Source organism: Trifolium pratense, linkage group LG2 (assembly GCF_020283565.1).
Source record: "Trifolium pratense cultivar HEN17-A07 linkage group LG2, ARS_RC_1.1, whole genome shotgun sequence".
Taxonomy (NCBI): domain Eukaryota; kingdom Viridiplantae; phylum Streptophyta; class Magnoliopsida; order Fabales; family Fabaceae; genus Trifolium; species Trifolium pratense.
In genome coordinates, this window is record NC_060060.1 from 28,594,473 (window position 1) to 28,666,561 (window position 72,089).

At 32.9% G+C, this 72,089-nt stretch overlaps 8 protein-coding genes across 8 annotated transcripts in view; 3 read left to right on the plus strand and 5 right to left on the minus strand.

The window, feature by feature from the left end:
• The first annotated feature begins 1,406 nt into the window (after positions 1–1,406).
• On the plus strand, positions 1,407–2,281 carry LOC123905539. Its single transcript, XM_045955187.1, has 2 exons — positions 1,407–1,773; positions 1,874–2,281. The coding sequence occupies exons 1-2, from the start codon at positions 1,513–1,515 to the stop codon at positions 2,039–2,041; spliced, it is 429 nt and encodes a 142-aa protein (XP_045811143.1). The 5' UTR covers positions 1,407–1,512; the 3' UTR covers positions 2,042–2,281.
• A 202-nt stretch (positions 2,282–2,483) lies between these two features.
• Positions 2,484–8,845, minus strand: LOC123905538 (external alternative NAD(P)H-ubiquinone oxidoreductase B2, mitochondrial-like). Its single transcript, XM_045955186.1, has 10 exons — positions 8,653–8,845; positions 8,036–8,285; positions 5,043–5,249; positions 4,709–4,959; positions 4,380–4,602; positions 4,188–4,292; positions 3,594–3,866; positions 3,384–3,505; positions 3,139–3,258; positions 2,484–3,047 (listed from the first exon to the last, which is right to left on the minus strand). Exons 1-10 carry the CDS (start codon positions 8,739–8,741, stop codon positions 2,960–2,962), a joined length of 1,728 nt encoding a protein of 575 aa, XP_045811142.1. The 5' UTR covers positions 8,742–8,845; the 3' UTR covers positions 2,484–2,959.
• Positions 8,846–34,316: 25,471 nt separating this feature from the next.
• LOC123905540 lies at positions 34,317–35,596 on the minus strand. Its single transcript, XM_045955188.1, has one exon. It carries the CDS (start codon positions 35,330–35,332, stop codon positions 34,505–34,507), a length of 828 nt encoding a protein of 275 aa, XP_045811144.1. The 5' UTR covers positions 35,333–35,596; the 3' UTR covers positions 34,317–34,504.
• A 3,987-nt stretch (positions 35,597–39,583) lies between these two features.
• Positions 39,584–41,298, plus strand: LOC123905541. Its single transcript, XM_045955189.1, has 4 exons — positions 39,584–39,923; positions 40,042–40,077; positions 40,387–40,440; positions 40,800–41,298. The coding sequence occupies exons 1-4, from the start codon at positions 39,746–39,748 to the stop codon at positions 40,853–40,855; spliced, it is 324 nt and encodes a 107-aa protein (XP_045811145.1). The 5' UTR covers positions 39,584–39,745; the 3' UTR covers positions 40,856–41,298.
• A 3,428-nt stretch (positions 41,299–44,726) lies between these two features.
• LOC123905542 lies at positions 44,727–45,758 on the minus strand. The gene is made up of 2 exons (XM_045955190.1): positions 45,434–45,758; positions 44,727–45,347 (listed from the first exon to the last, which is right to left on the minus strand). The coding sequence occupies exons 1-2, from the start codon at positions 45,747–45,749 to the stop codon at positions 44,971–44,973; spliced, it is 693 nt and encodes a 230-aa protein (XP_045811146.1). The 5' UTR covers positions 45,750–45,758; the 3' UTR covers positions 44,727–44,970.
• A 7,015-nt stretch (positions 45,759–52,773) lies between these two features.
• LOC123904501 (heterogeneous nuclear ribonucleoprotein U-like protein 1) lies at positions 52,774–53,744 on the minus strand. Its single transcript, XM_045954159.1, has 2 exons — positions 53,624–53,744; positions 52,774–53,531 (listed from the first exon to the last, which is right to left on the minus strand). Exons 1-2 carry the CDS (start codon positions 53,742–53,744, stop codon positions 52,774–52,776), a joined length of 879 nt encoding a protein of 292 aa, XP_045810115.1.
• Positions 53,745–69,560: 15,816 nt separating this feature from the next.
• LOC123904502 (F-box protein At1g61340-like) lies at positions 69,561–70,200 on the minus strand. The gene is made up of 3 exons (XM_045954161.1): positions 70,087–70,200; positions 69,900–69,974; positions 69,561–69,761 (listed from the first exon to the last, which is right to left on the minus strand). The coding sequence occupies exons 1-3, from the start codon at positions 70,198–70,200 to the stop codon at positions 69,561–69,563; spliced, it is 390 nt and encodes a 129-aa protein (XP_045810117.1).
• A 1,634-nt stretch (positions 70,201–71,834) lies between these two features.
• Positions 71,835–72,089, plus strand: part of LOC123905543 — a 501-nt gene continuing 246 nt past the window's right edge. Inside the window, exon 1 of the mRNA XM_045955191.1 lies at positions 71,835–72,089. This exon is cut by the window's right edge and continues 246 nt beyond it. Coding sequence (XP_045811147.1) covers positions 71,835–72,089 — 255 coding nt within the window.

A 72,089-nucleotide genomic window follows, 5' to 3' on the forward strand; every position in this document is an offset into this window, starting at 1 on the left:
ACCGACACGTGTCCTCCTACCGCCCACAGAATCAAAGTCATGCCGTTGGTTATTTTCTTCCTAGGAAACACCGCCATAAAATACCACATTCTTAGCCGGTTGTTTCAACCTTTTACAACAGGTAGCCCCATGTTTTTTCCTTTTTATAAAAATAGAAAAACCCATTAATTCATTTTGTGATATTCTTATACACTACACGATCATCATTTCAATCCCATTTCTGAGTATTTTATCTCTTAAGCACCTATTTTTCTGCAACAAAATCATCTAAGCAAAAAAGATTCTTCACTTCTCATTTTCAATATAAAAAGGGAAAAAGTAATTGAATTGTGATTAAGCCATTAAGGGTATGAGTTTGAGGTATACGAGCAGAGTTTTATACCAAACTGCAATGAGAATGCTTCAGGGCATGAAAGATCAAAGCTCAAAGTGTGATTCAACAATCAAGTCTTTAAGGGATTCTACTTCTTCAAAGCAAGCTAAGGCTAGGCTTTTTTCAAATTCTGCTTTTGAAAATAATTCTGCTTTCAATGGTACCAACAGTGACAAGGTAAAGAGTGCAGAAGAGTCTCTTCGGACTGTTATGTACTTGAGCTGCTGGGGTCCAAATTGATCTAAGAAATGCATGCATGTTTCATAATCCATTTTGTAGCTAAGGAATGAATCTATGTAAAAAGCTTGCTTGCTTTGTAAATCTATCTATATGTATCCATGTATAAAATTTTACAGATTATTGCATCAATAATTTATAAGTGTCTGAACAGAACCAGTTTTATGATTGTGAATTTATGTTTCTCGAGCTAATTTGTAGCAAAGGTTGTAAATGTTTAATTCGATTTTTGTATTTGTTGGTTGACATGACTTGAATTTGATTAAAAAATATTGACAATATAAACCTTAAGGAACCAGGTTAATTATATAATCTCAGAGGCCAAAATGATATTTTGCTTCTGATTTCATTTCATTAGTATAGTATATGAAGGAGAATCACCAACAATAAATTGGTCAGAGGTTTGATTCTTAGTTCATGTGTATCGAGAAAATTCGATCGAAAAGGGAGAATCCACTTTGTGGGTCTTATATGTTATCCGACGGAGATTAATCATCGCTAATAGCGGTGAATGAGAAGCTATCAGTATCCGGGCATTGAAACTGAAACATATATATATATATATATATATATATATATATATGTGTGTGTGTGTGTATGTGTGTGTGTGTGTATGTGTGTGTGTGTGAGAGCTTATTTGTTAAAGGCATGAAAGGCCCATCTCATAATGGATCAAATTGGATTGAAGTTAGTCCAAATATTTGTGGCCCATTGTTTGAAATTCCCATCACCCTCCACTCCAGGTCCCTCCTCCACACAAAGAAAAACAGATAAGCCCCAGAAAAAATTCCAATATCTCATATTAAATTAAATTCAATAATATAGAGGATAAACCCCAAATGCATTGATATATTCTTATCAGTTCTCAGCAAGGAAACTCAATTCTCTAAGAAAAAAACCTGATGATTTCTCTACAACCTTATAAATCATGTCTTCAAACAACATTCCTATTCAACCCTTCAAACTTTAGTATAAATCATCATAGACAAACACAAACAAGCCTGATAGCACAAAGGAAGGTTAAAGTACGTAGAAGAGAGATAGTAAAATGCAGTGCAGGAGAAAAGAAGAGTGAGAGGAGAACGTTTTTGACACTTGAAGAAGCTGGTTTGGTTGAGATGTCTGGGTTGAGTACTCATGAACGCTTTCTATGTCGCTTAACGGTACTTAACATTCTTAATTGTCTAGTGATTAGTGATTAGTTAATTGGAAATTTTTTATGATGATTGAATGAATGAATTTTTCATATTATTTGTGCTGTAGATATCTTCACTGAATTTACTAAAAGTGATATCAGAACAAGAAGGGTGTGCAATAGAGGAGCTCAATGCTGGAAAGGTATGTGACTGGTTCCTAAAAGACAAGCTCAAAAGGGAGCAGAACGTTGATTCTGCTGTTCTTCAATGGGATGATTCCGATTTCCAGTTTTAATTCTTTTTCTTCTTGTGTCTTTGCTAAGTTCCTTTTTCCACTACAATTGAATTACAACTTTAACTATATTTGATGGGTTCTTCCTTATTACTCTGCTCAATTTTCACATTCTCAAATGTGTGGGTTCTGGTTGATCATCTCATCTGTGGTTTATTGTATTGCATTTGTGCAAAATGCGTCTCCAAAAAATGCTACTCCCTTATATAATCGGGTTATTATAACGAGAGAAAAGCTTCGATATATTGCACTTTCTCCTTAAACGGGTTTTATTTTTTTTCAAACTTCGTCAATAAAATGGCTAAATTTATATTCCATGTTCCTCATAATTCATATCAATTGTTACACAATATATCCTTTTGTAAAAGAAATGTGTGAACGTGTCTTGGTTTGGAATAAATATTTTATTTTGTTTTACTGATTAAAAATGAAATTGCGAGAAAAAAGCAATAAACAAAACATGATGTGTAAATATAATTTCCTACTTAAAAAGTACTACTCAACAAAGTTTCAGTAATTTTCCTGACAAGGACATCGAAGAGATAACAGGAGAATAGTAACTATAACTATAATACTATTAACTATAATGTCAATAATTGGGTATAGTAAAAGCCAGCAGCTCCGAAACAAACATAATCACCAAAACTCGGAGGCAAACTAAAGCTGCAACTCTAATTTTAAAAGCAGAAAAAAGACAATTCATACTTGAATCGAATCTGCTCATGAAAAATTCCCAGTTATGCCTTGCCCAACAAGGCAGCAACGAGTGTGCTTTTGCAGTTATTCAAAGAATTGGGGGAGGTTTGTTTAAGAAAAGAAATTGTGGTTCGAAACATTTTTTTTTACCTATTTCAAAAGAAATTTAAAACTAACGACCTTCTTCATGACGTCAATAAAGATTCAGGAAAATGCTTAACTTCCTCAGATGCGACTTGAGTCCCTGCCAAAAATAAAACGCCTGGCCCAGTCTGAGACTACTAATGCCCTTGTACGCCAGCTAACTTGCTTGCTGCTCAAAGGATTTGAATGAAAATCAGTAACTTGTTGATAAGAATGTCTCAAAGTTCAGGCAATTATGCGAGTATATGTATGAACAATACCTTGCATAGACAGAATACCACAACCATTGGCTGCTGTGACCAATTGAAACCCAATCCCCAGGAAGCTGGGCAGCTGTCTGCTCTCCTCCCAAAGGAGCGAATTGACCTAAGTGCTTGTACCTGAAGGAGCAAGAAACCATGTGCAGTAATAAGTAAAACATTGGGCTAAATATAGAAAACCTTGAAATTTGTATAAGTGTAAATAAAATTGGGTAAAGTGAGAGATTCTAAGATTTATTTTGTACCTGAAGGGTTTGAAGCGATGGCGACCTTCTCCCCTGAACCTGAGAGGACCCTCTGGATTTGCTTCACAGTTTTCCATCCGGTTAAAACATTTGGCTAGGTAAGTTCCTTGCTGAGATGCAACCTGACATGGATTTCGAATCGTTGAGAAACATGCATCACATATAAGTATCATTACAGAGAATGCAACAAGGAAATAACATGATATGTACCTGCGCTGTAGCAGGGAGAAATTTCATCTGAGAATCCACATTGGAAAGTGCTGTTTTGAGTTCTTCGATATTTAGTTCAATTGATTCTTTCTGGACATCTCCCTTAGCTTCCTTCAATAAATCAGCAATGTTGCGCATCTGTTTATTTTTAAGATACAGCTCAACCTGAGGGTATCGTTCACAAATGTCATTCATGACTGCTTGAAATTCTTTGACTGTAAGTGTTCCTGAATTGCCTTTTTCGGCCTTCTTAAAGATAGCCCCAATATCTTCCTGAAATGGCAACGGCAAGCCAATAATAACCAACAGTAAAAAAGAGTACATTAATATAGATTAATTGGTAACAAGCATATTAATATATGCATTATTTGACAGTTAAGGAATTGATAGATATTTTTACTCCACCAATGTTAAATATATGCCTTCAATTAAAAACACAACAAAAAAACTCAAGAAAGTCTGATGAAGCGTGATATTATTGATGTCTATGAATTGTATCTCTATGAATAATTGTCACAAACATGTCTGTGCATTATATAGTTGTAAGTGAGATGATAAAATATAGGGAAAATATATATTGAAAACAGTGATTACCATGACTTTTCGCTGATTTATCGTCGCACAATCACCGAGTGCATATACATTGTTGCATCCTTCGACTCTCAACCATTCATCAGTAGCTAGGGCACGTCTGCTAGCCTGTTCAGAAGAGATAGCGCTTAGCAAATACTAAAAAATAAAATGGAATTAATGAAAGGTATAACGACAAATTTATCAATAACCTACCTGACCAATTTGTGACATGAAATCTTTAATAAATGGACGAGTGCCAATACCAGTTGACCAGACAGCCATTCCATATGGAATTGAAGTAATCTTTCCTCCATTATTCAGCTCTTTAGTAGAGATTTCTTTCTCATCTACCTTCACAACCATGGATCCAGTTTTCACATCAATCCCATCTCTTTGAAACTTATCTTCAGCAAAAGCAGTGATCCTTTTGTCAAACCTATGAAAAGAGCACAAGAATACATCAAAATGTGACAAAATATATGATAAGGTATCATTGGAACAAGTTGTAAATAATAAAAATCAACAATGTTTAACATCCTCACATGCTCAAAAGATGATTTCCGGCTTCTAGAAGTGTAATTTTTACTAAATCTTTTATCCCAGGATATAAATGGACTAAATCCTCATTGACAAAGTCATGAAGTGAGGCTGCAAACTCTACTCCAGTTGGCCCGCCTCCAACAATAGCAAAATGAAGAATTCTCTTCTTTTCTTCCTCGCTAACTTCGGGCAAATTTGCTCTCTCAAAGCAGTCAATAACTGTTCTTCTAATCTTCTGGGCATCTTCAACTTCCTACAAATTACCAGAATAAGCAGAATCCAGTTAAAATCTCAGTCACCATAGTAACTATGGATTATGGACGTGATGGTAGATACCTTCAAAAAATGACAATTCTCTACCACTCCGGGTGTGTTAAATGTGTTGACTTGAGCGCCCACTCCGATGATTAGGTAATCATAGTCCACAACAAATTCTTCTTTCCCATCCAAACTATTGTTTGCATTAGATTGACAATAAACTTTCTTATTTTCAGCATCAATCTTGAAACATTCTGCTTCACTGAATTGTACATCGACCTTTTTCTGATCAGACAAAACAGGAAAAAGGAATTAATTATGTAGCCATAGTCTGCAGAATCTGCTTTATCATTAAATAAATGACATGGCATCAATAACATGGATTCACTAGAAATCTAATCACTAAAATCTGCATATTCTAATTGCAATTTGTTGATTGTGCCAAGTGCATTGGTGTTTATGAACTTCTTCAATATGGTAAATATATATACACTTAACGACATAAACAATAATTGAATCACTAGAAATATGGTATCCAGTCGGAGAAATTCTTAGGTGAGTCATCACGTAAGCATTAATGGTAAGACACAATCAATCATATGAGAAATTCTTAGGTGAGTCATCACCTAAGCATTAATGATTAGGCACAATCAATCATATGATTACAACTCATTATTATATTAAATAATTATAAATAATTATTAGATAAATAATTAAAACAAAATTTCTATAAATAAGGAAAGGAAAAAAGAATGAGTTATAAAAAAACATGTGTTGTGCACTTTATTAATTTTTTTTCTTCCTAATTGCTCATATTTTTTATTTCTCCAACTAAGCTCTCTCTTTTGTTTTTAATTTCTTTGTTTCAATTATTTTTATTGGAACACTTCGATGATCAATACATTGTTGAATACCTGTTAAGTAAATGTCTTATCATATTTCAAAGAATTTTGCGTATGAAATGGTGGTAACCAATAATACAGGTTTTGTATCAAAGAATATACCTTATTTTTTTCATTATTATTTTTGTACTTTTTGAAAACTTAGAGACTGTCCAAACTATTATGAATTTGTTGGATAAAAAAATAGTGGATAGTTGATAAACAAACTTATGTCGTATAAATTATAAGGTACCTTATAGCCGATAAGCTAGATAATTCAATTTGTATTATGTAGTTAAATTAACGGTTGAATTATCTTATTAATATAAAGTGCAATAAAAAAATGTTTAATTAATAGTAGTATTTAATTATTTTCAAGTAAGATAACAGGAATAAAATGAGAGAAAAAATAATAAAATATAAACTAATTGAATTAGTAGTTTATTACTAATATAAATACAAGTTTCAATTAATAAAAAAAAAAAGAAAAGAAAGCTTAGTATGAAAAAAAATAGTGAAAATAAATTATAAAGTGCACATGTATTTTTTTTTTCTTTCCTTATTTATAGAGATTTGGTTTTGTTAATTTATTTATTTTTGGTTAAAGAGATTTGGTTTTATTAATTACTACACATTAATTATTTGTAATTATTTAATATAATAATTAGTTGTAATTATTTAATTGGTTATGCCTAATCATTAATGCTTAGGTGATGACTCACCTAAAAAATTTTCGTGAAGAGTAGAGGCAAATTTCAGAATCGAATATAATTTCCTCTGGACATCAGATATTAAATCACGGTCTTAATTACACTTTTAATTCCTCTAATTTCAATTGTAACTTTGGTCCCTCAAGAAAGTTTAACTACTTTATGTCTTTTAATTCCTCTAGTTATTAAAGTTTTGAAGTTAGAAATTTAGTAAAACTTTAAACAATATTTTTACCGGTAAACACATAAAAGGGAGATTTTAAACAGTTGGAAAGAGATGAGAAAAAATTAATTGTAACGAAAGTAAAGTTGAGAGTAAGCTCAAAATATCTTTAGAGGACCAAATCACAAAAAATATAAAGCTCAATAGTAATTTTGGACCTCGTATTTTTATTATTTTGCGGATCCAGTCCTCCTATTTTAAAATCTGACAAATTTTGATTGTTATATCATATTTTTTAACTAAAAATTGGTGATGTAATAGGCTTAAAATGACATAATATATAATTTTATTAGTATAAGAATGGGTCAACTATAATATTGTTAAAATTGTACCATTATTTTTTGAAAAAATACTTCATTTAAAACATGTTACATCATTGTATTTTAGCCTAGATATTTGAGGGAGGTCCAAAATTGTCAAATTTTGAACTAAAAATTGGTAATATAATATTTTTAAACGACATGGTATATGATATCATAATAAGAAGAAATCAACATCGACAAAATTATAAGAATTTTTTTAAAAAAATAAAAAATATTTAAAAATGTCATATCATGGTAACCAAAAAAAAATTGTCAAATTTTGAATTAGGAAACCGCTACTATAAAATGACAAAAATAGAATTTTTTATGTATTTGAATACTATTATAATGATTATTATTTCTTACCTTTTAATAAGATTTTGACTGATATTAATATATTAATAGAGACTATTTTGCATCATTTTTTTTTGTGATAAAAAAATTCTCTTTAATTCAATGTACATATTCGTTAAAATAATTTAGTAATATAAAATAAATATAAAAGTATTGTTAAAAATATTTAATTTGAAACGGCCTATGTAAATCAACAGAAAAAAAATACATAAGTACATAGGAATTAATATTTTTTTGTTTAGAGAGGATCAAACTCAAACTCAAATCTCATACATACTACCAAAACCCTTCATGCCAAAACCCTTCATGCCTAGACCAAATTCAGCAGCTTTTTATTTTTATAGTAGAAATTAATATCTTAATATTATTAAGTATTAATTATCAATATTAAATAAACATAGAATATACGCATATCTCTGCGTGTGATAACTGAATACAGCTGTATGTGTTAAGGTAATTTAATACGCATATCTCTGTAGTAGTAATTTTAATCCCACTCAAGTATATATTTCTCGTAATTTTAAAACAAAAAATCAAAACGAAAAAGGTAACTGTATAATAATAACGAAAAATCAATTTACCAGCATTTAAAATTCCTCACCTTCCTAAAAATATTGCGAACAGGTTCAACAATACTGCGCGCTTCAACTGTACCACAAGTCACACTAGGCAACAAAGGAGTGAATGCAAAATAATTCCTAGGCGAAACCACCTGAACTTCATACTTCGGACTATTCAGATTCTTCATAAAACTTGTTGCCGCCCATCCAGTTCCCAACACCACCACTTTTTTCCTATCGGTAACAACTTCCGGTGGTGCTAACTGACCATAAGCAAAATAACCGCCACCACTACATCAAAACCACACACATAATTCATCATTTCACATTTATTTACACGTGAAAATCAAAGATCTACATTAGTTTCATACCGCAATGCATTAAAATTGATGAAATAATCAATACAGAGTAAGTTCTTAAGCAAATAATCGTTATAACTAAATGCAAACAGATTTCGTTAATTCCTGCATAGATCTATATTTTTTTGCTTAATAAACTACATAACATTCGGTGTAAAGTGAACAAAATATTGAAGCAAACACAATTTCTCAGTAATCAGTTACAGATATAACTAATAATAATCGATTTTCTCGGAGAAATATATAATAATAGTATTAAAAACAGAGTCAAGAATGAAGTTGATGATAGTATACAATACCTAACGGCGGTGCAGAGGAGAACAATCGTAGCGGTTCTACGATTGTCACGGAAAGTTCTAGAAAGACGTTGGCAAGCGAAACTCGACATTTTATTTTATTTTCAGATTATTGTGATTTTGTGATATGGTTCTTGTTGCGGCAAGAATGTGTGTCCAATTTTTTGGGAGAAGAAAAGAGAGAAACTAACCCTGACGCGTGAGAAAGAGAGAGAAAGAGAATGGTTAGAAAGAAAAGAGAGGCGTCTTTTTACGCAAGAAAATAGGGAATGAGAGTAGTGTGGGATGTGTGCGTTTTTAGGGCTTTAGGTACAACGAACGGTTTTTCATGGGTTTATGCGGTGATTTGACAGAATTGCCCTTTTTGACTTGGGAGTTAAGCCAGGACTACAGCTGGTCAATTGTCAAACGAAAACACAGGTCCGCTTTTTTATACTTCTTGTAATTTTTATTTTTTTTTCAGGTGAATTCTTTAATTCCAAAATCCCGAGGGGGTGTTTGTTTCAAGGTTAGGAATAATATTCCTGGGTAGGGGTGCTCGCGGTTTGGTTTGAATCGGTTTTGAGGCAAAAACCCATCCGATCCAAAAATAAATTCATTTGCGGTTTGGTTCGGTTTTGGATGACAAATAAACAAAATTCGATCCAATCCGATCCAATATTATGCGGTTTAATTTGGATCGGTTTTTGGATATCCAAATTATAAATTGTAATTTTTTAAATAAATATAAATATTATAAAAAACGCTACAAAAATAATAGTTTGACAAAATAAATATTAAGTTTAATGTAAAATATAACATATAATATATTGAAAATTAATATTTTGGAATGACAATTACCAATTATATTCGAAACATATAAAAAGTAAAAAAAAAATATTAAATTAAACTAACATATAGTATTAACAAAATTTAAAATTTAAAAAAAGTTAATGCAATATATATATATATATATATATATATATAAATCCAAAATCCGATCTGATCCATCGGATTTCACAAAAGAACATCCAAACACATCCAAAAAGATAAATAAATATTAAAATATATGTATGCGGTTTGGTTCGGTTTGGATCGGTTTTAAGAAATCAATCCAAAATCCGATCTGATCCATCGGTTTTCACAAAAGAACATCCAAACACATCCAAAAACCTTCGGTTTTTTTCGGTTTTCAGTTTTTTTGGATCGGTTTTCGGTTTTTATTTGGATTGGTTTTGATTTGAGCACCCCTATTCCTGGGAATATATGGGTTGGAATAAATATACCCATGTTTGTTACAAGGTTGACATGAAATTATTCCTGGATATGAAGTTTCCTTGGAATAAAATAACTTCCAATAACTTCTCTTATTCCCATGATTTTATTCTCAAGGAAATGGGTGGGAAAGAAAAGTTCATGAAAATGGGAATACATTTTAAATAACTTCCAATAACTTCTCTTTTACCCACTTTTATCAGTAATTCCTAGGAATGTAGTTAATATGAACCAAACATGTTTTTTTTAAAATACCTGGGAATAAAGTTCCCATTATTATTTCCTGGGAATATGATTCCTGGGAGTAAAATTAACAACCTTGAAACAAACGCCCCCTGAGACTCTCATTTTATACTTTTTTTTATTTTTATTTTTTTTAACCAAACAAACTTAATGCATTTCATTAATTATCAAAAGTTCAGGAATGAATTCTTTCAAGTGTGATTTACACTTGAGAGAATAAAATGTAATCTAACACCATCTAAATTCATTTTCTCTAAATTTTTATATGTTTTTTTCTCTTGATCAATTGTAACAAACCACACTTTATTCTATCAAGTGTAAATTACACTTGAGAGAATCCATTCCCCAAAAGTTCATATATGAATGAATAATCTCAAATTTATGGAAACTAGTCCAAGAATTGGTCGCCCTAGCTAAAGTGTGAGCAACCAAATTTGTTTGTCTCCTAATAAACTTAACTTCAAAGTTCACACATGATAACATAACAAGAATCATTTCATTAATGATTGAAAGAAACTCTGAGTTGCTTCGCCGCTTGGTACGAATAGCATCAATCACCACTTGAGAATCACTTTCAAATTGGACGCGTTTAAAACCTCTACTCTTAGCTTCATTCATGGCTTGCAATAATGTTCATGCTTCACCCTCATCTGTTGATAAAGTCAGTTGTTGTCACTGCTGATGACGAATCGTCACACTCTCTAATCCAGGCCTATTTTAGCAACATTGGATGCATTTTAGTAGGTTTTTAGCAATAAATATAAGAGAAATCTAACCATAAGCTTGATTACTTGTGTTGCAAGAAAACAGGAAAAATTGCAGGAAATGGATGTTTTTCACTACGCTGGGGGCGTAGCCCATCACGCGCCGCGTGATGGAGCTCACAGGGAGCCAAGATTTTCACTCTGATCACGCGCGGCGGGATACCTGACCACGCGCGGCGTGAAGCCTTGTTCAAGAAGAAGATTGCTCTCTGACTTGATACCGTTATCACGCGCGGCGTAGTTGATGGATCTGCAACCACGCGCGGCGTGATAGATCTGGCGCGCGGCGTGGTTGCGTTCAGTATATATGGTTTCTGCATAATTCTGTTAGAGGGTTGGAAAATTCTGCAAATTTGATCTACATTCTGGGTTTGGAAACTTCAAGATTGGGATTCAAGACTCCAGAGGATAGCTCCAAGCACATCGATAGCATGGATTCACAAGCCTTGACATCGAAGCTAGGACGCGAACGAAGGGAGATGAGGAGCTAGGCTTTTTTGGAGGTAGGATCTAGGATAGTCTAGGATGTAGATGGATCAGTTGTAATCTGCTATATGTGTAAGAATCTACTCTGTTCATAGTGTTGATTTAATGCAATTCGATGCTTAATGCTTTATAATCCTTCATTAGTGTTGTAATGATTTCAAGTTAAGTCACGTGCGAGAGTATTGATTTGATTTCTGAACTGAATTGCATTGAGCGCTCGAGTGTTTCCGGTCGAGAGATTGAGACATAGAGTGTAGCGAACGATTGACGCGCGTTAATATCATTCGTTGTAGGTAGCTTCCGCCCGAGAGATCGGGGGAGTATCGACAACGAATAGAGTGGATTTTGACAAGAGATTGCGATTCACTAATTTGTCGATCTAGTTGTGAACACTTGAGTAGATTCCTATGATATAGTAGATTGCATGTGGTTTAGCTATAGACTAGGCGATTCCGATGATTCTACCTCGCTTTTCCATTATATCAAAGCACGTTTTCTAACAATTCATCACTCCACATACCCCCAATTTATGTGTATTTCTTGCATAATGTTTATGAGCACTATTGGACTAGTTTGATCACACAATCCCTGTGGATCGATATTTTTATTACTACGTGGTAATTCGTTCACTTGCGAAAATTATCCATCAAGTTTTTGGCGCCGTTGCCGGGGATTGTGATTGATTCGACAAGGCGATAGTGTTCATATTTTCTGTGTTTCCTTATTTTTCTGTTTTATATTTTTCTCCCGGAGCGTTCTACTTGTGTGTTTCCTTGTGCATGCGGAGAACAGGTCCCACTGAGCTACGATTCGATCCCGAAATTGAAAGGACAGCTCGCGCAATTCGGAAGGCAACGAGGGAAGCTCAAGCTTCAAGGGGAACAGCTTTGCTAAGGGATACACCGGACTGTCAAGGACAGATTTCAGCCACAATGGAAGAAGAGCAGGTTCCACCGGTTCCTCAACCACAAAGGCGTACCCTTGGTGATTATGGGAGGAGAGACAATGACGCGTTGGCAAATCAAGGTTTTCAGCCGGCGAATCCTGTCTCATTTGACATCAAGAACACGGTCCTCTCCGCCCTAAAAGAAAATCCTTATTCAGGATCGGAAGCTCAATGCCCGAACTTACACTTGTCTCACTTCTATGAAGCCTGCGACTATACCGATCCACCGGGGGTGAGCGAATCGGACAAAAGACTGAGGTTATTCAAACATTCTCTCACCGGCCGTGCTAAAGATTGGTTGGACACGATACCCGCCGGAACGATTGAGACGTGGAGACAGCTGGAGCGGAAGTTCTTAGATCGTTACTTTCCCATTCACAAGTTTCTAGAAAGAAGGGCTGAAATTAGCAACTTCGAGCAAGCGGATGGGGAAACGTTGTATGATGCTTGGGAGAGGTTCAAAGTTTGTCTTAAAAGGTGTCCGAATCACGGTTTCGATGGCCACAATCAGATGCAAATGTTTACCCAAGGTTTGAGGGCTCAAACGCGAATGATACTTGACGCATCAGCCGGTGGTTCGTTGAAGAACCGTGACGAAACTGAAGCAAGAGAATTGGTGGAAAGCATGGCTCAAAACGAGTATAGAGCTACTAATGATAGAGGAGCCAAGAAGAAAGGCGGAGTGTTGGAATTGGATACTCAAACTGCACTATTGGCACAGCAAAAGCTAATGACTAGCCAAATGGAAGCAATGATGAAGCTGCTGTCCAATCCACAAGTTCAATCTTCTCCAATAGGTAAAATTGACAATGTGCGCTGTGATTTTTGTTTGCAGGACCACCCAAATGGCGGATGCTTCCCGGAGGGTTCAGAGGAGGCTCGCTACTTAGCCAATTTCCGGAAGCCGTACAACAACAATAACAACGGTTCCGGGTGGGGGAACGGTATGCAAGGTCAAGGTGCACCGCAACAGCAGCAAAGGCCTCCATCAAGGATGGAAGAGACTCTAAATCAGTTCATGCTCATGACCCAAAGCAACTTTGAAGCGATGAAATCGAGTCAAGCAACCTCTAACAAGAATCATGAAGCTTCTATAAAGAATCTTGAGGTGCAAATGGGTCAGCTGTCAAGACAGTTTTCTATGTTGCAAAACCAAGGAGGTTTCGGTGGAAATACTCATGATAATCCTAAAAATGAAACTTGCAATGGAATCACTTTGAGGAGTAGAGAGATACCGGAACGGCCAGCTGTGGAGAAGCCCTTGAAAAAGAAGGTCAATGAGGGAGAGGTTGAAAATAAGCAAGAGGTTGTAGTTGAAAATGAGAGACATGAGGGAGAAGTAGAAAATGAAAATATGTCTAAGGAAGTGGAGATTAGTGAGGATGAGGAAGAAGAAGTTGAAAAACAGAGGGAGATAAAAGAAAAAGAGAGTAAGAAGGTTGAGAAAGGTAAAGGAGTTGATGAATCGCCATATGCTAGGATGCCTTTTCCTAGGAGAAAGAAAGTTAAGAATCTTGAGCGAGAGAAGGAGTTCAAGAAGTTCATGAAGGTGTTGAACAAGCTTGAGATGGCTATACCATTGGTTGAGGCATTGGAGCAAATGCCGAGTTATGCAAAGTTTTTGAAGGAGCTGCTCACAAAGAAAAGAAAACCGCTCGATGATGAAATGGTAAGTATGACGGAAGAATGCAGCGCCCTCATTCAACGGAAGCTACCTCAGAAAAAGAAAGATCCGGGGAGCTTTACAATTCCTTGCTCTATTGGAAATCTCACTATTGAAAAGGCTTTGTGTGATTTGGGTGCGAGCATTAATCTGATGCCGTTATCAATGATGAAGAAGATACCGGGAGCGGTAGCAAAGCCGACAAAGATGAGTCTCTCTTTGGCGGATAGATCGATAGTGCATCCGGAAGGTATTCTCCACGATGTGTTGGTTAGAGTGGGTGAATTTGTGTTTCCCGCAGACTTTGTGGTTCTGGACATAGAAGAAACTAGGGAGTGGGAACCTTTGCTACTAGGTAGACCCTTCCTAGCAACTAGCCGTGCCCTAATCGATGTAGAGATGGGGGAACTCATGCTAAGGACCGATGATCAGCAGGTTACATTCAATGTCTTTGATAAGATGACATGTGATGATGGAGACCCATAGTGTTTTAGAATTCAGGTTTATAATCACATGGTTAAAGATGCCCTTAAGTTACCTTGGAATGCACACTACTTGCCACATGGTGGCACTACTTTTCCATGACCCTTAGGGGCATGGAACGTCAAGCGTCGGGACGTTAAACAAGCGCTGGTTGGGAGGCAACCCAACGGTTTCTAATGTTTTAGTTTGTTTTGTTTTGAAGATTGTAGGTAGGTGTGCAGCAGAAGCAAGGACGGAAGCAGAGCAGGGCAAAACAGAGTTCTACTACGCCGGGGGCGCAGTACAATCACGCGCGGCGTGATCCTTCAACACAGAGGAAGGAGTTTTCAGAATGTATCACGCGCGGCGTGGGGATGCATCACGCGCTGCGTGAAGCCTGGAGGAATATGGAGTCTCTGACTAAGTGAATACGCGCCGCGTGATGGTTATTACGCGCGGCGTGGCCTGTTTGAAAGAAGTTCTTGACCGTTACAATTGGTACTACGCGCGGCGTAGCAGGGATCACGCGCGGCGTGGTTACACAGGAAAGCGTGTAAAATTTGAATTTCTTCATCTTCCCAACCAATCCGTCAATCCCATCATCAATCCACACGCCCTCTCACACGGTAAACTCCATTGTTAACCCATTTTCATCCTCCAAACCTCTCCAATTTCATCTTTAATCACTTCTAATCATCCCATTCCTTCACATTCACATACAACCCATTTCAATCATTTCAAATTCACTCCAAATTCCTCATTTCACCACTTTCCCAAATTGACCCATTTCAACCTCCCTACTATCACCATGTTGACACGGCTAACCGGGAAGGGAAAGAAGAAGAGTGATGCTAATCCAACACAAGAGCCTCCGAAGAAACCAAGAACGAAGATGAGTGCAAGCAAGGGCCAATCTTCTCGGTCCGCTCAAGCATCTCCTCCTCGCCGGAGCAGTGTTACCCGGCCACAAGTTCATCCTCACTTCATTAGTGAAGTTCATGAGAAAAGGTACACGCAAATTCGAACCTTTACTATTAATCAAGAGAAGGGTTTTGGTGAGGATTTGCTGAATGGTGTGGCTGAGATAGGAAATGAGGTCAGGTCTAGAGGATGGGAGAAATTTAATAAGTTGATGATTAAAGATGAGGTTAATCCTGGCAATCAGATGTGGGCTAGGGAGTTCTTTGCAAATGCCTATTTACCGGATCAACCAATGTTTCCGGAATATATTTCTGTGGTTAGGGGTGTTAAGGTGAGTTATTCTTTTGAAACTATAAACAATCTGCTTGGTTGTGCTGCGGGAGGCGTGTGTGAACTCTTGAGTGATAGAGAGAGGATCGACAAAAGTGGGATCGAAGTTAGGGAGGAACTGAAGAGTATAGTGTGTCGTCCGGGAGCAATGTGGCTAGCCCACTCAGCAGCTTCTCTCCCTAGAAGGTTGAGCTTAACAAGTTTTAATCCCGTTCACCGAGCTTGGGGTGAATTTTGGTTGAAGAATGTGAGGGTTGTTGGTAACAATTCAGAGATTCAGCTTGATAATGCTTACGCGGTCCGGTTGTTGGTTGAAGGGAAGTATATTAATCTGGGGTATTGGTTACAAAAAGATCTTCATGAAATAGCCAATCATCCGAACCCTACTTTTACTTTGGGACATTGCAATCTCATCGCTGCTTTATGTAGGGCGAATAATGTTCCAATGAATGTGCAAGAAGGTGATCTTCATCCTGTTCGTCCTTTGTCATTATCTTACTTCATCAAAAAGTTTGAGAGAGGACCGATTGTGCCCCGAGGTGAGGGGAATGCTGCAAGGGAGGAAGCTTTGAGGGAAGAAGAAGAGATTAATCGGTTTGAAGAAGGTAATCATCCGGATCAACAGGGGGATCCGGTACATGAGTATCACGATATACCAGCTCAGGACCCTCCTCGTTACTCTCATGATATGAATCAGCTTGCTTCTATGTTGCATCAGATGGAGATTTCTCAATATTCGGGGCTGCCGAATCTCTACTTTGATACCGCCTCTTCCATGTACACCGAGGCGATGGCTTACCGGTCTACTTTCCCTCCTCCTACTTTTGGGACTTTGTATCCCGTTGATACTGATTGGGAGGCACATCAGGCGAGGGAGCTGACATCATTCCAGGCCAGACAAGCTTACAATTCTGGTTTGAGAGCTTCTGAGTTGGCTGAGATCGAGAGGCGCCGCCGGGTTGAGCAGGATGAGGCAGCTGCTATGGAGAAGGAGATGTTGGATGTGGATGGGTTGAATCTGAACTTGAATAGCCCTTTCACAAACTACTTCACTGGCCAGCCGGATGACACCTTTTGACGTATTTGGTTATGATTTTCTGCTACTGCTACTCTACTACTCTATCTTTACTTTTACTTTCGTACTACTTTCCTTTTGTTGGTTTGTAATAATAGTTTGATGTTGCTTGGATTTGGCTGGATTGTACTATTTTAACCTTGAATTTGAATTTTGTCTTGTTTTATTGTGGAATGGCGTTTACTTTTAGAGTTTGTTTCAATACTTTGGCATGTTCCTTCTAGTTACTTGAGTATCAATTGCATGATTTTCTCCGTGTGTGATTTGTGAAACCTGCAGTGCAATAGCTTGTTGCACTCATGTGAACAAGAGGCAAAGGAAGGGAACGCACACTTTTTGACCGGTTCTTTGATTCGACCCAACCGAGAGGTATTGAGCCAAACACTCCTTTTCCTTCTATGTGTGATATCCACTCATGTATTGTCTCTCGATTTTGCTTGTCGTCTTTTTATTTGATTGGTACTTTTGTAGCACACACGAGGCATGTTCCTTGGTACCTTTGAGCCTTTCTATCCACCCTTACATATAATTATCCTTTGCTTAACCAATTTGAGCTGAAAAAGAAAATGTTTTTTTTTGCAAAACCTTTAGAAATTTTTCATGAAAAAAAGGAATGACTTTCTTGGAGGTTAGGCACCTAATTAGTGGTTGATGCGCATTGCTCACCACTAAGTTTGGGGTTGCTCTTTGGAATTAGCAACATATAAAGTTTGGGGTGAGGGTACTAGAGAACTTACAAAAAATTTGAAAATTGTTCAATGATTCAAGGCTTTAGAGAAAGATATGTTGAAAAGAAATGAAAAAAGAGATGAATGTGAAAAAAAAATATAGAAAAGAAGTACTAAAAGAAGTGATAGCCTTGAATTCAAAAGAATTGCAAAACTTCGTTTGATGATTTGAAAAAGTTCTCTAGTCCACTATAGTTCAAAAGAAAAGGGTTTTGGTGTATAAATTTTTTGACTAATAGGGGGATCTAACTCCAAGTTTTTCTACTACTTATCCAAAAATGTCACCATCCACCCTAGCCAAGCCACGTTATAACCCTAAAAGACCTCTAATGTGTGTGCACAAAGTGAACCGAATGAATTCTTAGACTACTTGCAAAATTAATGTTGACTTGCATTGATGTGTTGATTTGAGTGAAGTACCAAAAACTGAAGAGTGCATGTGAGTAGTGTGATGAAATCATAGAGCCTTGGTCGAAAAGTGTGAACTACTTGAAAATGTCTTGCGGGAACGGTTGTGCAATTGAGCATTGTTTGCAGGTGAATCATTGATCATCAGGTGATTCTCACGTATGTACGATTCGAGTGAATTTAAGGATGTTGGATATTTGTGTGTTGGCCTCATTTTGCTAAAACAAATATACAAGCAAGATGTTGGACCAAATGTTTCAACATGTTAGGTACAAAAGATGTTGGACCAAATGTTGTAACATGTTTGGGTACGACAGTCAGATTGCCCAAATCTCGCGCATTTATTACACGTATCTGCTATATATGGAAATCCACTCTACAAACGTGTATATCAAGATTTGATCTGATCAAGACGTTATCAGTGAAGATATGTTCTTATCAAGACTTAATGGAATGATTCAACACATTGTTTATTTCCTAAAGAGGATAAACTATTTTAGGAAAGTTTTTATTAAGGTCTGATTTGCTTAGCTGGACGTGACTCAAAGACCAGCTGTGTTCTGAAGCTTATCTTGGAAGATCAGGAGCGTGCTAGCTCTGTCTATATAAAGAAGACTCAAGACCAAGATTTTAAAAAACTGAAACCATTGTTCATCAAAGATGTAGTCTTTAGGGTTTCGTGTCTTTAAGCCACTCTCTAGGAGAGTTGGTGTAAGTGAACCACTCGGGTTGTGAGATGGTCACTATGTCCTCACTCAGAAACCTTTAGGTAATGAGTTGAGTATTGTAATATCTCTGAAGCTTTTAAGCAAGGAGATAGTGTTTGTATTTTTTAATTGTGATTCTTACTTGTGGATTCTATAACACGAGTTAAGAACTGAGTTTGTTATTGTTTAAGGTTACTCCTAAGCTTTGAAGTACGGAGGTAACTGTGTGTGATTTACTCGAAGCTTTTAAGCAAGAGTAAAGTTTGTCACGGTGATTGTCACCACATTTTATTCAACATTATATGAACAACACAGGTTGTGTTGGTTGTGTGGAAGTGAGATGGGATCTCATGTCTAGGAGTTCCTAGGCAGAAGTTACATGAGTAGTGTCGAGGTCATAAGGCGTAAACCTAGGATTTGCTGGAGGTCTTAGTGTAAGACGTAAACCGAGGGTTTGCTGGAGGTCTTAGTGACTAGAGCTATTAGTGGATTTCCTTCCTGGATTGGTATCCCCCAGAGTAGGCAGGTTGGCTGAACTGGGTTAACAATTTCCTGTGCAGTTTATTTACTTGTTGATTTTATTATGTTTCGTAAGATGTTCCAACATTAAGTATGACATTCTCTTTAAATTGAATGTTGGAACATCTGATAAAACATTATTTCTCAGTATCCGTTTTAATGTTATATGCCTTGCCGTGTTATTTTTGTCAGACCAGATGTCTCGACATTCTATACAACATCTGGTTCTGCTATACCAGAATTTCAATTGGTATCAGAGCAGGCATCCTGTTCTGTTTTCTGGATGAGATCTTAGGGAAGATACTTTCTGGTTATGGGCAAGTAAGGAATACTGAAAATTTGTTTGAACTTGGAGAAGTTCACATTGATTGAATGGTCCCTAGAAGTGGAGGATGGACTATTCATGATAGGGTGTGTATTAGACCTAGCTTTTGTTGTTCAGGCGTGTAGATCTTGTGATGAGTTGCTGTATGGTTTGATTTATTTTCAAACGTGTGTTATTGTAGTGTGCCTGAAGTTTGTTGAGGAGTTTTGTGGTTTGAATTCCGTTGCATATATATCTGATGGAAAACTCCTGGTGGTTTTGTTTGTTGAGGATGCACCACTCTGTTCTATGATGTAAGCCCTGGTGTGGTGATGCTCGAGGAGAGTTTTTTTTTTAATTAACTTGTTAGAGATGCCAAAGATACTTGGGGGTGATCTTAAGTCCACTCATAAAGGCACTCATGTATGAGTTTGTTGAAAAGGGATCTGAAGGAAGTTATGAGCAATTTATTTTTGCTTCCAAAAGCTAACCTCCATTGGCTTTGATAAAGGATTTCTTGGCGTGTTTCGTTAGAAGGGAACTGATGTCTTACTAGATGTTGGAACATCTGACGGAACATCTGACGATCAGATTCTGCAGAATTTTGTTGGATGACAGTAGGGCATGACAGATGCTTGGGTGCTAAACAAGTGTGTGTTGGTTACATATGTTTGGAACCTTCTCCTGACCTGGAAGAGGAGGCATCTGTGTCTGAGATGGTTTCTACACTAGAAACATGTCTTAGATAAGTTTGTTGGGACACGATCAACATATGGTTGACCTCTTGGGTTAGTTCATGTCTGATCCAAGTAAGTGGTAGTTGAAGTTGTGTGCAGTGTTGATGTGTTTTCTGATGTTTTAACCATGCAAGTTATATTCGTGTGATTATATCTAGTTGTATGAATGCATGATTAAGTAAGGAGGATTTATTATTTTTGGAACCAAAGGATTATGGTTCTCTGGTATTTTTGGTGAAGTTAATTCTTTACCTTGTGCATTAAAGATACCTTTTGAATTAAGATTGACGAAGTTTTTACTTCCCTTCAAGATGTATGCTTGTGTTGAAGTGAAAGGAAGTATATGTTGCATCCCTCTCTCCATTGTCTGGTGCACACTAATCAAGGGAAATCCATCTGATGTATTTAATGCTTCCACTAAGGTCACAAGTGTGTTTGTTGATAAGTCTCTCAAAGGATCTGTCTTTGAAAATGATGTTGTGTCGAATGATGGGACATCTTTGGCACCTAAGACTGATGTTGTGCTAAGTACTGTCACATCTGTGGTACCTGATATTATGTTGGATCAAAGTGTTCCAGATACCTGTTAGAGGGAATCTCCTTTATAGGTTCAGATGAATGGCATCAAACATCTCAAAGTAAGACAAGGGGTTGGAACATTAGAAGAAGTTTTTGAGATGTAAAATATGCACGTCCCTGCATGTGTGGATGATTTGATATTGAAGGTTGATCAACTACTGATGGTTGATTCTCCTGTGTCCCCTTGCAAGAGTTATGGACTACTATGGTATCTTCAGACCATAGTTCAGGATGAAACCGATGGAATTGAGATTGATGTCAGAATTAATGTTGAAACATCTTCTCCAACATCTGCTCCTTCAGCCAAGGAAGCTGGTTCTACTCAGGGTGGAGTACAAGGTCAAGCAACTGACCTAATCTGGAATGACTTTTTTGTAAGAATAACTGTCATGAGTGGATGTTATCTGTTGGTGTCATATATGTGCAGAAGAATGATGTCAGATCTAATGTCCTACCTTGTGTGAGACGGTAATCCTATCTGACAAATGATAAATACTTTAATGGGAGCCAAGTATCTGTATATCCTTTGTTGAAGTTATGCATAAAACTGATATACTTGTCTGAAGAGCTGTGCAATTGTGTAGTCTGAACTTTATTGTTCGGAGAGTATATTTCTCTTCTTGGTATTCAGGTGTTTTGAAAAACCTGGATGATCTGCATTGATGATACTCTATTGGGAGCTTCTTGAAGGATGTCTATGCACAATGAATCCTTTTGAATGATGATTTATGAACCAATGTAATTGGGTTCCAAAATCAGAAGCTGATGTCCCAAATGATGTTGTAAGTTTGTAACATCATATTTACTGATGGCTGTTCTGTGGAAGGTGCTTGAGACTTTGCATGGGAGTGCTCAAGCTGTGTGGTCAGAAGACGTGTTTCTGACTATGTGAATCAGAATGTGGAGGTTCTGATCTTGTTTTAATAGTATGCTCTAGCAATGCATGACTATTTATTCGACTAGTATCAACAACTACTAGTGAATGTAAGGCCAGAAGAATATTGTCAAATACTGAGGTTTGATAATTGTCTTTGGTTTTCTTCTGTTGCAAGTCACTCTAGAAAAAGGGTTGATAATCAGGATCTTAGTCAAGCTTTTAAGCAAACTAAGATGTTTTGGAGTTTGTGAGTGACTTTACACCTTGTATGCATGACATCCTGCCTACTCAAAAGGTCATGATACATAGTGTGATTCTGCTAGGACATTGTTCAGAAGTGTCCTTGTCAAGTGAAGAGGTCAGAATGCTTGGATGTATTCTCAAGAAGTGAGAGTATCTGACTCAAAATCGACTCTACTGAGGGAGTTGGTGTTGCCCTTCAACATGAAAGCATGAAGTCTTTCACATGTTTTCATTAAGTGCTCGAGTTTTCGTCTTCAGCTGGAGCCCTGATTATCTATGACAGGTAGAGTCATGTGTTTATCTGTGGATTGCATTGGTACATATATATTGTCTAGAGTGTTGTACAAGCTTCTGGAGATCTTTGCCTCATATGAGAATATGATGTCAGACAACATGTTGTGACATTATGAAATTATTAACAAGGCATGGTTGATTCTAGTCATGTAAAGCTGAATAATTATATCAGTTATTCACATATCTCTCGAAGGGTTAAATGGTTGAGTCTGGGAGAATTTATTTTTCTCTACAGTTTTTTTTGGAAGGACTTTCCAAGAGTCTTCATTATTGAGAGATGTCACAAATGGGATATTCAGATGTCTTGGTATGTGTCACTAAGTGAAAGGAGAACACTTCGAATCAAGTGGAAGACAGTATGTTCGAAGATGTGTTGATCAATTCAAGTAAAAGAAGACAATGTCTGACTGAATGTTAGAACATTATTCGAGACATGTTTCCTGTAAGATCAACAAGGAAGTGAAATGGACAGTGTGATCAACCACGTGTCAGAAGGGAATGCATAAAAGGTCTGTGAATACTTTGAATCCATCTGAATCTACTTCTATTTTGCTTGGTCAACAAAATGTGCATCATCTAGGAAACCTATTTCTAAATCCATTATCCAGGTTAATCTTATATCTCAAAAGATCCTAGAAAAGTCTATCTATGTTTGTTGATGATGTTAATGAACCTACCAAACTCGTTTTGATAACCTCATTAATTCAGTTGTCATCCCTAATGTTGAGTCAAATGTTGTTACATCTGTTAAAGGTTTTTGTCAGTTCAAATGTTGTGGGTAGTATTAAAACATCTGTGAGATCTGTCTCTGAAAATTGTAAGTCTAGATAAACCAAGATCTCTTAAAACCATAGGTCAGTCTAGTATGAATGTTGTGGTTGTTGATGACATTTTTTTTTTTTTGAATTTTTTTATGTGTCATCTTTCAAAGTTGTTGATTCTGTCACTTTGTTATTCCCCACTAAAGTTGTGGTTGTGTCCCCCAAAGAAACCTCACCTGAGTCTGATATCACATCAGATGTCGAAACATCTTGGACCAACCTGTTCGTGTTGTTGAAACCTGTTCTACAATTCCCCAAACTGATGCTAATATGGTTCTGAGAGTCTTAAACCTGATGGTGGTTTGGAGTATTGAAGTTTAGACTGTGGTGGAAGAAACTGATCTTGATGATCTTCCACGTGACCAAGCTATTGCTCAAAGTATGACTGAAAGAGAACTGGTCATGCTATGACTGTGTGGATGTGCATTATGCGGAGAAGTACTGTATGTGTTCAGATGTGTTGTGATCAGATATGATAATGCTCAGATATGTGATACTTAGATGTGATTACTACTACTATGTGTGACAGTTTCAGATCTGCTTCTGAAACCTCTAGCTTTATGTTCTCATGAAATATGTTGTGCTGTGATGTCATCCATGATGTCTACACATCCTGATCTGTTTTTTGAGAATTTATTTTTCTCTGATGTGTGAGAATTCATTTTCCTCAGTATATGGGAGTTTATTTCTCCCTTTGTGCTTTAAAGGAGAAAGAAACTATGAGAAGTATTACTAGCTCCTGACATTATTATCTCAACTGGTGTGAATGTTGTTGATTCCACAAACACAATTATAGATGTTCTTGTTCCTGATATATCTCAGATAAAAGATGCTTGGTTCTGTTGTTGATAAATCAAAACAAATTGTTCCTGAAAAGGATGTTGTGACAGACGTTGACACATCTGTGCACCAACCTAAGGCTGATGTTACTATTGTCCAGAAACCTGTTCAAGAAACTGCTGTGGTGAAAGATGTTGGGACATCTGTTGACCCATCTGACTCATCTGATGAAGAAACAGGGTCTGATGAAGAGAATACTATCGAGGTTGAAGAAGGGTCTCTCAGTCTAAAGAAAGGCATCAAACTATGCCACTTAATGAAGAAGTGGCTGAAGAACATGTATGAGTTTATTGTGCCTGCTAGTAAGAAGAGATAGAGTCTGAAAAGAAAGGAAGCACCTTCAAGTAAATCTAAGTATAATGTTGAGGAGGATGTACCAGACATCACACCCTCTGCCTCAAAGAAAAAGTCTGGTGGGAAAAAAAAAAATCCCTCATAATGTGTCTGTTGCTCCCTGTGACAATGTTTCCTTTCATCGTGCTTCCTTTGCACAAAGATGGGATCATGTGTACAAGGGGAGTTTTTGTTAGATGGATGCTCCATGCCCTGATTGGAAGACCACGTGCTTTTATACCATGCTGGAAGAACCTGTGCTAGAAGCTGTGCTACCATATGTTGCAACATCTTTGCTAACATGTGACGTATTTTGTGATTGCTCCTATTTGCTCTGATACCACGCTAGATAAACATGTTGGAACATCATTGCTAACATGTGCTATGTGTTGTGCTATCATGTGTTGAAACATCTTTGTTGTCAATGCTCTAATACTATACCGGAGGAACCTGTGCTATCTGATGTGCTACTAGAAGGTGAAACATCTTGGTCATCATGTTGAAAAATTTTGTGCTGATGAAGTGTGATTTGTTTTAGTCTATTTGATGATGACTCCACTGCTGATTTATATCTGATGAGGTATGTATCCCATGGTATTGTCTTCGTTTGTAGTAGCTCTGTGCACTATGTTCCTGGATATCTCTACTATTGTACTCTTTGATTAATGCATGAAGACCCTATTTTGTCTAAACTTCTGACTAAAAAGGGAAGTAGTTTAGTAGTTGGTAGGCATGATGTGTTTTGCTGCTAATGTCTGTTGTGCTACCTGATGTTGAAACATATGCATGCTCGTTTAGTGGTTGGATGTGTTCTATTATATGATGTGGTGTCTGATGCTTAGACATCTGCTAATCTTGAGTGGTGTAGTATTGAATATGTGTTGTTGTATGCTTATGTGCTGATATGGATGATAAAATTGAGGGGGAGTAAGAATTGTTTTCTGATGATCATTATGATAAGCATGTGCCAAAGTATTTGGAGGGAGTAAAATTAATTTTTGCTCTGATTCTGATTTTGAGGGGAAGTAGCATAATGCAGTAAGTAGTTACTATTCTGTTGTGCAAAGCTCTATTTGTTTGCTCCGGATGATGTCCTGCCATATGTTGGAACATCCTGAATGCATGAGAACTTATTTTTCTCCGCTATGTGAGAATTTACTCTTCCCAACTGCTACTTTGTGGTTTGCTTAAGGAGTTGTGATCTGTGATGTGTTTTGTGTGCGGTAGCAGTATGTGATGTATAGTATCTGATGATTATATGATGTGGAGCATAATGTTGAGGACATTTGCCTTTTCTGTTGGTACGTGATGTAATGCTTCTGCTATTTCAAGACTATGGATTGCTAGATACTAATATATGGATCTGTTATGCTCTGATATTCTGCACTATGGATTTTTGTGATGTTCATTACTATTGCTCTTAATGCACGAAGTTTTTGTTTGGCATATTTTGTGGCTAAAAAGGGGGAGTAGTATGTTTGTGTTTGTCTGCTACTTTATAATGTTGTATCTGATGTTGTGACATGCTAGTCTAGCTTGTCTATGAAGAAGTAGTAGTGTGTGCAGTGACATGCATGAATTCAGGGGGAGTAAGAACCATTTTTTTCAGATGGCCTGATGAGATGCATGAGCTGATGTATTCAGGGGGAGCAAAAGTAATGTTTCTCTGATTTGATATTAAGGGGGAGAGTAATGCAATATCAATTTCTCTGCCTATGTGTGCTTAATGTATGGACGTTATGATGCGCTACAAAATGTTGAAACATCTTGATGCTGATGTGGGAATTTATTTTTCCCAAGTGTGCTTGTGAGAGTTTATTTCTCTCTACTGAAGGATGAAGCTAAGTTGGTTATGATTCCGCTGCTGTGTATGCCTCTGATGGTTTACGGTAAAGTTTATTTCTTTACCCTGTGCGTTATTTTCATTTGAGGAATTCTTTTGGAAGTAACATAGAAGATGTTCTACCTTCCTTCATATTTGTGTGCTCACGTTGACTTGAAGGATTGTATGGTTTTTAAATCTCTCTGTGCTAATTAATGGGCTGAAGTTGTTTTAGCCAAAAATTGCCAAAGGGGGAGATTGTTGGATATTTGTGTGTTGGCCTCATTTTGCTAAAACAAATATACAAGCAAGATGTTGGACCAAATGTTTCAACATGTTAGGTACAAAAGATGTTGGACCAAATGTTGTAACATGTTTGGGTACGACAGTCAGATTGCCCAAATCTCGCGCATTTATTACACGTATCTGCTATATATGGAAATCCACTCTACAAACGTGTATATCAAGATTTGATCTGATCAAGACGTTATCAGTGAAGATATGTTCTTATCAAGACTTAATGGAATGATTCAACACATTGTTTATTTCCTAAAGAGGATAAACTATTTTAGGAAAGTTTTTATTAAGGTCTGATTTGCTTAGCTGGACGTGACTCAAAGACCAGCTGTGTTCTGAAGCTTATCTTGGAAGATCAGGAGCGTGCTAGCTCTGTCTATATAAAGAAGACTCAAGACCAAGATTTTAAAAAACCGAAACCATTGTTCATCAAAGATGTAGTCTTTAGGGTTTCGTGTCTTTAAGCCACTCTCTAGGAGAGTTGGTGTAAGTGAACCACTCGGGTTGTGAGATGGTCACTATGTCCTCACTCAGAAACCTTTAGGTAATGAGTTGAGTATTGTAATATCTCTGAAGCTTTTAAGCAAGGAGATAGTGTTTGTATTTTTTAATTGTGATTCTTACTTGTGGATTCTATAACACGAGTTAAGAACTGAGTTTGTTATTGTTTAAGGTTACTCCTAAGCTTTGAAGTACGGAGGTAACTGTGTGTGATTTACTCGAAGCTTTTAAGCAAGAGTAAAGTTTGTCACGGTGATTGTCACCACATTTTATTCAACATTATATGAACAACACAGGTTGTGTTGGTTGTGTGGAAGTGAGATGGGATCTCATGTCTAGGAGTTCCTAGGCAGAAGTTACATGAGTAGTGTCGAGGTCATAAGGCGTAAACCTAGGATTTGCTGGAGGTCTTAGTGTAAGACGTAAACCGAGGGTTTGCTGGAGGTCTTAGTGACTAGAGCTATTAGTGGATTTCCTTCCTGGATTGGTATCCCCCAGAGTAGGCAGGTTGGCTGAACTGGGTTAACAATTTCCTGTGCAGTTTATTTACTTGTTGATTTTATTATGTTTCGTAAGATGTTCCAACATTAAGTATGACATTCTCTTTAAATTGAATGTTGGAACATCTGATAAAACATTATTTCTCAGTATCCGTTTTAATGTTATATGCCTTGCCGTGTTATTTTTGTCAGACCAGATGTCTCGACATTCTATACAACATCTGGTTCTGCTATACCAGAATTTCAAAGGAAAATGCCAAGGTCTTGACACAAAAGCTTGAGGTAAAAGTTGTTTCCTTGAGGACAAGGAAAGGTTTAAGTTTGGGGTTGTGATGACGAATCGTCACACTCTCTAATCCAGGCCTATTTTAGCAACATTGGATGCATTTTAGTAGGTTTTTAGCAATAAATATAAGAGAAATCTAACCATAAGCTTGATTACTTGTGTTGCAAGAAAACAGGAAAAATTACAGGAAATGGATGTTTTTCACTACGCTGGGGGCGTAGCCCATCACGCGCCGCGTGATGGAGCTCACAGGGAGCCAAGATTTTCACTCTGATCACGCGCGGCGGGATACCTGACCACGCGCGGCGTGAAGCCTTGTTCAAGAAGAAGATTGCTCTCTGACTTGATCACGCGCCGCGTGATACCGTTATCACGCGCGGCGTAGTTGATGGATCTGCAACCACGCGCGGCGTGATAGATCTGGCGCGCGGCGTGGTTGCGTTCAGTATATATGGTTTCTGCATAATTCTGTTAGAGGGTTGGAAAATTCTGCAAATTTGATCTACATTCTGGGTTTGGAAACTTCAAGATTGGGATTCAAGACTCCAGAGGATAGCTCCAAGCACATCGATAGCATGGATTCACAAGCCTTGACATCGAAGCTAGGACGCGAACGAAGGGAGATGAGGAGCTAGGCTTTTTTGGAGGTAGGATCTAGGATAGTCTAGGATGTAGATGGATCAGTTGTAATCTGCTATATGTGTAAGAATCTACTCTGTTCATAGTGTTGATTTAATGCAATTCGATGCTTAATGCTTTATAATCCTTCATTAGTGTTGTAATGATTTCAAGTTAAGTCACGTGCGAGAGTATTGATTTGATTTCTGAACTGAATTGCATTGAGCGCTCGAGTGTTTCCGGTCGAGAGATTGAGACATAGAGTGTAGCGAACGATTGACGCGCGTTAATATCATTCGTTGTAGGTAGCTTCCGCCCGAGAGATCGGGGGAGTATCGACAACGAATAGAGTGGATTTTGACAAGAGATTGCGATTCACTAATTTGTCGATCTAGTTGTGAACACTTGAGTAGATTCCTATGATATAGTAGATTGCATGTGGTTTAGCTATAGACTAGGCGATTCCGATGATTCTACCTCGCTTTTCCATTATATCAAAGCACGTTTTCTAACAATTCATCACTCCACATACCCCCAATTTATGTGTATTTCTTGCATAATGTTTATGAGCACTATTGGACTAGTTTGATCACACAATCCCTGTGGATCGATATTTTTATTACTACGTGGTAATTCGTTCACTTGCGAAAATTATCCATCAACTGCGTCATTTCAGCTATATATAAACTCACCAGAATTATTACGAAAGCAAGCACCCATCTTCCTGCGCCGACAAAAAATGTTGCATCTATATTGCACTTTAACCATCCTATACGAGGTTTTTCCCAACGATTTGTGCTTACAACCGGAACAGCATGATCATCATTACTTCGCAACTTATGGACTACAAACCACTCATTCCAATGATCAAACGCAGCCCGACCAACTTGGTTTGGACTGCTAAAATTATCATTCCAAATTTTATCATTTCGGTTATGCCATATACTCCAAAGCAGCATAGCCACTCTACCTATAGTAGTGTAATTCTCATTCCGACACAAGGCAAATACTCTATCTGCCGCACTACCTTGCTAACAAGATGCGGAACCCAAGACAGATGACAATCCAGCTGCTTGCCAACTAGATTGAGCAGAAGCGCGGGTGAAAAAAGTGTGTACATCATCTTCTACCTCATCTTCACATAATGGACGATGAACATCACAATCCACATTACGTTCTAATAACTGACACCTTGTTGGAAGGCATCCCCTACATAATCGCCAAAGAAGATGACGCGCTTTCCATATTTATTTCCAATTACCCTCCACATGATATTTATCATTGCAGAAAATACACTTCATAGGAAGTTTGTATCCGGATTTGACAGAGTAACAGCCATTTCGTTCCTCCTGCCAAACCATTTTATCCACACAAATCGACCCAATGAGAGGTGTCGCAATAATCCTCTCTGCCACCCGGACTATGAATAACATACGAATTTTAGTCACATTCCAAGCTTTATAGAGTTATCTATCATCAGGTCTCTAACAAGTAAGTTATACACTCCTTTAGGAATCACAATGGGTAGGGTATGGGTAGGGTACTATAGTATCCATCCCCATACCCGCGGATTGAAAAAATATCCGTACCCATCCCCATACCCGCGCGGGTAACAACTTTTGCCCCCGTCCCCATACCCTATGGGTATCTAGGTACCCATACACGTTACCCGCATTTTTACTAAAAATAAATTGATCAATTATAAAATATCATATAATTTTGATAGAATGAAAAAAATTTCAAAAATTTTAATATTGACTAATGAAAATTATAAATAAAATTATTACTAACCTTATGTTAAAAGTTCATATTTATATTAAATATTCACATTATTTTTATATTACGTTATAAATAAACATTTTTATTAAAAATATGTAATAGTTTAGTAGAGTTGTATTGCTTTAAATTGATTTACATATATTATAATATAATAATATAAATAAAATAAATAAATAAATATTATGCGGGTATGGCGGTATGGGGCGGGGTGGGTACTAAGGTACCCGTACCCGCACCCATACCCGTTCATTTTTGCGGGTAATTACCCATACCCGTGCCCGTACCCAAAATGCGGGTTTTTACCCTACCCGTTGTGAGTAATTTTTGCGGGTACCCTCTGGGTATGAGTCAAATTGTCATCCCTACACTCCTTCAGGTTGAGGCGACGGGATTCAGCGTTCTCCATTCCCACGTAACCAAGGATCAGACATGACGTGTATCTTGTCACCACCACCAATCCTCCACCTACACTCAAGTAAAAGAACCTGTCGAGCTTAACGACCGATTTATTCGAAGAACGTCAACTTAACAGTCCTTTTGCAAAAAAAAAAAGATTATTATTATTATTATTATTTTGGTTTTCACTCTGTGTTCCTAGGAGAAGGGGGTCACAGTAGTCCAAAGTTTGAGCGAGTTTTGACATCAAGTGGTTTCAATCCTCTCTCAAATACAGTTGCGGGATCAGAAATTTAGATTATTTATCTAGTGTCATTGGAATAGACAAATATAATTGTTTTTGAGCAAATGAACAGGTAGATTAGTGTTTTCAAATTAGTCAATTTTTAAGCTGGTTATGAGTCTTAAAAAAAATTATAAATGCTTTTCAAAATGTTAGTCAATTTTTTTTTTCTCTTCTTGGATTATAATCTCCTCACTCTAAACTTCTATCAGCAAAAAATAATATAAGATAAATAAATATTAAATGAAATATTTAGATCAAAGTTTATTTGGACTAGAACATCATCTCTCCACTTTAAGGCACATTTTTATGCTTTATGCCTACTTTTGCTTGTTCTTCACTTAAAATATCATAAATTATTATGATAACAATATGCACTTTAATACATTCTTTCCTACATTTTGCACACGGAATAACAAATTTAATCGGTACAAAATAAAAATTACAATTATTTGGTTGTCTTAAATTAGTCCAAAATCTATTTTAATCAATTTTGGACAGAACTTATTTTGTATGCAATTCGTTCCCGATACGTACTTTGTCTTAAATTAATATGAAATGCGTCTAAATTATGCCCACAATTGTCGCTAAATTCATTCGAAAATCAAAGTTTTGTACCATATTAGTGTATTTCACATGGAATATTTATAATTATTAATATTTTTTATCCTAAAGATCTAAATTATAAAATGTTATGACTATAAATTACTTCCCCACGGAGAATTTCGGAAGTTATCTCTTGACTATAAAATGTTATCTATAACAATATATAAAGGGATAGGGGAGTTTGGGCTGACATTTTTTTGGTCCATTTTGCCCTTCATTATAATTTAAAATAATCCTTAATAATAATACCAACAATACCCTTGATTTTTTTAGTAGCAACAAATTTTTTTTATTAACAAACTCACAATAACATAAGACATTTTTTTTTTACATAAGTTAGACACAGGCAGGTGCGGAACGCGCTTGCCTGGCCCGCTAGTGACTATAAATTACTTCCCCACGGAGAATATTTATAATTATTTCACATGGATTTTTTTTCTTTTTCTGGCTGTTCATGTATGTTATGCATTTTTATATGTTTGTATGGATAAAACACTTGTTGTGTTGAAGTTAGATTGATGAAGTTGAAAAAATATTCTCAAAAGTAATGTATTCTTTTAGATATTTTTTTAAAAGTAATATTAATCAACGTCTAAACTTTGGGAATCTTATCTTATGTAAAAAACTGATTTTTTTACCTAATGTAAATGTTAAACACGGTATAAGTGCCACATCCAATCCAATACACTCTAAAGAAAATTATATCACCGGTGCATATAAATTAATCTTCTTTTTCAATATCTCAAACGTTTACAATTATGTCGTTTGCTGTCTAAACAAAATCAACAATTTCATTTGAAATATAAAGATAATCCTAACATTGTAGATAGTGAAGAAGCCCCAGGTGGAAGAGAAATTATGTTTGTTGCTCTTTAGGCCCCTCATATTGCTCTCAAGATCCCAAAAACTCAAAAATACCCTTATTTGATCTGCTTCGGATTGTACAATCCGGAGTCGACTTCTATTTTGGAAGATAAATTCTGAACTCACTATGCTTCGGATCATACGTTCCAAAATGTATGCATATAATAAAAAACCAAAATAGTTGTATTCAAATATGTTTTTTAAGTTCAAACTCAAAGTTGGGATTGTTAGGCTTATATATTCTCCACCATAAGAAAGTAATCAGGGCCGATTCCGATATTTTGGAGGTCCGGGACAAATAATAAAAATGGACCCCTAATAAAATAAAAAATTACAAAGAACATCATTTATTTAAATTGTAAATAGTATTAACAACATCAAAAATAGTCATTTATCCATGTAAGTAACATAAAGAAAAGGTTATTCTATAGCGTTAAAATATAGCCGATAAATAAAAAAAATTAAGTGATATATCATTAAAAATGAATCGATAATTTTTAAAAACAAGTAATCTTTTATTTAAAGAAATAACAAAATGTAGTTTTTTAAAATAAAACAATGAAGTTTTATTTGGAACAATAGCGAAGTTATTTATAAGCTAATAGAGATATTCTTTTTATAGAAAAATTCATCATTTCTTAAAAAAATTGAAATAATTTGTGTAATGTTCGGACCTTGAACTTGGTAGGGAGGACCGCAGTTCGATTCCCAGCAACTGCGATCGGGAGGGGACTGGAACCACTTGATGCCAGAACTGACCCCCGAACCAGATTAAACTGGTGGTGAAAAATTAAAAAATGGTTTCAATTTTCCATAACAACATTTCTTTAAATTTTTAGATTTCTTAAAATGAAATAAAATAAAACACAAAATGAAACAAGTAAGAATCAAACTTGCGACCTTAGCATGTTGTCATCTTCGGAACAACGTGTGCACCACTACACCAAGTAGTATTTTATGTTACAATATCTCTGGACAAATACTTAACCAATTCTTTGAGTTGTGGGCTTCAAAATAAAATAGAGACCCCAAAAAAATGAGGCCCTGGGTTGTGGGCCTGCTTGCCCACCCTCAAAACCGGGCCTGAACCATCAAATATTTCACATTGAACACATTACTTTAGGCCCACTCCCAACACCTAATCCGGAGTTATTCTTATGTGGTCATTAGACCAAAAAATTAAATTTGATCACACACTCAAACACAACAAATAATTTAATCATTTAAAAAATTATATATTATTTTATTATTACTTTTTCCACATTTACTTTTCTTGTGTGTGTGACCAAGAATGTGGTCCAAATTTTTGGGTCCATGGAAGAATATCTCACCCAATATCTCCCTAATGCAAACCATAAACTTCATTCATCTTTTGGATGGATTCTTTTTAGGCACCTCAATATGCTACAAGTCCCCAAATTTCTAAAGAATGAAGTTGATATTTAAAAATACTACTCGCCATATAAATACTAGTGCAAATATATATATTTATTAGATATATAAGTGTGTGTTCCTTTTAACATTTTTCTTAAAAAATACATAGAAAAATGTATGGTCAATGTCGGATTGGGAATCAACATTATTATGGAGAAGAGTTATTATACATAAGGAATAAACTTATGCATGGTGCATAAACAAATCTCCACCATCAAATTAGATCTAACAAATCTCCAAACGCACCATTTCCTACCCCCAAATCAACAACAACAACCCCCGAACGTCATCAGATTGTATTTGATGCGATGATGTTATTCGATGGAGTGATGGTAAATGGTTTAGTGGTTTTGCTCTTGTCAGGCTAGACGATTGAACTTTACAGGTGGAAGTGTGTGTTGATTCTTTGGTGGTGGTGCAACATATCACCTCTAACGAGAAAAATATCCCTTCTGGCTGATCTCTTGTTGCGCTTGAGTGAGAAGTTGTCGTTCATCATTCCTATCGTGAAGCAAACATATGTGCATATGCTTTGACGAATCATGGATGTATGATGGAGTATGAGATGGTCTTATTTGAAACATGTTTGGTGCAATTTAAAGAGTTTTTACTTCCTGATGTAATGGAAATTTCCACCCCTCGTTTAATTTCCGATTAATTATTCCCTCATTGAACTTAAACCCTCTATGTTATTAAAAATGAAATTATGCAAAAACAATATAAAACTAAAAATGATTCAACTAAATGTGTAAAATTAGGTTGATTAATTGCACTTGAAGCTTAGATAGATAGAATACCTCAAAGATACCACATCCAAAAGAGGCATACCATGACAAAACCCAATACAATTCCAAATCTCTAAACCTATTCACTTATCCCCAAACAAATCACATGATAATAATACACTACTATGTTAATCTTTCTTAAACCTCACATTAGTTACAACTAATCTCACCAGAAAACAGCTCCTCATCGCCGGAAAACTCCCTCCGCTTCGTCGGAGAAATGTCGATTTCGATCATATTCTCTTCCTCAAACTGAAATCCCAACACTTTCTTCTTACAACCATCAAGAGCTATCTCAATTAACCCTTCTCTGTCTTCTTCATCCCACCTATAACACATGTTTTCCGGCGAGTCCCAATTCTCCATTGCCGGAAACTCATTCTCCGATGAACTATCCGAGTCTGATTCAGGATAATAACGTGATAAAGAAGAGTGCCTCAAAATTCCTGAAACACAATTCTCATTAGAAACATGAACATCCTCTGTTTCTTCACCTTCATATATAACCTCCAATGGCGCTTTCACGTTCCATTCAACGAAAGACTCATCAAGAAACGAGTTTGATTCAAAACCCATTTCAGATTTCAACTTTTCTTCAGAATTTCTTGAGACCGACTTGAAAATTTGGTCGAGAGAATCAATTTCCACTTGTTCCCCTGTTTTCCCCTGTTTCTCATCTCGGTTTTCTTCATTAGTAACAGATTCTGATTCTCCCAAATTTCCCTTTGCTTCACTGTTAAATCTCTGAATAGAACCAAAGCGAAGTATTATAACCAACAGAATCCCAGTGAGAATCAAAACTGGTGAGAAAACTATTTTGAAGAATGAATAAGGCAAATAAATAAGAACCAAAGTCCATAATGAAACAATGCATGAAAACAGAGGATTTGAAGAAACAACTGAGAAAAAATCAAATATTTCTTTACATAACAAGTTGAAATTAAACACCAATTCCAAGAGAAAATTACTTTCCCCCATTTGCTACAATACAATTATGATTAATACTATAAACTTTCACTTGAAAAGGATCACTAACAAGAAAATGAAAGCCATAAGTGAGTTTGGAATATGGATGATAATTGATAAAGAAAGTTTGAAGTAAGATTGATGAAAAGGAAAATGTGGAAGAGGGATTTGGACAGAGTGTTCATGTGGGGTTTATAGGACTTTTTAGAGTAAGGAAAAAGGCATGGAATAATAGGAGAGGAAAGGGGGGGTGGTCCTGTTATACACACAATAACCAAAGACAATCTTTAGTGCATACACAGAAAACATACAAATCCAACCTAAAAAGTTGGTATGCTTTTTTATTTTATTTTTACTCTCATATAATGAAATTCATATATTTTTTATGAATCACTGTATTGAGTCAATTTTAGGTTATTATATTCAAGGAATCTAGGAGGTTTTACTTTAATATAGTTATCCAAGACATTGATATGAGGTACAGGTACAGGTGGCTTTAAGGTGTACAATGTACTGTATGTTGATTAATTTCGGTTATTAACTTGAGAGAATGTGAAACTTCACCTAGAATCACATGAGGTGCTGAGTGGATGGTCCATTTAGGGTTGGTTGGTTAATGAGTGAAGATATGTAATGTAACTGTAAGTGGAAACTGGAAAGTTGGGTAGACCCCCTTAATCATGTCCTTGGCTAGTGTGAGGGATGGATGCTCTCATGTGGAGATGGAAATAGTAAATTAGGAGACTAATTTATAGCGGATAAATAAATTGAGAGTTACTAATAGGTTTGGTAGTAATTAACGCTGAATTTAGTAGGGTGGATCATAGTTTTCCGCAATTGCAATTGAGAGAGGTTGAAACAAATTGATGCCAGAACTGATATCTGAACCAAATTAAATTTGTGGTAAAAGCTAAAAAAATAAAAATAAAATTAAGAGTTGGAGTTTATTCCATTTATTTCTTTTTTAGTGTTAATTTAAGAGATAAACGTACATAAGGAGAAGACTAATGCCTACATGGGCATAACTTAATGTATTTTATATGTAGGATTGAATATCGAATCTAGAATCTCACACTTATTTGAGAAGAAGTGAATTTCTAACTATTAAATTACTTGACAAAAAAAACTCAATAAAACGCCATTGTTTTTTAACGTGCGCCCAAATTAAAGAAAACTAATAGATGAGTAAGAATCCAATACAACTCTACTGTGAATTGTACCAGAGTGCTTACCAATAATTTTTTCCCTTTCTCTTTATTAATATCTTTAGTTCTTTTCATAAAAGACATATGAATAAAAAAAAATGATGTATGAATATATTCATGTTTTTTCTATAATTTGGGTCGATGCATAAATAATGCGGGATTCACTTAAAATTTATCAATCCTTTCACTTTATGAAATTGAGCAAAGATGGAAAATCCTTTCATCTTTGCTCAATCTTTCAAAACCAAACAGTCTCAAAATAGTTTTTTTTTTTTTGATAAGCCAGTCTCAAAATAGTTAATTTGAATTGGTTTGTGAAAGAAATGGTTAGCTTGAGAAATAGACCAGGCGATAGACTTTTAAAGGTTAAACCAAACATTTAAAAAGTTAGGCTAAACCTTAAAAAAAAGTTTATGATACGTAATTCATCCTGCTTAAAATTTTGAATTTTTAGAAGTTAAATAAAGTCTTGTCCAAAAAATAATAAAAAAAGAAGTTAAATGTTAAAGTTTTGTAAAATTGAACTAATTTTGTACGGTATGTATTAATCATCATATTTTCAAAGGAAAAAAAGTTAATAATTCAAAGTAATTTGAAAAACAATTTTTTAATTATAATTTGAATTTAGATTCTTCCGAATAATTTATCAAGCTCATTAACCACTCAATTTAAGACAATAACCAACCTATTCACAAGTCTCAAGCATACTCGACACTATATTGAGTTTTAAAGTTAACTTGTATTATTTTTATTCTTCATTTTTATATGATTTTCTCACCTCATTTCTTATCTTTGTCGACGAGTTACACTTGACTTTTTTAAGTGGAAAGTGTCATACTTAATAACTTGAATCAGGGTCGGCTCAATAATTTTTAAAAGTAAGTGAAACTTAAAGTAAATTTTACTATATGAACGCTTTAGTAGCCTTACCCTTGGGCCAACCTGACTTGAATCTACACTATTCTCTTGTGCATATGATGTGTTAAGTTTAGCTTAAATCCCAAAATTACAGCTCCATGTATCAAAAGATGGAATGGCAAACAAACAAAAAAAGCATACATTGAATCTGTTACACCTATAACTCTCCGAAGTAATATAGTCTAGTTAAACAGCTACCATGACCATGTCTCCTCAATTCATAGCAACTTCACTACTTATTCCTTTATTCTTGGCTCAGGTTCATTAATTTTTTTCCAACATGACTTGTCAACTTCTATATACTATAATCATATCATGCACTTTGTTATTCTCCTTTGTGGCAACTGATACCCAGTATATTGATATGAATATTGAATATTAAAGTTCCTCTTTGCTTTCATTTTCAACTTAAAAGTGGCCCACTAACACTTAGACATTTCATCATATGGATTGTTATGTGAAGTAAATATATGCAGGGATATGGGTGAAAACATTAAACAGGTGCACAAATTCAGTACATGCATAATGAAAATAATTAAGACTTATATAACCAAACCTTTCTATTATTCCTTTTTGTAGCAATTGGTGCAGTTCAACTTCGGTCTAGTGAAGCTACTCATAGGGGTGTACATGGGTTGGGCAAATCCGGTCGACCCGGTCAAACTCACTCAATCCAACCCAAAAAAGTGGGTTGGGTCGGGCAAGTGGGTGGATATGGATTTCAAAAATGAAAAACCCATTAAAATAATCGGGTTTCGGGTAAAACCGGACCCAAGCCAAAAAACCCACTAACCCACTGGTGCTATGTTTTTTGAATTTTTTATATGAAAATACTAAAGATTTTTTCATTTGATTATTAAATATTTTTATATTGAAAATGAGTTATACTATTTTTTACGAAAATAAAAAAGATTGAATAATTTTTATGAACAAATATGATAATTCATCGCATTATTTTTTTAAAATTTTAAAAAATTGAATAATTTCTATAAACAAATATAGTGATTCATGGTTTAGTCATTTAATATTAAAAAAAGCAAAAAAATCATTTGGATAACACGCTATCCAACCCGTAAATTAGTAGATTTACACAAAAAAAAAAGTGATTATTTTTTATAGTGAAAAAAATTACCCTATTTTTCAAGAAAATACATTGATTGAGTTATTTTTTATGAAAAAATATGATGATTCAACATTTAGATATTTAATATAAAAAAAAAATAGAAAAATAATTTGGGTAACCCACAACCAACCCAATCCAACCCAGAAATTAGTGGATTTATCCAACCCGGCCCAATGTTATAACGGGTGGTTATTTTACTAAACTCAACCCGGAGTACCATATGTGGTTTGGGTTTTGGTTTTGGCCAAACTCAATCCAATCCGGCCCACCTACACCCCTAGCTAATCACATGTACTGGTCCCAATTTCCTTGTCAAAACCAAATGTTGCATCCCCTATTCTTTTTTGTCTTTTCAACAAATTTTGGATTGTTATTCTTAATAACGTTGGAAACTTGACCATGTCTAAACCACATGTTAGGAGTTAGGACCCCATGGTCAAAGATTAGTGACAAATTGTACTTTGGATCTCAATTGTGGCATAAACTTGTCAACGGTGATGTTTCTAAGCATGCATTGCATGCGCATTCCCTCCTGTTTCTAACAGTTCAATATAAAAGATCTAAACTCTCCCAATGTTGATGTTTCTTAGCATGCATTGTGTATTTTTCCCTGCACATATATTAATCAAGCGAATCTGTTAGAAGTCTCACATTGACTAGAGATAAGCTAAAGATAGCTTTTATAAGTGTAGTGCAAACCTCAACTTTCAAGCTAGCTTTTGTGGTTGAGTATGGGCCTCACAAATTCTAATATGGTATCAGAGTCTATCCTAGATCCATTTGTTGTTTGTTGTGGAGACCTCCCATATTTGGGTCACCCGTTGTTGTTGATTTCACGTTCCAGCTTGTTCAGTTCTGGACGTGAGGGGTGTGTTAGAAGTCTCACATTGGCTTTTGTGGTTGAGTATATGTCTCACAAATTCTAATCCATATATAACTTGAGAAAATAACATCATGAGGATTTCTCATTTCTATCCCACTCATTTAGCCTTCCACGTCAGCATTTGTGAGGGCAGTTTAGACTAAGCTCATTTATTTCTTTGACTTAAACAAATCTAAGTTAAAGTACAAGGAAATACACTTTTTTTTTACTTTCCTTAGCTTTTGCTGACCGATGGGACTGTGTCCTTCACAAAATACTCTTTTTAATTCCCACTCTTTTTTGTATTTGAATTTCAAATGCTTCATTATCCTTACACTATCTCATTTCAATTTCATTATCTCACCTTTCTCTGGTTTTGTTTTCCATCTTCTTCTCTTCTCTCTTTCTATTTTTATCTCAACTCTATTTTACTAACTAACATAAATTTTATTTTGCAGGAACATCTATCGTTGTTATCGAAGAAGAAGTACATGGGTAAATAAATTTATTCATTTATCTAACCTTACTATAGATACATGTATGTAAGTTAATAATAAATAAAGATAGCTTATATTCTTCATATCATGTTTAACACTACCGTTTTTCTCTTTAGGTTCATTTTCATTACCACAACAGATTATACATAAAGGTATGATATTCTCTATAACACAAACTTTCTTAGATTTATGGTAGATTTACATAAAGGTATTGTAGATTTGGAACAAAATAAATTTAAGATGAAAAAAATATATATATAGCTTTGATACTGTTTGTTGTAAAAGAATAGAAAGATGAAAGACAAAAATAGGCCAAATATGAACTTTTTCTTATATGAAAAAATAAATAAAAAATATAATAGGCAAAATATATAAAAAAAAAAAAGATCAAACCATATCTATTTATTTTTCTTATTAAGATATTTCACTAATCAATGCAATAATTTCTTTTTTGTTTCCATGAAACATAAAGGCTACAACTATGAGGAGAAAACAAGAACCAATATTTGATTCAGGTAAAAAAAAAAAATTACTAACATTCAATACTGTATTGTTTTTCACTATTAATATTCAATTTTCTAAAGAATAAAAACAACCACTAACATTTTTAGCTTGAAAGAAAACAAAAAAAAAATATGTTGCAGAAAGAAAAAAAATATGTTGCAGAAAAAAAGAAAAAAGAAAGCTTAGTAGATTTCAAACAAAAAAATGGCATTGATGTATTGTATTGAAAAGAATAGATCTAGAAAGAAATAGAGGAATAGATCCAGACAAGTTGAGTTTGTAACTTCAGTATAGTTATTGTTACTTTTGTTAAATCCAAATATAGACTTACATTTTTTTTCCAAAAAACTAAAAATGAAAATTGTAGCAGGAACTCAGACAAAGAAGACATCTTCAGATATAAAGATGAAAGAACAAAATAAATAGCATGAGATGTAGCAATAACAGAAACAGTTATTTATTTTTTTCCGGCGGGGCGGTGACAATTTCCGGCGCGGTGGATACAATTTCCGGCGCGGTGGTTATTTGCAAAATATTCCGATCTTAATTTTTCTTTGTGGGTTTTGTAGAGGAGAAGGAGGAGAGTTTTTTTATGGTGATGATTTTTCAAAAAGTGGTGTTTGATGAACGATCTCTAGATCTAAAAAAATGATAACCACCACTCTTAGAAAAAAAAAAAACATAAGAGAAAAATTATGAAGAATAACGTTTAACAGGATGATAAAGATGAGATTTGATGGTAACAAAACCAAGTTGGAGGGATTTAAGGGTTGCCGGCGGCTAGGGTTTGTTTGTAGGAGAGAGCCTTACAAAATTTCTTAGTTGAAGAGAGAGAAAGAAATTATCAAATGAGTAGATTGTAAGCTTATAAAAAAATATATATATATATATATATATATATATGGACTTAAAACAAAAGTTAATTTTTAATTCAATTAAGTTAAGTTAATTATCAATTTTAAATACAATTAATTTAATATAATATAAGAATATTATGGTCAGAGAAAAACTTCCACAGAAAAAAATTATAGAGTTTAATGGAGATACATTTACAGTGTAAAATAATTTTACACGATCATTCAATAAAATATTATCAATTTCCCATGTAACATCAAAAAGAATTTAATTTATATACGCCAATAGTACGAACAAATTGCAAAAATACAAAACAAATATTTATTATTGTCAAAAAAATACGGGATATATATACACAGGATAACTTATGTCAAAATTTAAATTAATTATTATACACACGAGAAGTTGTCTTTGTCTTCGATAAAAACAAAAGTTGACTTTGATAAATATTCTAAAGTCACTACTATACACGGGACAATTATCGTTAATAAAAAAATAATTAATATTTTGAAATAACTATTATACACTTGACCACTCATAGAAAATCAAAAATAAATATTGTACACAAAACAAGTTATTAATAAAAAAAAGGCTTAACTACACATTTGGTCCCTTACGTTTATTTTAGGTTTCAATTTGGTCCCTTACGTTTAAAAAGTATCAATTTGGTCCCTTACGTTTATTTTAGGTTTCAAGTTAGTCCTTTCCGTCAATTTTGTCACATGTGGCAGTCAATTTGCATATGTGGACTGACACGTGGCACTTGGACACAGTGACACGTGTACTGTTCAAACGTTGAAAGTGACAAAACTAACGGAAATGACTAACTTGAAACCTAAAATAAACGTAAGGGACCAAATTGATACTTTTTAAACGTAAGGGACCAAATTGAAACCTAAAATAAACGTAAGGGACCAAATATGTAGTTAAGCCAAAAAAAAATTAGGCAAAATTATATTTTTAGGTACCGTTTGACCTAATTTTTTCTCTTCTTTTTTCTTAGAAGTAAGAAGCTAGGCCAAACAACCAATTTTTAAAAGTTCTACTAAGAAAAAAATAGCTTCTATATTTTAAGAAAAAATATAATATATTATCAAACATATCTTTTAACCTTATTATAAAAAAATAAAAAATAACTTTTAACCTTTTTTTATAAAAAAAAAAAAAGTAAGATTTACCGAACAAATTTAATTTTAGTTTTAAAGCTATTATTTCTAACTTTGATCCTTCTAAATTTCCAGTTTTCAATTTTAACTATTATACACGAAAAACAAATTGTTGTCGGTGAAAATTCTAAATTAACTATTATACACAGGGAACAAGTTGTTGCAGATGAAAATTGAAATATTACTATATATACACGGGGAACAAGTTATTAACTATTCCTTCAAAAAAAAAGTTATTAACTATTATACACGGGGAACAAATTGTTGCTGATGAAAAATTTAAAATAACTATAAAAAATTATTAAAATTAATTATTATACACGATGAATAAGATGGTGCTGATGAAAATTTAAATAATTATTATACATAGAGAACAAGTTATCAACTATTTTTTTTGGGTACAAATTATCAACTATTATACATGGGAAACACATTGTTGTTGATGAAAATATTTAAATAACTACTATGCACGGTGAACACATTGTTGCTGGTGAAAAAGTTTAAATTAACTATAATTGAGAAACAAGTTGTTGCTGATAAAAAATTTAAATAACAACTATAGACGGAGAACATGTTTTTTTGAAGACACAGAGAACAAGTTGTTGTCGGTGAAAACTATTCCTTAATTATTATACACGCGGACTAAATTTTTGCTGATGAAAAATAGTTAATTAACTATTATACATGGGACACAAGTTGTTGCTGATGAAAATTTTAAATTTACTATTATACACGAGGAACATGTTGTTGCCGATAAAAAATTTAAATAACTATTATATATATTTTTTAATTATAAACATAAATATTTCTTAATCAAGTTTTTGTTTTTTTTTTTATTATTATTATTTTTCTTCTTTCAAATTATTATACTTCAATAAAAAAATATTTGAGCATTTTTTAACTTTTTTTTTTACAGAGCATTTTTTAACTTAATAATTGCAACATAGAGTGTTATTTTAATTTTATTATTACTATATAATCCCAACACACTTCTCATTTTATTTACTACTTAAAAGATATTTCACTTTTCTAATTAATATTAATACTATCAAAATATAATACTGTTATTTTGATAAATTGCCTTTTTAGATACATTAACGCACGACATGTGCAACCCATGAGAGAATACAAATATCTCACTACTTGTGCACAAGTTATAACTTATTAAATATATTGTATAAGTGTGTTTATTTTATAATATCTGCCTTTATATTTAACTACTTTTTAATATTTTAATATTTCAATTTATTAAATTAAGCAATAATTAAGATTTTTATAATTTCATTAAATTAAACAACGATATTTTTGTATCTTTATTAAACATATAAAAATAAACAAATCACTCGACTTGAACGCGCGGAACGCGCGTCCCGTGCGGATGCACGGGTAAGTTCCTAGTAGAACCTATTAAAACTTGTAAATATATATATGGAGAGATGGAGAACTTTAACAAGACAGTCATATAACAAAATGAAAGAATCCATTTCTGTATGCAAGCGATTCTGTGTATACTCTGTTGGAACATGATGAAGAATTAGAGGAAACTTGGTATTGAAGTAAACACATTTGTTAGAACCATGTGTAGTGTGAATTGAAAAAAGGCTCTTTGAGTCCCACATTGGAAAAATCACACTACTTGGTAGTGTTTATATATCACAAGTTGGCAACCAAGGGTGTGCCCTTGGGGTACCCACTTTTGTAAGAAAGGGAGACCACACACAGTGTCGAATATCACGCGCGCCGCCGACGCCGACCGGCCGGTTCGGGCCGGGCTTGGGCTTGGGTGATATATTAATTTTTTAATACTAAGAAAAAGAAATTTTTGAATTTAAATTTCTTTTAGTGTGTCCCTTAATTCGCACATGTTAAATGTTAAATGTGCATTCTGAGAAAACTGCTTCTTTCCTTCTCTCATTTTCTTCTTCGAAATTAATTTTTGTTGTTTCAAAATTTGAACGGTTGTTGCCGTAGAATTGATATTCGTATATCAATTAGAGTGGTTCGAAATTTCGACCATACTTGGTGTTATTCTGGCCGATACTACAGTGCAGTAGTTTATCGGTATTTTCATTGAAAACGGCTGTTTTATCCTGGGGACTTCGCGGTTGATATACTACAGTGCACTTCTTCGAGTAGTTCCGCGAAACGTCTTAAAGAAAGCGACCTAGTACGCGACTCAGCCAATAATAGTTTCGTTGCGATTTTTGAAAAAATTCGTTTTCCTATTTTTTAAAACTCAGTAAACCATTTTACAACATACTCTTATACAAGAAACATAAAGAATTTTGCAGGAAAACGATTCAGTTTCAGCAACAGAGAACTAATAGACACCGCATCTCTGGCCTGGTAGACACTCATTCGGTAGTTAGTGTTCCGACAACTAATATGAACAGATACCCGAAACACAGAGATGGATCCATGTTTACAAACTCTTCGATTTTTTCTCTCCTACTCCCTCAATAAAATGGAACAAGATATCCAAAACCTGAACATATATCCATAATTACAAAATGGTCAAGTTCAGGGATAGTATTTTGGATGTTGAGAAGAATATCTCCCAGAGTACGGCATGTTATCAGGTAATCCTCCATGTCGAGGTCTTGGAGTTGGTTCCACATATCCCCCTGAGTACGGCATATTATCAGGTAATCCTCCATGTCGAGGTCTTAGAGTCGGTTCCACATATCTCCCAGAGTACGGCATGTTATCAGGTAATCCTCCATGTTGAGGTCTTAGAGTCGGTTCCGCATATCTCCCTGAGTATGGCATGCTATCAGGTAATCCTCCATGGCGAGGTCTTAGAGTCGGTTCGCCATATCTCCCTGAGTACGGCATGTTATTAGGTAATCCTCCATGTCGAGGTCTTAGAGTCGGTTCCACATACAGGGGAAGCGAAGCTGAAATGTAATAGTAACAACCAACAAATTATTATTGCATTAATTAAAAAATAAATTGAAAGGAGAGAAATTATAAGAGTAACTACATGTGGCTGGTACAGGTGTATGCAGGTCAGGCAGGAAATCTCTGTATTCAACAGAAGGTCTTCCATAAGTACTATAATTCGAAGGCTGGAAATTTCCGTATTCAACATACGGTCTTCCGTGAAAATCCATATTGTTCCCTGCTATGTTTGGCCTGTATTGGCTACCCAAAACAGCGTTTCCGTAAGCCCCGATATCACCAGTAGGAATGGCATTATAAGTTCGACTGTAACCGGCATACTCTCTAGGAAAATGAGATGCTTCATCATTGGAATATCCTCCCAACAATGGATTCATACTGGGACAAGGTTCAATCATATGACCGCCTGCATTGACCTGAGATAGGAATCAGCATTGTTGCCACAGATATAATAACAAAGATGAAAAAGTTTGCAAGTTCATAAAAAGTTTTAATATAGGATGACCTGATTAACTTGATTAGGCATCCCATAGTCTGATGGAGAGGTAGGAGAATGAGCGACCCGCCGGTGAATGTCACTGCCTGAGAGTAAAAGTGCATCAACATCAGAATTATTAAAAATTAAAAAGAAAGCAAGGTATTAAAACAACTGTGAGTATATAAAAACCTGTCAAATTTCCTTGATTTTGCAATGCAGATCCGGCAGAATACTGCAAAGAACCTTTGCACGATAATGTATGTGGACTGTTATTAGATACAAATGGAATATCTTGTTTCATCTGATCCAGATATTTCTGAGACTCGTCGCGATTCAGTTCAACAAACAGAACCTTGAAATACAAATTAAGCTTTAGTAATGTCATGATTAATAATTTGAGAACCACATGAAAAAATAGCAGAGGAGGTTACTAAGTACCTGATCAAAATACTCATCTGAATGAGGCGTATCCTTGCTTTTAGGTAGAACATAATTAGCTGCCATGGCAATAAAATAACAGAATATGCATAAGAAGACTTTAAGAAGTTAAGTGAAATGAAAAACTAAACACCAGCAGATAAAAATTAAAGGGAAAAATAAAAATACCTATCATGTTATTCAAAGCATCAGCCGGAACTTCTTTTCCCATTGCTACGAATCTTTTCTCAGATCGTCTTTTGAGCTCTTCTGGCTTTGGGAACACGACAACAGCAATCTGGAATAGACAAAAGCTTATATTACCAAAACTATATTATATTCATCTTCCAAGCTCCAACAAACAAATAGATATATTGCTACCTTTTGATAGTCAGCAAATGGTTTAAGCTTATGCCTGCGTGCATTTTTGTACACATTTGTCTGATCGATTATATAATTGCGAGGTACATTAGCCGCCCTGGACAGAATTACATTGAACATCGCAGTTGCCTTGTCCATCAAACGATCAAACCTTTCACCATAGTTGTTTTTCCGCAACAGTCCAGGAACCTAAACAACATTAGGTTAAGCCAAAATTAAAGATAGAAAAATGATAACCACAAAATGTAATAATTTATCGGTTTTACTTTACAAATTATTGTTAATAAAACCTCACTTTTAATGGTCCATAGGTTATGAAAGTTTTGATTGCTAATTAGTCATAAGATTAATGACAATTAATTGGGTGGTAATGGCTTGTTTATTCTTGATGGTAGAATCAAGCATATATAATAGTCTTTGGTCCCTAAGCTTGCTCTCATTCCATTATTCAGAAATATATACACCATCTATATAGTTGAGAGTAAGAGCTTAGAAGACTCAAAGATTGTGCATTCACAACACTATAACAATGGCCGGAGGTAATTGTTTAAGTTCCTATTTTCCGCATTTGGTTTATTGATCTTGTTGTTCTTTTGTTGTCAGGAACATAGGATCAATTGAATTTTTTCTTACATTTGGTATCAGAGCCTTTCGACTGCCTCTGCCTTGTTTCATATTAGTTCTTCCATATTCGGTATTTTTATGGTTTGTTTTTGTGTTTTAGAACATTATATTTCTAAACATCATTAAAATTTCGTAATCTATTATTTTATGTGTTTTCTATGATTTAAAATGATGAAAACTGTGTCTAAAGCTCATAGAACGAACCGGGTTTTAGTTTGGGTCGTAACTGGGTCAATAACTGGGTCAAACTGACCCGCTTAAGGATGAAGATGAACAGTAAAATAAAGAAAATAAATAAATAAAAAGGGATTGCAGGATACGGGAAATGAACCCGCGTACCCCTTGTGTCTATCAACTGTTGTTACCATCAGGCCATGTCTTTATTTCTGTATATTCTCCTGCGTTAATAATATATATACGCTAAACTGGAATTTTAAAGAGAAAAAAAAAAAAAAAAAAAATGATACAGCAAAATAGATATTCAGGAATTCGAACACAGGTCCATTCAATCAAAAGATTAGCTTCAGGACCACTGGAACAGGTAACAAATTCTTTATAATGTTGTTGTATTGCGCTTTTATACATTGAATATTATCTTTTCTGATTAATTAAGTAATTATGCTTTACTATTTTGATATGAGTTTATGCATAAATAAATCAGATAGATAGTATTATGTAGTAATACAACTGCATATGATGGTTCAATTATATTTTAGTTTTGCAATTGTATATGAGGATTTTATCATCATGATATACATAAATTTATTCTCTCATATAATTCAGTTATTATGTCTAGTGACTTTTATAATTTTAATTGGTTTTGGATTAGCCACAGCACCCTTAATTAATTAAAATTATTTTCTAAAGTTTTCTTATGGTCACATAAAGAATTAGACATAACTTTGTGATTAATTATACGTGATATAGTGAATTTTATCCTACAGGAATTTTCATTATATTTGTATGGTTAATTAGGATAGAATGTCAAATTATTTTCATAACTTACCCGCAGGAATTATGAATTGGTATATAATTTGATAGTTTTATCATAAAGTATAATTTTGGATAGAAAAACAAATTATTTTATGCACGTAAAGTATGTTGTTGTGTATGTAATTTGAAAATTCTATCGTAAAGTTTAAATAAATCTTATCACATTAAAATTTAGCCCGCAGGTAATTTTATGTTACAAGATTTATTTTTGGGTATGTTTACATTGGTAATACATACATTACAGATAATATATATGTCTCAAAAAATTTGACACGAGTCTTTGGAATTTTTCAGCTTATAAATCTATTGTTTATTCTAATATCAAACATAAAGTTTTGAGCTCAAAGGTAATTCATTCTCTCTTGTTAGTTATGAATCTAATATGGCTGACGTTAATATAAACACCTGGTGGATTGATTATGGATCAACAATCCATATAACAAACTCCTTGCAAGGTATGCAAGACTTAAGAAAGCCAGTAGGAAGTGAGCAAACTGTCCTATCAGGAAGCAGGATGGGCTTACATGTGGAGACTATTGGAACTTGCATTTTAATTCTGAATAATGGTTTTGTTTTGAAATTAGAAAGGACCTTTTATGTACCAAGTTTCTCATGAAACTTGATTTTAGTTTCTAGACTTGTACCTTTTGGATATTCCTTTCATTTTAAAGACACGTCATTTGAATTGTTTTATAATTCGGAACGTGTGGGGAATGGTATATTGTCTGATGGTCTTTATGGTATTAATTTACAAAATGAATCCATTTATAGTTCAATGCATGTTCAAATTGGCATTAAGCGGTGTAATATTAACTAGAATTCTTCTATGTTATGGCATCGGAGATTATAACATATCTTCATAGAGAGAATTAAAAGGCTAGTAAAATATGGGGTACTTAATACTCTAGATTTTGCTGACTTTGAAACTTGTGTTGACTGCATTAAGGGAAAGCAGACCAACGTTTCCAAGAAGGGTGCCATTAGAAGTTCAAGCATATTAGAAATAATTCATACAAACATATGTTGTCTAGATATGTATGCACATGGTAAGAAATATTTTATCACCTTCATAGATGATTACTCACGATATATGAATATTTATTTGCTTTATAATAAAATGAAGCATTGGATGCCTTCAAAGCCTTTAAGGTAGAAGTTGAGAACCAATGTGGAAAACAAATAAAAATTGTGAGATCTGATCGGGGTGTTGAATACTATGGTAGATACACTGAAAATGGACAAGCACCTTGTCCATATGCTAAGTTTCTTCAAGAACATGGGATTGTTGCCCAATATACCGTGCCCGGTTCTCCGAACCAAAATGGTGTTGAAGAAAGAAGAAACCGAACTTTATTGGACATAGTGCGGAGTATGGTTAACAACTCTAATATTCCTAAATCTTGTGGAATGAAGCACTAAAGACGAGTGTGTATATTCTCAATCGGGTTCCATCCAAGGCTGTCCCAAGGACATCTTTTGAATTACTTAAAGGTTGGAAACCGGGTTTGCGACATATGCGCGTTTAGGGATGTCCGTCTGAGGTTAGGATTTATAAACCACGAGAGAAGAAACTAGACCTGAGGACCATTAGTGGGTATTTCATTGGATATGCCGAAAGGTCTAAAGGTTATAAATTTTATTGTCCATCTTACACAACTAGGATTGTGGAGTCCAGAAATGCAAAGTTTCTTGAAGATCACTTGATTAGTGGGAGTGATTAAATCAGAAACAAAGTTTCTGTGCATGATCATATAGAGTCCCAACCTTCAGTTTCGAGTGATAGATTGGTTGTTGTTCACAATATCCCTGAAGTTCAAATGGATGTTGATCAACCACCAATCATTAAGATTCCCCAAAATGTTGATATTCCAGTAGATCAAATTGATCATCAGATTCATGAAAATGATGAGCAATTAGTTGAACAACATAATCCACAAGAAAATGTTGATCAAACATTAAGAAGGTCTACTAGGACAAGAAAATCAGCTATTTCTAGTGATTACATTGTGTATCTACAAGAATCTGACTATAACATTGGAGTTGAGAATGATCCTGAAAACTTTCACAAGCCTTGAGTTGCAAAGAGTCAAATTTGTGGTATGATGCCATGAAAGATGAGATGAATTCCATGAAAACAACGGTGTTTGGGATCTTGTAGAGTTACCTAATGGGATGAAGGCAATTGGTTGGGAATTAGTATTTAAAACCAAAAGGGATTCATTAGGTAACATTGAGAGATACAAGGCTAGACTCGTTGCTAAGGGATTTACTCAAAAGGAGAGAATAGATTACATAGAGACTTTTTCTCCTGTATCTAAGAAGGATTCTCTTCGTGTCATCTTGGCATTGGTTGCATATTTTGACCTTGAGTTGCACCAAATGGATGTGAAAACAACCTTTCTTAGTGGTGATTTAGAGGAGGAGGTGTATATAAAACAACCTGAAGGTTTCTTCTCTAATGATGGTGAGCACTTGGTTTGCAAGCTTAAGAAATTCATATATGGTTTGAAACAAACATCCCGTCAATGGTATCTTAAATTTCATGGGATAGTTTCTTCATTTGGATTTGTTGAAAATCCCATGGATCAATGTATATACCAGAAGGTTAGTGGGAGTAAAATTTGTTTTCTTATTTTATATGTGGATGACATTTTACTTGCTACCAATGATAAAGGTTTTCTACATGAGGTGAAATAATTTCTCTTTAAAAATTTTGATATGAAGGATATGGGTGAGGCATCTTATGTCATTGACATCAAGATCCATAGAGATAGATCTCGATGAGTTATAGGTCTATCACAAGAAACCTATATATCAACAAAATTTTAGAAAGATTTTGGATGAAAGATTGTTCACCGAGTATGGCTCCCATTGTGAAGGGCGATAAGTTTAATTTGAGCCAATTCCCTAAGAATAATTTTGAGAGGGAACAAATGCTTAATATTCCATATGCTTCCGCTGGTGGAAGCCTAATGTATGCTCAGGTTCGCACACGGTCTGACATTGCATTTGCAATCGGAATGTGAAACAGATATTAGAGTAATCCAGATATGGAACACTGGAAAGCTGCATATAAAGTAACTAGGTACCTTCAAGGAACCAAAGACTACATGTCTATGTATATGCGAACTAAAATTTTAGAGGTCAAAGGTTACTCTAATTTAGAGGTTGTGGATTGCGTTGACTTAAGAAAATGAGCATCCGGTTACATTTTCATGTTAGCCAGTGAAGTTGTTTCTTCAAAAAGCGCAAAGCAGACCTTGACCGTAACTTCCACAATGGAAGCTAAGTTCATATTTTGTTAGTTTGTATATTTGTTTGAGACTACATCACATGGTGTATGAATGAAGAGTTTCATTTTGGGTTTAAAATTGTAAACTCAATTTTAGACCACTAAAGATACATTGTGACAATTCAACCGCGATTTTATGGCTAGAAATAACAAAATTAGAAGTCAAATTAAGTATATCGACATCAAGTATTTAGCCGTAAGGGAGCGCATTAAGGATCAAATAATTATTATTGATCATATTAGTACTGAATTGATGATTGCCGATCCTTTGACTAAAGGCATGCCACCGTCAAAATTTAAGGACCGTGTAGAAAAATGGGACTCTGTTCCTATATTTGGTTTTTGTTGTAAGAACAATTTTGTTTTATGAAACTCTATGTATGATATTTTCTCATGTTTTAAGTTCTAAAGTGTACGTACAAATTTGATTTTGAGAAATATCGTTTAAGTTTGGAACTTGAATAAACATAAATGTTATAAGTTTATTCTTTAAGTTATATTTGAGTTTGGTTCCACTTTATGATTGTATACATTCAGTTTATTAATAAAACTCTTATATATTATGTTATTTTCTCATATTCATGCGCACTTTAGTTTTGAGAAAATATATTTCATTTTGGACCAAGAATAAACATATTGTTTATTCATTAAGTTTTATTGTTACCACATTAAGTATATACTTGAGTAATTAAATATGTCGTAATACATAAATGATAATACTCGCTTTTAGAGGAACTATCACTATGATTCACATGTTTGTTTCTTAAGGAAGGTGCCTGTTAACTTATTTAGGCCAATTATTAGATCCTATGGACCAAGTGGGAGAATGTAATAATTTATCGGTTTTACTTTACAAATTATTGTTAATAAAACCTCACTTTTAATGGTCCATAGGTTATGAAAGTTTTGATTGCTAATTAGTCATAAGATTAATGACAATTAATTGGGTGGTAATGACTTGTTTATTCTTGATGGTAGAATCAAGCATATATAATAGTCTTTGGTCCCTAAGCTTGCTCTCATTCCATTATTCAGAAATATATACACCATCTATATAGTTGAGAGTAAGAGCTTAGAAGACTCAAAGATTGTGCATTCACAACACTATAACAATGGCCGGAGGTAATTGTTTAAGTTCCTATTTTCCGCATTTGGTTTATTGATCTTGTTGTTCTTTTGTTGTCAGGAACATAGGATCAATTGAATTTTTTCTTACACAAAATAGTCACCAGGTAAACTAACCTACCTTCATCTGTTCAAGAATTAAGTTTGTGCCAAGCAAAACATAACGCTTTTCCGGGTGATCTCTCACCCATTTTTCAGCCCACGTAGTCTTTCCTGAAGCCGGTAACCCCACCATCATAATCAATTCACAATCCTTTGGATCAGACAACGAAGGTCCTATTACCGCGTTCCCATCAGTAACAGCCAAGGCCCAAGGTCTGAACCCTTCTAGAGGAACAAGTCCTTGTTCAACACTAAACTGCATCTGAACCACAACATTTTTCAACAGAACATGCGGAAAAAGTCCCAATCCCAAAGGCGAATCCGCCACTCCAAGACCTAAAGAATCGACATCAAATTGAAACGCAGTACCCAACCATTTACCATTCTTCAAGAAACCAATAGAACCAAATGGTTTACTCTCAAGATCAATGCAACAAACAATTATATCACCAACACCAAACCTATCACCAAAATTAAAAAAATTCCCCGAATTCGAAAACTTTCCAGTACCACCAAAACCAAAACTGTTTTTAGTCTCACCAAGAGCTCCAACAGCATCATCGCCTCTCGAAACACCAAGACGACATAAATTATGCTGATCAAGCTCAGTATCATCGGTATCAACGCGTTGTGAAGAAACAACGATGCAACCAAAACAATATCTACCTTTTGTTATACCAACAGTAGCTCTAGCACCAGACCAACAATAACCAAATCCTTCTTCATTAAGACCATATCCAACAACTCCATTGCATTCAATATTGAAATCTAATATAATAAAATCAATGTTTAATTCAAACACTAAAATTAAATAAACATGCAAAAAAAAAAAAAAAAAAAAGAATGAATGAATGAATTACCTAAATCACAGTCTGCGGAATTGAGAAGAACTGGTGGTGAAGGAAGTTGTTGCTTTGGTTTCTTGAGATGAATTGGTTCATCATCTTCTTCGTATGTGAAATTGCGTTTTGCGGAAGCCATTGATGTGTGAAAGAAAGAAAGAAAGAAAGAAAGAAAAGCGCCAAAATACTGTCTCAGTGTCTCTAGTTTTTTTTTTTTATTAATAATAGTTTTTTTTGAAGAAGTGTTTTTTAGATCTGGCTTGTCAAAAAAGCCCGAAAAAGTCTTTGCTCCCCCCGCCAAATTTCCATTTTTATCCTTTAATAAAAATTTTGGAACTTATTTTATGAAATTTTCCTAGTTCAAATATTATTTTTAATGGACATAAAAAAATCAAAAAACGTGTTCCGGAATTTTTATCGAAGGAGAAAAATGAAAATTTGGAGAAAACATTGGGGAGGGGAGAGAATTCTCCAAAGCCCAGCCCCCTATGTTGCATGGGTACTCCATTTTAGACCGAATACCGGTACCGGGTATGTACCGGGTACCGGTACGCGTATAGTACTCCCCCGGTACGCACCGATGCCGTACCTATTTTTTTTTGTTTTTTGCAATGGGTACACGCGTGGTACACCAATTCAAAAAAACACGATTTTTTTTCTCCTTTTTCTTTTATTATTAGTTTATTTTTTATAGGAAGATTTACGCTTTTTATTTGTTTATAATATAAAAGTAGCAATTATTGCTAAAAAACAATAACAAAGTAGCCGCCGGAATTATTCACTCATTCATTGAAAAGGAATATTCAAAGAGAGATGAAGATCGAGTTTTTATTCATATCAATCTTCGTCTTCTCTCAAAGAAGCCATTGATGAATGAAATTTATTTAATATATAGTTGATATTCTTGAAATTGTTGGTCTTTCTCACGGTGAATCTAACTAGATGTCACTCTTTTTAGTGACGATGAAGAGCGAAATAATTGACTCTTTTTGAGCTATTTGGTTTTTAATTTCATATTTTGATGTTTCGAACAATTTAAATTACATTTAAAGTGTGGTGTGATATTTTTTTTGTTTAATTATTTGTTTTAACAATATAACTCTATATATATATATATATATATATATATATATATATATATATATATATATATATATAATTATATTTTTTTAAAAAAATTATAGGGACGTACCCGTACCTTAGTTTTTCTAAAAATAACGTACCCCGTACCGGTACCAGTACCGGATACCGGTACCATACCCGCACCCGAGCAACATAGCCCCTCTTTATGCATGTGTTTGGTATGCATGATTTTGTGAAGCGAGAGACACAGACGAGAGAAATATGGAAGAAACTTGCAATCCACCCTGTTTGGAATAAGAGAGAGACTATGAAGAGAGACTACATTTTGTGGGGCCCACTCACTTTTTCCAATCTTCGCATTCATGCGAAGAAATTGCAGGGAGTGTCTTTTTTTTTTTCACTTTCCACAATTACCCGTATTTTTATCTCATATTTATATTTTGGTTTTTTTAGTAGTGATATTTTTGTCATTTCAAAAATAATCTCACTTCTATCTTCTCACTTTCTCTTCAACCAAACAAAAGAGTTAGAGTTAGAGACAACACACTTATTTCTCTTCTATTTCTTCTCTCTTTCTCTTATACCAAACAATCCATCAAATCTATTATATTTCTCATCATTTTTTCTCTTCTTAAACTCTTTCTCACTTCTTTATTTCTTCTCACAACCAAAAACATATAAGAGAGAGTGGACAATGATACTGCCACCTCCTCTTTTCTTTCACCGATCTCTCTCTCTCCATATATATAAAAAACATAAAACCACAAATTAGCAAAGCACGTCATTTTAATTTGAAAAAAATATTTATTAATGTTTTTAGTTCAATGTCTTAGATGAAATAGTTTATGTCTAAATTTGATTTTTTTTCTTAGATGAAGTAGTAATTTACTGAAATTAAACTCACGTATAATTGTGAGGTTCCGGGTTCGAACCCGGATCACGACGTCCGACCTAACAATTTCGGCATTTTTGTCAGTTGAGCTAGGACTTATGGGACGTCTAAATTTGATTTTTACTATTATAAAGAGGTGAACACTCCGGTACACATATTATGTGAATATATATCGGTATACGATTTAGGTGGATGATTGTGATTGATCCACAAATAATATTTAATATAGAAAAATCAATAAATACTATTTGTAAACCAATCAGAATCATCAACTTCAGCAAATATACCAATCAGTGGCGGAACCAAGAAATAAAATTCGGGGGTAGGCAGGGGTTGAACTCGCGCCCCTAAGGGAGTCAGTGATACTAGGTGTGATGTCCTCTCTTCGGAACCATTGGGCTATGCGCAACTTTTATTAGTTTATGTGTGCAAACAAATATATATATATATATATATATATATATATATATATATATATATATATATATATATATATATATATATATATATATATATATATATATATATATATAGATAGATAGATAGATAGATAGGTTTAATATTGTAAAAATATGAAGGGTATTAAAGTAATTTATCGCTTTTTTCGGGCGTGGCCATGGCCCACCCCTGGTTCCGCCATTGAGTACCAATACATCTCTACATAATATGTGTATCGAAGAATTCGCCTTATAAAAAATATATGTACACCAAGAATTGAGATACTCCTTCCTGTTTCATTTAACTATTTTGCATAGATTAACAAAAGAGCATAGCTATATAAACCAAAAAAAAATAGCTATAGTAGCTCCATAAAAATAATTATTCTACATCTGTGAGAAATTCTTTCACACTCTTTCTATCTCTCTATTTCTAATTTTATCTCTCTTCCGTCTACACTCTACATTACGGGGCTCTATAGGAGCTTCATAAAAAATAAAAAATAAATAGTAATTGTCATCGTACTACAAATAAACTATTGGAATCTCCACTCACATGTATAAATTAACATTTATAAAAAGGTTTGCATGAATATTTATGAAAATTTTAATATTTAAATGGTAAAAAAAAATCCATAGGTTATAAAAGAAAATAAAGTTATATTAATTTTTTATTATTATTATTATTACTAAATTAATTATATTGGGAAGACTATAAAAAGTTGTCACATGATTAAACATTTTCTTGTGAGGATTGATGGAGAGCTTCTTATAAAAATATAAATTATTGGTTGTTGATTAGAAAATGATTCATAGTTTGTTTACGCTTGCATGTTAGTAATAATAAGGTAGATTTTTTTTTTTTTTATAAAAATGTAAACAAGTATAATATCCTTTTCTTTTTTTTTTTTACGCTAAAAAATATATATATATATATATATATATATATATATATATATATATATATATATATATATATGGGGAGGGATCAAATTACACCGGTGTAACATTTGAGTAATGTTACACCGCTCAATAACGCTTTAACGGATACAAATTTTACAAAATCCACCGTTGGATTGAAAGCTTATATCGTATAGATCATCCATGTTGAATTTTACAAAAATCTAAAATCGTTTAATATGTTATTGAGACCGATGAAAATTAATGGTTTATGCGTTTTTATTGAATACCGTTAATCTTGATCGATCTCAAAAACATATCAAACGATTTTAGATTTTTATACAATTCAACATAGATGATCTATACGATATAAGCTTTCAATCCAACGGTGGATTTTATAAAATTTGTATCCGTTAAAGCGTTATTGAGCGGTGTAACATTACTCAAATGTTACACCGGTGTAATTTGATCCCTCCCCTATATATATATATATATATATATAAAAGAGAAGTTCTAATTGAATGTCATCTAAATAATTTTTATTGAGAATGATTGTAGTTTGTGGAATCTCGTAAAGAACTCTTTCCTTATTATAAAAAAATATCTCTTATCCCATATTATAAAAAAAATCTCGTGAGTTTAACTCAGTTGGCAGAGACATTGTATCTATAATATGTAATAAGCCAGACATATTTTCCTTTCTCTCTTCTCTCCTCATTCAACCTCATTCCTCACATTTAATGTTTCTTTTGCAAAATTTATTTAGTCTTTACGTTTATGGCAATTGATTCAACATTTAATAGTGGATTTGTCCAATTATTCATTCCCCTATTCAATTTTGTCCATATCATGTTATCGTTTACTATTATTAAGGATCGCATCAATTTACCATTTAATAGTGGATTTGTCCATATCATGTTATCGTTTACTATTATTAAGGAAATTTTACACCTAATGTTAATGACTAATAATTTTATACCTAATAAACGGAATCACTTAATGACTAATAATTTGTCCATATCATGTCCATCCCAATCACTTTCATTGAAATTTTACACCTAATATTAATGACTAATAATTTTTACCATTCCCCATCAAATCACGTCAAATTCATTCTTCCAATAGAAATTCATTTTAGCCATTATTTTAATATTTTAATGCTCATTGATTAACAATATGTTTCACCCCTAATTCTTGCATCCATATCAAATACATCTAATCAGAAAATATTGGTATTATTTGCATTAATACATATTAATTATGACAGCAAATAAATCAGGTTATGAGCATATTAGTCTGAGTATGAATGAGAATGACTCAAATATATATAGATATGTATGCACTCTCATATTCTTCACTTTTGAAAATTCATGGTTATGGCTATCGTTACATTCACTTTTGAAAATTCATTTTTTTAATTGGGATTTCACAACTCAAGTAAAACTTATATGCTGATTTTGTACCCAAAAAAATTCATAGGCTGACATGAATACATAAGGAATCCAGTGACAATGGATGTTGCCAAGTGGCCACAGTCTCAAATTCACGGGTACAATTCTTAAACTTTTTGTACCCTTCTCTTTTCCGCTTATTATTCATCTTAATCTATATTCATCATTTTTTTAATTTTTGCAGAAATGGATCTTAGATGAAGAATATGGTATCTGAACTCTATAGATATTGGATCTGGCACTATTGATTAGTTTTAAGTGAAGATTATTTTGCCACATAATTATGAATGTTGTAAATTGGTTTTAAAGATGTAATGTGTATTATTATTTTTACATAAAAGTGTAATGTGTATTGTAAATTTTAAGTGACAGTCAAGTTGTGTTATTTTGGTTGAATGATTACATTATACATTCATGTGATATTGTTATGTTTTTTCATTATGAATTTTCATCCTTAAGTTTTTTTATTATGAACTTTCATTCAATTATGATTTTTAGTATCCGGATTTTTAGTATCCGGAAGTATATTAATATTACATATGCCAACAAAACATTGTGGCTTTAGGAAAAGTCAATGTGACGAAAATGATAATGACGAGGAATACAATCACCCGAAGAATTTTTAGAGTCAATGATTTTTTGGTGGTTGTTGACATGAGAGTAATTTCCTTAAAAAAAAAATTAGCAGTTGAATTCAATATTTTTTAAGAATTCAAATTAGGCCCAATTATAAGTTTATCCATAGGCCACCAAAATCATAAAAACGGGTCTGGGCATAATACATGATATATTGCTTATCTTAAGCTTTTAAAAGAAATGATACTCAAATTATTATATTTTTGACTTAACACTCCAATTCCAAAGGCATTTGCAAATGTTTTTGTTCCAAGCAAATGAATTTATATAGAGAACGATTTGTTGTTTTAATGAATTTAATTTTGTTAAACCAAAATGATACAATTTTTTTAAAAAGCCCCTATAATAAATGAATTTTTAAAGTGTGCTCTAAAAATGGGTAAAGTAGAAAAAAGAATGTATTTGAAAACCTCATTCTAAGATAATGAATGTCTTAGGACTGAAAGAACACTTACAAATAAATGAAATAAATGAATGGAGTTTGAATTTGAGATGTCTTTTAACTACTATAAAAACTTTTGGAGATAAAATACATGTATTATTATTAAATAAAAAATTAGTTAAATAGATTTGAATAGAATCAAATATCATAATATAATTTAATGTTTTTATTGGAGTATTTCTTTCTTCTCTCAAATAATAGTTTTATATTTAATTCAATTTTTTATTAATAAAATGATAACAAGTATTAAGCATATTTTTACTGATGTGGGTATTTTGTGTGACTTATTAAACATGTTCGCTTTTTATGTTATAATTATAACTTTTAATTTTTTATTTTTTATTTATGAAAATTTTAATATTTAAATATTATTTATATAGTCACATTTTTACCCGTGCTTGGCACGGGTTTGGGTACTAGGAGATATTAAATAATTCTCTTTTCATAGTAGTATTGAAATTTTCCTCCGTTTTATATTATAAATAAATAAAAAAATACATACTTATTAAGAAAAGTAAAATAGAATAATTTAAAATTAGAATTTGTGTTTTACTTGAAATAAGTTTCATGGAAAAAAGAATTTACAAACACGTTTTTACCCGTGATTTGAGTCCATTTTTTCAAAGAATTTTATACACATGCCATGTCCAAAAGATTTCTCTTCTCATATGGCTTTGACAATTAATTCACATAATTCACATGAGAAACCAAAAATTCAAATTCTACATAGACAATTGATGATTTATAGTTGTACCATTAATACTAATAATATGAAATTTGGACGTTATTAAAAACATTCTATAATGAAATAGGCGATGCAACATTCTATTAATAGTTGTACAGAAAATTCATATCGTTAAGGAATATTCTTTTTATTGCAAACATTAATTTTATTATATTTATTGTACCGTAAAAATATCCAAAGCAATGTTTTATATTGGATTTAATCATTTATTATATTTTATTTGCAGATGTATAGAAAGACTATGAAAGGAATGAATTAATACCAAGTTGGTTGCGATATAACTTGACGGGATCAATGATATTCTTTTCTTAGAGTGGATTAAATTTATTTGATTAGGTTAAGATTATTTTCTGTATTAATTTTTTATTTATTTAGAGAAGACCAATAATTTCTACCAAAAAAAAAAAGGGAAGACCAATAATAAAGAGGAGGAAGAGAATTGTTCAAAAAAAAAAGGAGGAAAATAGTACAATTATTTTAAGACATTTATACGAGATTTTAAGACATTCTCCTATTTTTTATTAATTTTCCTATTTTTTTTTATCTATTTTATTTGTTATATTTTTTATCGTGGTTTTATACTTTTATTTTAAGACATTTATACGAGATTTTATACTTTTACTCATATATTAATACATAGACTTATTTTTTTGTATTTTTATGTGGCCTGTGTTCTTTTTATTTTGTTATTTATATATGATCTTTTTTTTTATTTATGTGAGAATTTTGCACGTGTATTATTTGGGGATATATATATGCACACGGCGGTCGAACTATTAATTATCAGAGAATTCTTCCCATAAGAACAAGATGGTAAATACCAAAAAGTATATATTTTTGGTAAACGAATACCAAAAAAAAATATTATTATAGGAACCGTATGTTTGTTCATATGTTAATACAGAGACATATTTTTTATTTATAATATATACTAGGTTCTATATTTATGTTATTCGGAGGATATTGATGTGAAAATTAACTAATATAAGATATATTATATTATTTGGACTTTTTTTTAGGGTTTAATGTACACATGACACACTCATCAATCATCTTATAGCATTATTTTGACATTATTATCATAATCAAATTAATAACAAAGTTGATCTTTCTATCATTATTATGCTTCAAAAAAATAAAAGGAAACAGAACAATGATCATTTATTTTATCATTATACATTTTGATTCAAATTTCACAATAAGCAATGGTCATTTATTTCTAATTGCAACGTCAATTGCTATTGGAATCTATTGATATATTATTTGATAGCTGTTTTTCAGAGACTTTTGTACACATGGCATTTCGATAGTGATCCTCTTCTCATATGATTTTGACAATAAATTCACGTAAGCAATATCAATCTCATTCAATGTAAAACGCTGCAATTTATTGATCTTTACTAATAATATATCTTTTTTTTTTTTACAATTTTTTACAAAAAATTACTAATAAGCCAAATATATTTGAGAGAAAAAATATAATATTTTTTAATATAATTAAATGCTTTAAATGCTATAATTTGAGTATTAATCCTTTCTCAAAATATTTGGTAAGGATTGGTTAAAAAAAATATATTTGGTAAGAAAATACTATAATGACGAAAGAAAAAGTATTTAAAAAAGAGATTTAGTAAAAAAGTACTATATATAATCAGTAAAAAAAAGTAGTGGATAAACGGAAAGTTAAATTTGAGGAAAAGAATTCATAGTAGTATTGAAATTTTCCTCCGTCTTATATTATAAATAAATAAAAAAAATTCATATTTATTAAGAAAAGTAAAATAGAATAATTTAAAATATGAATTTTTGTGTTTTACTTGCTTGAAATAAGTTTCATGGGAAAAAGAATTTACAAACACGTTTTTACCCGTGATTTGAGTCCTTTTTTTCAAGGAATTTTGTACACATGCCATGTCCAAAAGGCTTCTCTTCTCATATGGCTTTGACAATTAATTCACATAATTCACATGAGAAACCAAAAATTCAAATTCTACATAGAAAGTTGATGATTTATAGCTGTACCATTAATACTAATAATATGCAAATTGGATGTTATTAAAAACATTCTATAATGAAATAGGCGATGCAACATTCTATTAATAGTTGTACAGAAAATTCACATCGTTAAGGAATATTCTTTTTATTGCAAACATTAATTTTATTATATTTATTGTACCGTAAAAATATCCAAAGCAATGTTTTATATTGGATTTAATCATTTATTATATTTTATTTGCAGATGTATAGAAAGACTATGAAAGGAATGAATTAATACCAAGTTGGTTGCGATAGAACTTGACGGGATCAATGATATTCTTTTCTTAGAGTGGATTAAATTTATTTGATTAGGTTAAGATTATTTTATGTATTAGTTTTTTAATTATTTAGAGAAGACCAATAATTTGTACCAAAAAAAAAGAAGAGAAGACCAATAATAAAGAGGAGGAAGAGAATTGTTCAAAAAAAAGAAGGAGGAAAATAGTACAATTATTTGAAGACATTTATACGGGATTTTAAGACATTCTCCTATTTTTTTTTATTAATTTTCCTATTTTTTTTTTATCTATTTTATTTGTTATATTTTTTTATCGTGGTTATATACTTTTATTTTAAGACATTTATACGGGATTTTATACTTTTACTCATATATTAATACATAGACCTATTTTTTGTATTATTATGTGGCCTATGTTCTTTTTATTTTGTTATTTATATATGATCTATTTTCTTATTTTTGTGAGAATTTTGCACATGTATTATTTGGGGATATATATGCACATGGCGGTCGAACTATTAATTATCAGAGAACTCTTCCCCTAAGAACAAGATGGTAAATACCAAAAAGTATATATTTTTTATAAACGAATACCAAAAAAATATATTATTATAGGAACCGTATGTTTGTTCATATATTAATACAGAGACATATTTTTTATTTATAATATATACTAGGGTCTATATTTATTTTATTCGGAGGATATTGATGAGAAAATTAACTAATATAAGATATATTATGATAATTTCTTTAGGGTATTTTTGTTTCATATTTATTTTACTATCGAATTTAACTTTTTTTGTTTGTTTTTTTTTTTTTAAAAGTTTACACACGAGTCTATATTTTTACATTGAGATTTACACGGGATTTATATTTATATATTAATACGATATTCTATGTTTTATTTTTTTACTAATACGGGATTTTTTTTTTATGTTTATAAATTTCCATTCTTTTTATTTGAGAATTTTGAAAATTTTAATATTAAAATATTATTTTTGTAGTCTCATTTTACCCGTGCTTGGCACGGGTCCGGATACTAGTTATATATATGCAGGGGGTCGGGGTTTGAAACGTGATCATTTCACTTATCGGCCTTAAAAATGAAATTTTCAACTACTGAACTACTTGGTCCAAAAAAAAAACTATTTTATCAATATTATTAAAAGGAAAAATCTCATTTCCCAATATTATAAAAAACTAAATCTATTTTCTCAAAAACTCCAATTGAACGTGACCTAAATAATTTATATTGAGAACCTACGGAGTATGAGAGAGTTATGTAGGAATATACCGGCACAAGTTAATATGCATAAGGTCAATCTTATGTACGGTGCATAAGTTAATCACAACCATCCGATCATAGACATTTTGATGACACATGTTATCATCACAATCCCAAACTAAGTAAGTAAGTTTTGAATTAAAAGTCAAACTAAGTAAGTTTCGAATTGATTCATGTTCCAAATCATGTCCTCAAGTTTTTCCAACCGTTTATTTTGGTTATTTCGCTCAAATAAGTGTTTTCAATTTTTTTAGGTTTTAAAGATTGAATCGTTTTTTAAAATCTATACCTCCACTGTGAAATCTAAGAATGGATTCATGATCAGCGTTAAATTTCGAGTAAAATGGTATACCCACTCGTAATTTTCGATTGAGATTTAGTGTTGTTGTTGTGGTCGTGAAGGTTTTTTTGAAGCTTTCATGGCTTCCCTTCATGTTCTTCATGAGGAAGAAGAAGGTGGAGGTTGAAGACGATGACGTGGCGACGCGTCATTGTCTCCCTCCGATTTTAAGTCATGACCGTCAGACTATTATAAAATGATCCAAAGGCTCAGATCTATTTTGATTTGTTAAATCCTAGCCATCTGATGGATCAGAAGGCCGACATCTGAGATCTGTATCACGCGCCATGGACTGGCGCCGCACTGAATCGTTTCTTCCTTTCATTTTTTTTTTGAAAATGGACTGGGCTTGGGCCTGGACTTCTGTATTTGTTTTCTGCACCCCCCTGACTTACGTTCTGCACCCCCTCTACTTGCTTAATTTTTATGTTTTTATTTTTAGCTTAATCAAATAAGTGCTTACTTGAACAAGTGCTTTTATAAGCACTTGAGTCCAGGGAAACATGGCAAGAAGCATCTCTTGTTGCTGAAATTTAAGGATTCAAAAAATCTATTTTACCCTCATAGTCAATATTAATGAATTAACATATTGAAACCATTTAACAAGACTAATGGTTCCAGTATATAACATTAGTCAATATTAATGGGTTAACAAAACTGAAACCGTTTAACAAGACTAATAATTTTAGTGAATAACTTATTGAAACCATTTAACAAGATAAATGGTTTCAGTGTATAACATTAGTCGATATTAATGGGTTAACAAAACTGAAACCATTTAACAAGACTAATGGTTTCAGTGTATAACTTATTGAAACAATTTAACAAGACTAATGGTTTCAGTGTATAACATTAGTCAATATTAATGAGTTAACAAAACTGAAACCGTTTAACAATATTAATATGAGTTAACAAAACGGAAACCATTTGAAAGACTAATGGTTTCAGTGTATAACTTATTGAAACCATTTAACAAGATTAATGATTTCAGTGTATAACATTACTCAATATTAGTGGGTTAACAAAACTGAAACCATTTAACAAGATTAATGGTTTCAGTTTATAACTTATTGAAACCATTTAACAAAACTAATGGTTTCAGTATATAACATTAGTCAATATTAATGGGTTAACAAAACTGAAACCGTTTAACAATCTTAATGGGTTAACAAAACGAAAACCATTTAAAAGACTAATGGTTTCAGTGTATAACATATTGAAACCATTTAACAAGACTATTTTTTTTCACCATTTTTGTGAAAAATTGAAAGTCATTCAAACACCATAAACCTTTAATTTCTTTCATCCAAAAGCTTCCAAACACTTCCAGAAATCCAAATATACCAAGAAACACGAAGAAAAACCAATAGAAAAGCATACCCAAAGTTCAAAAATAGTTAAGAGAAAACTTATTTGGTTAGCTCGATTTAAAGACAAACTAAGTAAGTTTCGAATTGATTCATGTTCCAAATCATGTCCTGAAGCTTTTCCAACCGTTTATTTTGCTTATTTTGGTTATATACTGAAACCATTAGTCTTGTTAATTGGTTTCATAGCGTTATACATTGAAACCATTATTTTAGTTGAATGGTTTCATATGGGCATTAATGCCAAGATGTTATACACTGAAACCATTGTTATTAAGTAAAACATCACATAACCATTTTACAAAATCATGCTACATAAAACAAAAAATCATATAAAGCAATTACGGTTAGTTTAGTTGAGAACAATTTGGATAGTATGCATGAGATATTGGATTCGATCATTTTTTTATTGTAAAGAAAAAAATGCACATATATATATATATATATATATAATGTATGAGATTTTATTTATATTGTGATTATGATTGATAAAACTTAAAATTAAATTGTATGTTTGTTTGACAAGTATGCTTTATATATACATGAACCATTGGTTATTATTTTGGGCTTCGAGGGGGTGTATGACGAAAATTAATTAAAAATGGATTCTTATAATATATACTTCAAAAGAACAAAAATTATTATTTAATTGGAAACGGGGGGTGCGCTAGAAATTTGGGGGGGGTGCGCTAGAAATTTGGAGGAGGGAAAAAAATTGGGGGCGCGCTAGAAATCTGGGGGAGGAAAAAAATTGGGAGGTTCACAAGAAATCTAGGGAGAAAAAGGAAAAAAAAAACTGAGGGGCGCACTAAGTAAATGGGGGGCGCGCACTAAGTAAATGGGGGGCGCGCAAGTAATGTGGTAGTATATGGGGGGCGCGCAGGTAATGAATTGCCTAATTTTGGGCTTGGGCTGACTTTTGGTGTAGGAAGCAAATATGTTGGGTGTAAGAAACAAGTTTATGCATGGTGCATAAGTTTTGGCTTATGCACCATAACCACACCCGAATATACCGATAAACTTCAATATATTGATGTATTATAGAAGTTTCCAAAAAATAAAATTGGTCAAAGAAAAGAAATACTGTAATACACGTAATATACATCGATCATTTATGTTTATGGTAAGATTTTTACCATCAATTTCATTTATTATACAGATTTAAATATTTTAATGAGCATTCAATGTTTTACTTCCTTAATTCCTACCTCAATCTTTTTCAACAAGGTAATGATTGATTCATGATTATCTTCTTCTTATCAACACCAACTCTACTTTGTTCCTTTTTTTTTTCCTCGATAATATGTCTTTTAAATATGGACTAATTTTCAATATATAAAGTGAATTTAATTTTGTACCAAAAATAAAAATAAAAATAAAGTGAATTTAATTGCATGGTATGGAGGAATGATGATCTCTTATTAGATGTCAATGAAGAAAGAATAATTTATTCTTGTAAATTTGTTTTACACTTAAGCCACTAGATTTAATTTAAGGGTAAATAGTGTTATACCCCCCTGCAAAATAGACGAGTTTTGCGTTACCCCCCCTGCAAAATATTTTTTTGAGATTACCCCCTGCAACGTCAAGATTCTTTGCGTTACCCCCCTGGCTTAACAAGTGGGCATATGACATGGAAGAATCTTGACGTGGCATGACACGTGGAAATTAATTAATTTTTTATTTATTTTTAATTGCCAACTCATTAATTAATGTGGGTTTTTAATTAAAAAAATGAAAAAAAAAACTTAAAAGTTGTTATATTTTTATGAACTTACTTAAAAGAAAGTTTTTTTTTTTTGACTAAAAGTTGTTATTATATATAAAAAAAATTCTTAAATATATATAATAACTAATAATAGAGTAACCAACAAAAAAAAACGAAGATGAAAAAAAAAACAAATAATAATAATAGTAACCAAAAAACTAATAATAATAATATTATTATTATTAGTTTTTAATAATAATAATAGTAACCAAAAAACTAATAATAATAATATTATATATTATTATTATTATTAGTTTTTTTTCATCTTCGTTTATTTTTTGGTTACTCTATTATTAGTTATTATATATATATATATATATATATATATATATATATATATATATATATATATATATATATATATATATATATATATATATATATATATAAATAAGAATTTTTTTATATAAATAATAACAACTTTTATATATAAGAATTTTTTTTTTATATATAATAACAACTTTTATATATAAGAATTTTTTGTTTTATATATAATAATAGAGTAACAAAAAAAACGAAGATGAAAAAAAAAACTAATAATAATAATATTATTATTATTAGTTTTTTGGTTACTATTATTATTATTAAAAACTAATAATAATAATATTATTATTATTAGTTTTTTGGTTACTATTATTATTATTATTAGTTTTTTTTCATCTTCGTTTTTTTTTTGGTTACTCTATTATTAGTTATTATATTTATATAAGAATTTTTTTATTATATATAATAACAACTTTTAGTCAAAAAAAAAAAAACAAAACTTTCTTTTAAGTAAGTTCATAAAAATATAACAACTTTTAAGTTTTTTTTTTCATTTTTTTAATTAAAAACCCACATTAATTAATGAGTTGACAATTAAAAATAAATAAAAAATAAATTAATTTCCACGTGTCATGGCACGTCAAGATTCTTCCATGTCATATGCCCACTTGTTAAGTCAGGGGGTAACGCAAAGAATCTTGACATTGCAGGGAGGTAATCTCAAAAAAATATTTTGCAGGGGGGTAACGCAAAACTCGTCTATTTTGCAGGGGGGTATAACACTATTTACCCTTTAATTTAATGGTGAGAGATTTAGGTAGTATAATAGAGGTCATGACTTCGATCCTAGCTCCATTATAAAAAAAATTCAATTTTTCTTCTTTTTCTCAAACAATTCAAATATCTATATATTAGATCTTTTATTCCCTTTTCTCTTTGATCCTATATCTTAATTACCCAACACTTATTTCCTTGTTCAAACATACTCCATGGAGTATTACAGTATATATTCTTCACACGCTATATTTAATGGCAGACTCAATTTGTCCTCTCAAAAGTAAATTCCCCATAAATCGTAAAAATAAAAAAAAAAACTTCCATGGAGATACCTTTTTTTACTAAACCATGGAGATACTTAAAAACAACATAAATGTATCTATAATATTACAACAAGATATGCGAAGGGAGAAAAGATAACAAGATATATCAATTTTCTTTCTAAATTTTTTTATTATACGATATAACTCATATCCGCAGGTATCCGTCACACCTTGATTTTGACAGAAAAAACTCAAATGAATTTTTTTTTCCCTCAATTTAAAAAGACTACGCGAGACGGTATGCAGACATAATTTATACCAATTTCAAACTTGTCTCGCTTATATCGAATTACATTTTATCACTATTAAATTAGAAACTCTCAAATAAACCCTTAAATTATATATCAAACAATTTATTTTATATTTCTTTTTTTGTTTAAATATTGTTGAAAGTTGAAACAAAATAGTTTTCAATTTTTAACTATTTTTTTATTAAAAAAATAATAATAACGAAACGCAACTCAAGTTCATATAGAGATAGGGCGAGATGAGGATACCCAAACATGGAATACCCGAACTCCGTTGAATATGAATTTGAGGTTCTACAATTTTCATTCCAGTTGAGAATTAGGATGGATATGAGGTACCAAAACTTCATAAATTTAAGTTTAAAAAATATAAAATCCGTCCCCACCAACGTTCCGCCCCATTGTATTCCTACTTTTTATTACTAGACAAGATAAAACAAGATCCACCCATTATCGGATGTACTCCAAACAAATTTCTCATAATCTTTCTTTTGTTTTTTTCTATCTATTAAGTATATGGAAAAAGATTGCACATAAGCTAAACTAATCAATAATACTCAATAGATTTGTTGAAGAAACTTGCTAGTGAATATACATACGTGTGAAATAATAAGTCAATGAGATCCTTAGATAACAAATTAATACTAATCCCAACTCTCTAATTTTCTACTAAATCAATTCTTAAGTAGAATATCTATTCATATATAATCTTCAGAGTCTATTCAACTTGTGGCACAAAACAATACCGTTGAGATATCCTTCACATTGATTTTTTTTCTTTTTTTGGTGAAATCCTCCAAATTGAACTTTGACTCTTCCTCTCTTGGTTGTTTCACGATGAATGGTGTTTTTGGACTTTCAACTTTAATGTGATGATTTGTTGGTGTGCTAAAATTAAAATGTAATTCCTCCACATCTAGTGACTACATTGATAAAAAAAATCAATATAATTACCAACTAGAAAGAATAATAATAATCATAAACAATAAATCATTAAAATATAAAATAAAAAAAAACTCAACAATGCTACAAATTAATTAAATAGTAATAGTAATACATACCGCTTCTCTAATTGTTCTAGACACATAAAAAAGTTGTTCCAAATCATCATGGTCAACACCACGCAAAACACGTAACTGAAATTCAAAATATACATATACATATATAATTAAAACACATGCAAAAAAAAAACTTAAAAATAATAAAATAAAAATTGATTAAATTAATTTACATGATAAAAATAATTACCAGAATATCATGAGGAAGAGCTTCAAGGGGAGATATATGAGCACTAGATACTCTCTTCAAAGGAGTAACATAGGATCTCTTCAAAGGTGTAACATAGGAATTAGAATCTTCCATATTTTTGGTAAAAAGCTACACTTTTCCTTCCAATGGATCTAGCAAAACCTATTTCCAAATTACTAAGTAGAAAAAACTACTCCAAAAATCTCCAAAAAGATTTTACCTGTTGTTTGCAAAATCTACACTATATAACGGTTGTAATCCAAACCCAATAACTATTTATATGCCAATGTGACAAAATCTAAAGGGAAATAAGTATAGTGTGTGTATGATTATTGTGGTAACAATAAATTCTTTCCTTAATGAGGTTGATGGAAATCAACAAAAATTGGAAAGAAAAAATCTTTAATAGAAAGAGACAAAACATTTCCTATTTCGGAGGATATGAAACAAGCAAGTCTAAAAATTTCACCGAAATTAAACTTTGTGGACCGATATATCCAACTATCACTTGCCAGCTCATAAAATCCAATGAAAGAAATTCAACTACAAAATTAGGAAGGGGTTGGTCAACGTTTTGTCAAACAAACTATATTGAAGTTGGAGCTATGCTGGAATTCATGTGTCAATCAGGAATGAACACAAACATTGTCATTGTTTATCATTATCATTGGTAAACTTATTACATGTAAACCTATTATGTCAAACTTTGTTTTTCTTATTTCTTTAATTTTAATTCTTCCGTTTTTTTAGCTTAGATGAAGTGGTAATTCACAGAAATTAAACTCACATATAATTGTGAGATCCCAGATTCGAACCCGAGTCACGACGTTCGGCCTAACAATATCGACATTTTGTCAATTGAGATAGGACTTATGGGACTAATTCTTCCGTTTTTAATATGTAGTTTAACTATTTAGATATAGTTTGCATTTTTCTTATATTTTATATTTTTTGTACTTCTTTTGATTATCAATATTTTATAGTTCGACTATTTAGATGTAGTTTGCGTTTTTAATATTTTTATTATAAACTAGCGGCCAGACAGACGCGTTCTGCGCCAGTCTATGTTTATTATGCAAACTTATGTAAAAAAAAAAATGTGTTATGTTATGGTGAGTTTGTTATAAAATATTTTTGCTGCTCAAAAAAATTGAGGGTATTATTGCTATTATGAAAAATCAACACCAAAAATTTAGTATCCTCCTTATATGTAGGTATAGATTTTGTACTTCATTAATATAAACATTGAAAAATATGTCAAATGCGGAACGCGCGACCCATGCGAACGCACGAAAATGTTACTAGTTTGACAATAAAAAAAAAATTAACTCTTAGATTTTTATATTTTTTGAAAAGAACGTTTGATTTGTCAATAAAAATATATTTTTAACTCTTAGATTTTTAGATTTTTTAAAAAGGACGTTTGATTTGACAATAAAATTGAATTTTTTTATTAAAATAAAATATATTTATTCAAATCGATAGAGTACATCACATTCAAAGATAAAGATTTATTTTTCTTTTAAAAAAAAAAGATAAAGAGTACATCAGATTCAAGTATAATCTCACAAAATTAATATAATCTCACAAAATCTTTTAAAATAACTTGGTCACCAAGTTTTTGTTCCAATACAATTGAATGAGGTAATATTATATATATTTAATCAAATTGAGATGATCCACATTCACTATACTCTTCATATATGCTCTAGTTGTCCTTTTCTTCTTTCCCTTTCAATCTTTCAACAATGTCTTCTTCCTCAAGCAACTCCACAATCTTCCTTGAATCAAACTTCAACATCCCAAGCAAAAATTATAGCCACACAATGACCACAGAAACCCTAGAAATTTCAACAAACAACGTTGAAGAAAAAGTAGCAACAATAGAACTTTATGTTCAAGGATTCTATAAGCTTTTTGTTCAACCTTTTTATAGCTTTAAACCTTTAGCAACAGAAAGGGAATTTATTGTGTCACCAAAGTATGGATACAAGTTAAAGTTT

Coding starts and splice junctions, on each gene's coding strand:
- LOC123905539 (XM_045955187.1), top strand. CDS start 1,513: ATGATTTCTCTACAACCTTATAAATCATGTCTTCAAACAACATTCCTA. Junction 1,774..1,873: donor GCTTTCTATGTCGCTTAACG/GTACTTAACATT, acceptor TTTGTGCTGTAG/ATATCTTCACTGAATTTACT.
- LOC123905542 (XM_045955190.1), bottom strand. CDS start 45,749: ATGATTGAACCTTGTCCCAGTATGAATCCATTGTTGGGAGGATATTCC. Junction 45,348..45,433: donor TACACCTGTACCAGCCACAT/GTAGTTACTCTT, acceptor ATTACATTTCAG/CTTCGCTTCCCCTGTATGTG.
- LOC123905541 (XM_045955189.1), top strand. CDS start 39,746: ATGCTTCATTATCCTTACACTATCTCATTTCAATTTCATTATCTCACC. Junction 39,924..40,041: donor ATCGAAGAAGAAGTACATGG/GTAAATAAATTT, acceptor TTTTCTCTTTAG/GTTCATTTTCATTACCACAA. Junction 40,078..40,386: donor ACAACAGATTATACATAAAG/GTATGATATTCT, acceptor TTTTGTTTCCAT/GAAACATAAAGGCTACAACT.
- LOC123904501 (XM_045954159.1), bottom strand. CDS start 53,744: ATGGCTTCCGCAAAACGCAATTTCACATACGAAGAAGATGATGAACCA. Junction 53,532..53,623: donor TTCCGCAGACTGTGATTTAG/GTAATTCATTCA, acceptor TTATTATATTAG/ATTTCAATATTGAATGCAAT.
- LOC123905538 (XM_045955186.1), bottom strand. CDS start 8,741: ATGTCGAGTTTCGCTTGCCAACGTCTTTCTAGAACTTTCCGTGACAAT. Junction 5,250..8,035: donor TTCGCAATATTTTTAGGAAG/GTGAGGAATTTT, acceptor TTGTCTGATCAG/AAAAAGGTCGATGTACAATT. Junction 4,293..4,379: donor TCATGTCACAAATTGGTCAG/GTAGGTTATTGA, acceptor TCTTCTGAACAG/GCTAGCAGACGTGCCCTAGC.
- LOC123904502 (XM_045954161.1), bottom strand. CDS start 70,200: ATGGAAGATTCTAATTCCTATGTTACACCTTTGAAGAGATCCTATGTT. Junction 69,975..70,086: donor CTCTTCCTCATGATATTCTG/GTAATTATTTTT, acceptor TTTGAATTTCAG/TTACGTGTTTTGCGTGGTGT. Junction 69,762..69,899: donor CTAGAACAATTAGAGAAGCG/GTATGTATTACT, acceptor TTATCAATGTAG/TCACTAGATGTGGAGGAATT.
- LOC123905540 (XM_045955188.1), bottom strand. CDS start 35,332: ATGGGGGAAAGTAATTTTCTCTTGGAATTGGTGTTTAATTTCAACTTG.